This window comes from Lotus japonicus, chromosome 3 (assembly GCF_012489685.1).
Source record: "Lotus japonicus ecotype B-129 chromosome 3, LjGifu_v1.2".
Taxonomy (NCBI): Eukaryota; Viridiplantae; Streptophyta; class Magnoliopsida; order Fabales; family Fabaceae; genus Lotus; species Lotus japonicus.
Genome location: NC_080043.1, coordinates 72,197,816 through 72,269,162, shown reverse-complemented (window position 1 = coordinate 72,269,162; position 71,347 = coordinate 72,197,816). Strand labels below are relative to the sequence as shown.

The window sequence follows — 71,347 nt, the reverse complement described above, 5'->3', positions numbered from 1 at the left end:
AATATTACTAAGATAGGTGCAAAGCTCTTTCAACTATTATTTAATACAACTGCATTCACATATACTCCAACATAAGATCCATGCTAAGTTAGGATAATCACATGTCAGCTGGTCATGACGGGTGGAGGGATGAAAATCTCACACATTATTAAGTTAGAGATGGATCTCAATGAGCACTAGTGATTATACCCGTGCGATGCACGAAGTCTAAATCATTGATTTCGTTGAAAAAATTACGATTAATTTAATCCAACTATGGTTCCTTATTTTATTATTACTCGGATCACAACATACCACATATATTTATATTATTTATTTTTTAAATTTAAAATTTAAAATTAAAACCATGCTCCAACTAAAATTTATTTAATTAATATTTATAACAATATTATTTAAATTTAAATTTAATTATTATTTAATTCTTGATAAAGAGGTACGAAGGAGAAGCAAAACCAGATCTAGCTAGTCAAAACTGAGTACACGAACAGGAAATAAATTGCACGACTTAGTGCCTGTTTGGTTTTCAGTTGGGTGAATGTGAAAGTCCATTCACTCAACTCAACAAGTGCATTCTGTTGGCTGAATGTGCATTGGAAATCGTGATCTCGAATTTTAATACTTCAAACGGACTTCCTAACTGAAAACCAAACATACACTTAAGCATGGAACGCTTGAGTACACCACGGTCCCTTAATACGTAATTTTAATAGTGTTATCACTACTTGATTTTATACGATATATAGTTAAGACAGTATATATTTTATTACTGATGCGATAAACAAATATTTTATGTAGAAGGAATTAATTAGTTGGAACAACCAAGTTTTTTCAGCCAAGACCTTCATTATCTTCTTTTACAATATATAAAAAAGATAATAGTAGATATAAGGACTTAGTAAATAGCATGAAAAAAGAGAGCAGTTTTAATTTAAAGGATACGCTAAGAGATAATTCTCATACAATTTCATGACACTTGGGAACAACAAAACTTGAAAAATAACATGCTCTACACAAACTGGAAATAGAATTGAACGGCTTCAGCATGGAACACTTGAGCACACCCGGCTTTAGATATTTCGCAGCTACTTTTTCCCAACAATAAATAAGTTGTTAGTAAAGGTATGCATATGGCAACGACATTTTTAAGTTTTTGCCATAAAAAAATTAACCAACAACACTAATATTGTTGGGAAAAATGTACTTAAACCAACGATCTTAGTTGTCGCTAGGAAATAGCCTACTAAATACCAACAACATTTAAGGGTTGATGCAAAATGTATACACATATACCAACGACACGTCATATTGTTGGGAATGATATGATTATCTCAACGACTTCATTTGTTGTTGGGACAAATATATATGTTTTCCAACAATAATTGGTGTTGTTGCGAAAAGGTATACATACATGCCAAAGACTAAAATTATTGATGAAAATAGTAGATTTGGTTAGCATATATCCCAACAATGAATTTTTTTGTTGAGATAGACATATATGTTTAGCAACAACAATAGTAGTCGCTGCGAAAAGACACATTTATGTCAATAAAATAATTTACTTTAAAAGAGAAATATTATCTTTAATTTAAATATATTTTAACAATTACTATACTTTGTATCCTTAAAACAAAATTTTGTGTTTTCGTTTGTAGAATTGACCATGGCGGTGGAGGACAGCTTTGCCAACATGCACGACAAGGAATGAACGTCGGCAAAGAAACTGGAGCAGATGATGGAGGGAACGTTGGGGGACTTGAATGAACGTGCACAACAAGGAATCAAGGCCATGCACGAGCAGGAAGAAGAGAATGAGAGGTTGGAGGAGGAGCTGTCTGCCATGATTCGAGAGCTCGGAAGGGTGGAGCCGAAGCTTAGCCATAGACTGATAGAGGCTCTAGGGTCATTGGTGAAGGAAGTGAAGCGGTTGATGAAGGTGAAGGCAGACAATGAAGTTAGAATTGATAATCTGGATAAGGAAATTCATGTGTTGAGGCAGAGAATTCAGATGTGGGAGAAGAAGTATCTTGCTGATGGATGATATGGTCAGCTCTGAATTTTCATTCATGTCAATCAATGTTGGCATGACATAGTACTTGTTTAGTTATTAGTTGGTTTTTTATTATGAGGATCAAATTCAAAATATGGTGTGTTGGAATAATGCTGCCACTGGCTAATTGATTTTACTAGTTTTTCCAGTACTGATTATAATTAGTTGCTTTTGAGGTTTGGATTTAATAAATAGTTTTTGAAATTGAGATTCAAATGTTTGTGTTTTAAAACAAAAATTAATCTGTATTTCAAAGTTACGTTTAAACAATCTTGTATTTCAAAATTTAAGTTTACCACAAAAGTTAAATAGCTATTTTTTGAATCAATTAACTTTTATTTGTAGTAACAACTCTACGTTGGTTTAAAAAAAATAACAACTTCAATAATTATTTAACTAAGAAATATCTTATCATTATGTTTTTAACATCTTCTTTTCTGTTTCTTTTTAAAAAAAAACATATTGTTTTCACTAAAATTTGGGCGCTATTTTTTAAATATTTTCCAGCTTTCCTGAAATATTATCTCCATTCTCCACTAACACTAACCGTCTCCAACACTACCATAAAAATAGCAGACTCATTCATTCATGAAACTGCTTCTCTTCTGCTTCTTGAAATAGCACAAAGTAACCCACCTCTTTAGCAAACTGTTAAGATTTCAGAGCCACCGATGGAGGAACTACAAGAGCACCGTTGTCAAGTTTGGATTCACGTACACTTGCTAGTGCGAATGGCTTTCAAGAGCACAACAAACTGTAGTCATTTTCAAATTGTAAGGGAAGTTGAAGCAATTGACGGTAATTTTGGGGTGTCAACCTCTCAACCTTAATTTATGACTTGTTTTTTGTGATGTCTATGTGTGAATTTCACCTTATGCGCTTTTCACATTTATGGAATTTAAAAATACTTAGCTATATCAAATTAAAAGATTACTTGAAATCATATTTTAAAAAAATAAAGATAACAATCATGATTTTTTCGGTTAATAAATAACAAAATGATTAACAAATAGATTTGATTTCAAAATACAGTATATATGTGGGTTTCATAAGTCATGATGCAATGACTTAATATAGTAGGTGCATTACTTAAAGGCTCATTACCAGGCGTGCTCCATTGGCGCCTAGGCGCTAATTGGAGTTGAAGTTTCTGTTCCAGAATTTGGAATTGGCGCCTGGGCGTGCTCTAGGCGTCAATTACTTCCAGAAGCTATTGTTTTGTTGTTTTGAATTGGCGCTCAAGCGTGCTCTATTGGCGCCTGAGCGCCCAGACTCGTATTTTTTGCCTATAAATAAGGCTTTGGTCATTTTCTTTGCAACACTTAGTCATTTTACACATTTTGGATCAAGTTTAGAAGCTGAGGAGAACCTTGAGGCTTGTGAGAGGCTTGCACCTTGTTATTTTTCTCAGGTTCTTTACATTTCTTTATATGGATTCACTAGCCATGAGTGGCTAGTTTTCTTTTTTGCTTTGGGTTTAAGTGATTCCATGAAACTCTAGTTATTAATTCCTATCTCTATGCATGAGTTCTTGATTTTACCTTGTATTTCAATTCATTTTTGCATGATTAGCTTGAGTGCACGCTTGCTATATGATAGGCTATAATCATAACAAAAGTTTGTTATAGTTTAGGGACATGAATTGAAATAGATCCTTCTATGCTTGCTACTAGGAATAGAGGAATGGTTGAGTTTTGTTGGCCTGAATTTGTATGCTTTAAACCTCAAATGAATGATTAAGTACACAAGGAATTGGGCTTAACTTTTAGTTTAAGAGAATTGCTTATGTGAGGAATCAGTAAGTAAGTATATAGACTAAAGCAACAACTAATGAATCAAGGTTTCACATGCATAGGATAGGTAGACTTGAGTGGATTAGATGATCGATAACCCAAGGCATTTTCATCAATTGTTATTTTCAACATTTTCAATATTGCTCTTTTGCAAACCATTTGTCACCAACAACCAAAATCAATTTCAGAATTTTATTGCTTTCGAAACTTGCAAACTTTAGGCTTAAATCCACAATTCTCACTCACAATCCCTGTGGTTCGATATTTTAAAACCCGGAGGTATCTGTACACTTGCAGATTGACCAACACAAACAAATAATTATCCCTCTTATACAAATATTACATCCAATGCATATTTTGGAGCTTGGCAAAATCTTAATTCCCATGATGGATATGTCACAATATAAATAAATATCTGGAAATTTTGCACATATTAAACATAATGCTTACATCCATTAAAATCATTGAATACATGGAGCAATAGTTTCATGCCTATGGCACATGGAGTACACATCTTCCATGATGGAGAGAGCTTAGTAGACACTAATACATATATAACTTTTAGACACAACTGAGTAAACACAGCTCAGTTTTTAGGTAACATACATTACTGCATTTTTAACATAGTTCCTAGAGACCTTTCACCATCCTGGAGATCACTAACATAAGATGAACATAACAAACAAAGGGACAATGTGTTACATTGGCAAGAATGTGTCATCATTGTACCCATCAACTACATTATTCAATCCCCAACAAGTAGAGGCAAAGGTCCACCATGATTGACTACTCCTCTATTTTCACATACTTCATCTTAAGCCTCTTGGCAGGTTTGGGATAGGAAGCACCACCATCATGAGCTTCAACAAAGGATGGAGAAGCAAAACTCCCAACATGAGATATGTCCTCAAGTGACTGGGCCGCAACATCAATTTCAGATTTGTTTCCAGAGTAGCTGCCAAACATACCAGGAGATATATCGCTACTTTCTCCAGATTCCAAATCAGGGAACTTTGACACCTTAATTGCATGTGCATATAAATCGTAAAATGAATAAGTTAGACAACTTAATAAACCAAGCCAAACACAATTAATAATCTACAATCTCACCTCTTGGGGTGTGTTAACTTTATCAGCATCCTTGAATAAATCAATCACATGCTGATCACCACAGACTTTCTTAACCTTGAATGAATCATCATACTTAGCACCATGATCAGCTGACTTCTCAATTTTAAACAGGAACAGTCTCCCAATCATTGTCTTCATGAGATCAGGCAACTCAGATTAGGCTTGCCCTGAAATAAGTCAATAAAATTAGAAAATAACTCGAGCAATCAAATACTTGCGAAATCATAGAGAATACATACTTTGAACCAATGAGTAAATCCTTGCATGTTTTCATCAGAATATTCTGGCAGTCAGTGTCAAACATTACAAAATTTGCATCATCTTCTCCATCCGACACTTCGATCTTAACCCTAAAACTGATTAGAATGATGTGCATTAGTAAATAGTAAAATAGTCTCAACTTACTAATCACATGCCTACTAAAAAAATACCCAACTAACCGTGGAGTAACTTCAAGCACATTGGTATCACAGCCAGAGCAGTAGTAGGTGTCATCTTTAAGAGATACCGCGCGGTGGCAACGACATGCTGAATAACACAATTTCTTACCATCAACTAGTCCAACAATCTTTGCATCCACCACAAATACCCCAGCCTAATAATTGGAAAAAGGTGAGTTGGTTTTTGCCATAATAAAGTGCCTAAATTCAAGAGTACAGTAATGTGGTGTAGAATTAGGTGCCTACCTTGGTATATCTTAAGTTCAATTAGTTGTTTCTAATTTAAATTACATTTTCTGTGGATAGTTATTACAATACCAAGGATGTGCAAAAATAAATGAATGAATGTAACAACATCTCCTATTATTATATGATTTTCTTCATTTGTTCTTACCATGTGATACTATTAACAAATGTCAACTATGCTTTAATGTAACAAATTGGAAATCAGGGATGTATTGTCTAGACTTCTGTTGTTCTTATATGAGATTTTTTTTAAATTGGTCATGTTATAATGCAATGAAGAAATATACCTCAGCAGTTTCATGCATTTGTTGCACTTTTTCCTGGGAAACAATGTTAGAAATTCTTCTTCAGTTGTTAACACGCGCACATCATTTTCAATCTCACCAAGAGGAAGATCAGGATCAATCCCATGGAGAACAATGCTTATATGTGACAAACATATACACATAATACAATAATAAGTAATCAAATTCCACATTGAAAATAGAAATGTAAGGGGTTTGTGTGTATACCAACCTATTGCGAAATGCAACAACCTCTGGAATTTCAGGATTCCAAAGAATCCTAGTAGCATACATAACATTATGAACCACAACATTTCCTACCAAAAAAATATCAAATATTTCAATTGTTTTGGTGGTAATATTGTCACAATGCATAAATTATAAATATGATCATTAAAATTATCTTTAAAAGTCTTGAGATGGATATCCTTTCTTGTTTTCCCCTTTTATGTTTCCTGTACTGTTCTAGTTCTTATTTAATGTCCTCAAGTAGTATCTTATGTAATTAAATCTTGGGCTTTGTTCCCTATTGATATATATACATCCTCTTGGAATTAAATCTCCTAGAAGATGGCAAATTCATCTTCTGCTAAGATATATATATATATATATATATATATATATTTGGTTTTTCCAAAAAAAAAGTCTTGATCTTAGCAAACTGCAGAACAACCACAAACATAGCTTGTCCATCAGCTCAGACATAAGAGTAACAATGTCAACATAGCTTCCAAAAAAGTACACTATACACTTCCCCTAATTAAATCAAGACAGAAAAGTATTACAACATATTATGGATAAAAGATTGCTGAGGAAATAATTGATGCAAGAATGAATACACCATACCTGTCATCAATCAACTGGAGTTCAATCATCCTTGAAATATTTGCACATTTGGTGTCCTGTTTCTCACGGGACACTGCAGTCACCAAGCCTGTCACATATGTTTGCAATATGGTTCAGCAAGATCAGAAATCAGACCTAAAAAATAGGCAGCTAAAATTACTCAACCAATAAGGCAAAAATTATCAAATTACCCACCAATCAGATGTTCACACTCACCCATGGGGCACTATCTTTGTCCTGCTATTAAAAAGGATCTTGAATTCATGTTTGTTGTTCCTTGTTGTCTTGCATTTTGCTAAAAACAACCTGATGTCAAAGACGATGTTGGGACATCTGTCTTTGTGAAGGCTAGGACAATTGTCCTTGCTGGCGAGCTGTGTGGATCCCTTTGTTATCTGCTTAGAGGGTTTGTTTTGTTGTTACTTGAGAATCAAGTAACTGGCTGAAGGGAGTTATTTGCAGGGTGTGTATTATTGGAACAAATCATTGATTGAAGATATGTTTCTATGTTTTAATTGTTGATCACTCATATCATATCTTGGAAGATTCTGTACTGATATGATTTGGATGAGAGTTGTTCTTCAGCCCAAGAAACCCTAGTGCCGCCTCTGCTGAAGTATAAAAGGACAAAGAACGGAAGCTTGAAGGTACAGAGGAGAAACTGATTGAAGATCAAGTGTTTTGTAGTTGTAAGTTGTTCTTTGTACTTGTTAATTGTGAATGAGTCTTGCTCTCTGGTTCTATAAAGTAAGACTACATTCTGTGTTGTGTTTGAGTGTTCAAACAAACTTGTGATTTGCTATTACCATTCACTGTGGCAGTGAGTGAGAGAAAGTGAGAGGGGCTCTCATACTTAGGTTGTTATTCTAAGTAGAAGTTCACTGGGTAGATTAGGTTAAGAGCTATGAACTTGTTGTGTTCATGAGTGTATGTAATACCTAGATCTTGAGATAGTGAAATTCCTTTCTTTGGGCGTAAGCTAACCAGACGTAGGTGAAGGTTTAACCGAACTGGGTTACCAATTGCTGTGTCTTGTGTCTTTTACTTATTCTTATGTTTATTTGTTGCAAGTAATCGATTGTGCTAATCGGTCGTCCCAGCATCGTGCAGGACATCTGTTCTAGAGGACCCAGAATTTCAATTGGCATCAGAGCAGGCACCCCTGTTCTGTTTGGGTGAGCTCCAGGGAGATATTTTCTTGGTCTCATGGACAGCAAGGAGGGAGGATCGGTTAACAGGCCACCAATTCTGGATGGCACTAATTATGATTACTGGAAGGTTCGCATGACAGCTTTCCTTAAGTCTATTGACAATAAGACATGGAAGGCTGTGGTCAAAGGTTGGAAACATCCTGTCAAGGCTCAAGCTGAGGGAAGTACATCTACTCCTGAAGAAAAACCTGAGGATGAATGGACAAGGGCTGAAGAAGAAGCTTCTCTGGGAAACTCGAAGGCTATGAATGCAATCTTCAATGTTGTTGATAAGAACATGTTTAGATTGATTAATACTTGCACTGTGGCCAAGGATGCTTGGGAGATCTTGAAAACTGCTCATGAAGGCACAACCAGGGTGAGGATGTCTAGACTCCAGATGCTTACCACCAAGTTTGAAAACTTGGTAATGACAGAAGATGAGACTATATCTGATTATCACATGCGTGTGCGTGATTTGTCAAATGCTTCATTTGATCTTGGAGAACCTATGTCAGATGAAAAGCTTGTAAGGAAGATTCTAAGATCTGTAACCGACAAGTTTGCAATGAAGGTCACTGCTATTGAAGAAGCTCAAGACATCAGTAGTTTAAAAATGGATGAGCTGATTGGTTCTTTGCAAACTTATGAGTTGAAACTGGCTAAAAAACCTGAGAAGAAAACCAAAAGTATTGCATTTGTGTCTAATACTGGTGAAGGAGATGATGCTGACAGTGAAAGTGAAAACTTATCTGAAGCTCTAGCTCTTCTTGCAAGAAAGTTCAATAGAGCCCTGAGGAAGATTGATAGAAGAAATAAGCTGAATGTCCAGGACATTAAGTCAGACAATTTCAAATCCATCAATTTCCAGAAGAAGGCAAAAGAAGAAGATAAATCAGGCCAAAGCAAGGGTGTTCAGTGTCATGAATGTGAGGGTTATGGTCACATTAGATCTGAATGTGCAACTTACTTGAAGAGGCAGAAGAAAAGCATGGTTGTGACATGGTCAGATGAAGATACTGAAGATGAGGAAGAACTATCTGTGAACAGAGTCAATGCGTTTTCAGGAACTATTAATGACTCAGATTCTAGTGGTGATGAGATGACATATGAAGAGCTAAAAGAGACTTACAGGTTATTGCACATCAAATGGAAGGAAGCTTGCAAGTTGCTGAAGGAACAGGAAGGTGAAATGGTACAACTTAAAACTGAAAATGAAAGCCTGAGGGGAACAATTGACAAATTGCAGGATGATCTTGATGAATGGAACACAAAGCTGGAAGATGTTGAAAAGGCCAAACTTCTCCTAACCATTGCTGAGCTTCAAGAGAAAGTGACCACACTGACAGGCAAACTAGAAAATACTTACAAATCTGTGCGTATGCTGAACAGTGGATCCAACATGCTAGAAGAAATTCTGGAAGAAACTAGCAAACAAGGAAGAAGTGTGAAAGGTATTGGTTTCAGCTACAAGTCTGAAAAGAAGGGCAATCAGATTGGATCAAAGAAATTTGTAAGTGTTAAAGATAATACTGAGGTCTAGAATCCAACAAATGGTCAGTTGTCAAAACTATTGTCAGAACATGTGCCTCGACATGCAAATACTCAGAAGATCAGTAGTTCAACACCTTAGAGATGTCACTATTGTGGTAGGTTTGGTCATATCAAACCCTACTGTTTCAAGTTGTATGGATATTCCCAGATTCAAAAGGTGGTTGAAATTTCAAAAAGAAAACCTGTAAAGATGACATGGAAACCCAAAAGTGAAGTCTCTTGTCTCATAGCTCACACATCTCTGAGAGTTTCTTCAAGTGAAGACTGGTATTTTGATAGTGGTTGTTCAAGACATATGACAGGTAACAAGGAGTATCTGAGTGATCTCAAAGAATACTCTAGCAAGTATGTCACGTTTGGAGATGGAGCCAAAGGAAAAATCAGAGGTATAGGAAAGTTGGTGAATCATGGATCCCCAGATCTGTGCAATGTGCTACTGGTTAAGGGTTTAACTACAAACCTCATCAGTATAAGCCAACTATGTGATCAAGGGCTTGATGTATTGTTTAGCAAGGCAGATTGTATGGTTACTACACGTGATCATAAATTCATGATGAGAGGCATCAGATCTAAAGACAATTGTTACATGTGGATCTCACAGGAAAAAGCTCAGATGTCTAGGTGTTTGATGACAAAGTTGGATGAACTGAATCTATGACATCAACGACTGGGCCATATCAATCTCAAGAGCATGTAGAAAGTTATCTCTGGAGAAGCTGTTCGAGGACTACCAAAGTTAAGAGTAGATGAAGGTAGAATATGTGGTGAATGCAAGATTGGAAAGTTGACCAAAACATCTCATGCAAAGCTTCAGCATCCCACTACAACAAAAGTGCTTGAACTTCTTCACATGGACTTAATGGGGCCCATGCAGGTTGAAAGCTTGGGAGGTAAGAAATATGTCTATGTGTGTGTTGATGATTTTTCCAGGTACACTTGGATTGATTTCATGAGGGAGAAATCTGAAACCTTTGACATATTCAAGAAGTTATGTCTAAAGCTTCAAACTGAGAAAAACTTTGCCATAGTTAGAATCAGAAGTGACCATGGAAGAGAATTTGAGAATTCTAAATTCTCTGACTTTTGTGATTCAGAAGGTATAACTCATGAATTCTCAGCTCCAATCACTCCCCAGCAGAATGGTATTGTTGAGAGGAAAAATAGGACACTTCAGGAATCCACCAGGGTAATGTTGCATGCAAGGAAAATCTCCAACAAATTCTGGGCAGAAGCAATGAGTACTGCTTGCTACATTCATAATAGAGTAACCATTAGAGCTGGAACTACAGTCACTCTATATGAGATCTGGAAAGGAAGGAAGCCAACTGTGAAACATTTTCACATCTTTGGTAGCAAATGTTACATTCTGGCTGATCGTGAACAAAGAAGAAAGTTAGATCCTAAGAGTGATGAAGGAATTTTCATGGGGTATTCTACAAACAGCAAAGCATACAGAGTGTACAACACCAGAACAAAGGTCATGATGGAATCTGCGAATGTCTCTGTTGATGATCAACCAAGTGAAAGAGAGGAATCCAGTACAACAGAAGATGATGATAGTCCACATGTCCTAGCCGATGTTCCAACTATTGACCTCGACATTGAATCAGAGACTAGCTCCGATGAGCAAGAGGAAGAGATGACCACTACAAATAAAGCTCCTTCAATCAGAGTCCAAAAGAATCACCCCCAAGAAAATATTATTGGTGATCCCAAAGGAGGGGTTACTACCAGGGCTAAAAGCTATATTGCTCATGAATGTTTCATATCCAAGGTAGAACCCAAGAATGTCAAGGAAGCTCTGACATATGAGTACTGGATAAATGCAATGCAAGAAGAACTCGATCAGTTCAGAAGAAATGAAGTATGGGATCTCATTCCTAGACCTGAAGGAGTAAACATCATAGGTACTAAGTGGATCTTCAAGAACAAGTCAGATGAAAATGGTGTAGTGACTAGAAACAAAGCAAGACTTGTTGCTCAAGGATACACTCAGATAGAAGGGGTAGACTTTGAAGAAACTTTTGCACCAGTGGCTAGGTTGGAATCAATAAGGCTCTTACTGGGAGTAGCTTGCCTCTTGAAATTCAGATTGTTCCAGATGGATGTCAAAAGTGTTTTTCTAAATGGATATCTGAATGAGGAAGTATATGTTGAACAACCAAAGGGATTTACAGATCCACATCATCCTGATCATGTCTACAAACTCAAGAAGGCATTGTATGGACTAAAACAGGCTCCTAGAGCATGGTATGAAAGACTCACAGAGTTCTTGGTAAAGAATGGCTATTGCAAGGGAGGAATAGACAAGACACTATTCATGAAAAATGACAGAGGAAACCTCATGATAGCACAGATATATGTTGATGATATTGTTTTTGGGGGAATGTCGAACACGATGGTGGAACATTTTGTCCAACAAATAAAGTCAGAGTTTGAGATGAGTTTAGTGGGTGAGTTGAACTATTTTCTGGGACTTCAGATCAAACAAATGGAAGATTCAATGTTCATCTCTCAAAGTAAGTATGCCAGAGGCATTGTGAAAAAGTTTGGGCTTGAAAAATCTGGGCATAAAAGAACTCCTGCTGCTACTCATATCAAGTTGACAAAAGATGATCAGGGAGAGGATGTTGATCAAAGTTTGTATAGGAGCATGATTGGGAGTCTTTTGTATCTCACTGCTAGCAGACCAGACATTTCTTTTGCTGTAGGTGCTTGTGCAAGATACCAAGCTGCACCAAAGGCTAGTCATCTCTTACAAGTGAAAAGGATCATCAAGTACATAAATGGCACATGTGACTATGGCATTCTGTATACACACGATACCAGTCCTTCTCTAGTGGGTTATTGTGATGTAGATTGGGCAGGGAGTGCTGATGATAGGAAGAGTACATCTGGAGGGTGTTTCTTCTTAGGGAATAACTTGATCTCTTGGTTCAGCAAGAAGCAAAACTGTGTGTCTCTATCTACTGCTGAAGCTGAATATATTGCTGCCGGGAGTAGTTGTACTCAACTTATTTGGATGAAACAGATGCTGAAGGAGTATGAAGTCAAGCAGGATGTCATGACATTATATTGTGACAATTTAAGTGCCATCAACATTACCAAAAACCCCATTCAACATAGCAGAACCAAGCACATAGATATCAGACATCATTTCATCAGAGAATTGGTTGAGGATAAAATTGTCACATTGGAACATGTATCCACAAAGAAACAATTGGCAGACATTTTTATAAAGCCTTTAGATGCTGCTACATTTGTCAAATTGAGAGGAAATCTTGGGATTTGCCTCTTCGAAGGAGCATAGCAATTAAGGCCCCTTTTTGGTCTAACGGCTAGTTTTCTCGTAACTACCATTAACTGTCGTTATGACATCATCACCACGGTTGCTTCTCTTTCACTCAACTGCTATATAATCATCACCAACGGCCACATTCCAGTCTTACATCAAATTGAGATCTTTGCTCTAGTAACCTCTGTTTTTCTCTACTCAACATTCTTGTTCATTTTTCTAAATTTGTTCTTTTTACGCAATCACTGCATCATGTCTCAAGTCTCAGGCAAGAAAGAAACTGTGAAAGGCAAGATTGAGAAGACTTATGGAGGAGTCAAGGTAATGGGATTGAAAGCAAGTTCCTCCGCTCAATCCAAGAAGGTTGTTGGCACCAAGTCTCGTGCATCCATTGAGAAACATCTTGACACCACTGTCTCTGAGGATGTTTCAATTGAGGATTCTCCTGCGATTGGTGAGCCCGATGTCAAGACATCTGCCCTTCCATCAGATGACTCTCGCTCTGATGAATCTGCAAAGAAGATCTCTCCAGATGTTTCTTCATCCTCCAAAGACTCTGATTCCGAGAGTGAAGACACCAAGGAAGTCTCTTCAGAAGAGTCGACCAAAGCCCTTCCAACGGTTCTGGAGATTTCTGACGATGACGACTTAGATGAAGTTCCATTGGCAAGTGTGGCTGATAGATTGCTGAAAAGAAAAAGGGTTTCTGTTGAAGAAACCCCTTCTGTTCAAAAGAAGAAAGTCAAATCCACTCCTGTCTCTTACAAATCCAGACAAGTAGATGTGACAGTGAAAGGCAAGCAAAAGGCTGTGGAGTCTTCTGGCAAGAGAGTTAAGAAGACTACTGAGAAGAAGAAGAAAGTTTCCAGGGTGGACTTGGACTCTGATTCAGATGTCGAAGCCGATGTCCTGGACATCACGGCTTCTGGAAAGAAGAAATTCTCTGGTAAGCGTGTTCCTCAGGATGTTCCCTCTATTCCTCTTGATAATGTCTCCTTTCATGCTGTTGAGAATGCTCTCAAGTGGAAGTTTGTGTACCAGCGTCGAATTGCAAAAGAGAGGGAAATTGGTTCTTATGTTTTGGAATGCAAGGAGATTATTGCTCTTATCACACGGGCTGGTCTGAGAAAGACTGTTCTGGATATTGGTAAGTGTCATGAGAGACTCGTGAAGGAGTTTCTAGTTAATCTGTCTGATGATGTTGGTAATCCTGAAAGTCCTGAATTCAGGAAAGTTTTTGTGCGCGGAAAATGTGTGCATTTCTCCCCTGCTATAATCAATCAAGCGCTTGGAAGGAGTGTGGTTGAGTTTGTTGAAGAAGAGCTGTCTTTGGACAATGTTGCTGAGGAATTGACTGCAGGGAAGGTGAAGAAATGGCCTTCTAAGAAGTTACTGTCTCCTGGGTTTTTAAGTGTGAAGTATGCTATTCTCAACAGGATTGGAGTGGTAAATTGGATTCCCTCTAATCATACTTCTGGTGTCTCTGCTATGTTAACCAAACTCATTTACCGCATAGGGACTGAGATACATTTTGATTTTGGCTCTTTTGTGTTTACTCAAACCCTGAAGCATGCTGAGACTTGTGCAGTGAAGCTTCCTGTCTCTTTTCCTTCACTTCTGACTGCTATCATACTGAAACAACATCCTCATATTCTTGGTGTGAATGATGTGCCCTTTTCCAGGGGAAATCCTATTACCTTGGATCATCGCTTATTCTTGGAACCTCATGTCCTGGACATTGATCTGCCATCCAATAGGACATCTGTGCTTGTTTCTATGTCAGCTTCTGGCACAAAGAGTGTTCTTTCTGAATTGGAAGATATTTCTAAGGAGTTGCAAGAAACCATCAGGGCTGCTGCTGCAAGGAAGCTTAAGGTGGATGCGTTGATTCAAAGTCTCAAGGAGGAAGCTGGTCAAGAAGGTGAGTTTGCAGCTGCTGCTGAGAAGGAAGGATCTGCAGATAATGAAGAAGAGCACTCTTCTTCTTCTGATGTTTAGTACTTGTCCTAGTAGTTGTACTAGTTGACTCTTATTTGGCTGTGCTTTGATTCTTTCCATCTTTGCCAAATTTGTGCTAAAAAGGGGGAGTAGTGTTGTTGTTGTGTTAGTTGGTTTGGTATTATGGTTCTGTTCTGTAATATTCATGAAGACTTATTCAAGACCGGTTATGTACTAGTTCTTCAAGCTGTTTGTTCAAGTATTGGTTCTGTTCAAGTATTATTTGGTGTGTTAGGTTGTGTGTGTGCTGCTATGCATATGGTATTTATACTTCAAGCAGTCTACATGGATGCATCATTTGAGGGGGAGTTCCTCTATGGTTGGCTACAAAGATGCATTGATTTGAGGGGGAGTTTTTTTTTCCGCTGCTGACTCTTTTATTTACCCTCTCTGGTTATGAAGTTGTTTTTAGGCAAAATTTGACAAAGGGGGAAATTGTTGTTCCTTGTTGTCTTGCATTTTGCTAAAAACAACCTGATGTCAAAGACGATGTTGGGACATCTGTCTTTGTGAAGGATAGGACAATTGTCCTTGCTGGCGAGCTGTGTGGATCCCTTTGTTATCTGCTTATAGGGTTTGTTTTGTTGTTACTTGAGAATCAAGTAACTGGCTGAAGGGAGTTATTTGCAGGGTGTGTATTATTGGAACAAATCATTGATTGAAGATATGTTTCTATGTTTTAATTGTTGATCACTCATATCATATCTTGGAAGATTCTGTAATGATATGAGTTGGATGAGAGTTGTTCTTCAGCCCAAGAAACCCTAGTGCCGCCTCTGCTGAAGTATAAAAGGACAAAGAACGGAAGCTTGAAGGTACAGAGGAGAAACTGATTGAATATCAAGTGTTTTGTAGTTGTAAGTTGTTCTTTGTACTTGTTAATTGTGAATGAGTCTTGCTCTCTGGTTCTATAAAGTAAGACTACATTCTGTGTTGTGTTTGAGTGTTCAAACAAACTTGTGATTTGCTATTACCATTCACTGTGGCAGTGAGTGAGAGAAAGTGAGAAGGGCTCTCATACTTAGGTTGTTATTCTAAGTAGAAGTTCACTGGGTAGATTAGGTTAAGAGCTATGAACTTGTTGTGTTCATGAGTGTCTGTAATACCTAGATCTTGAGATAGTGAAATTCCTTTCTTTGGGCGTAAGCTAACCAGACGTAGGTGAAGGTTTCACCGAACTGGGTTACCAATTGTTGTGTCTTGTGTCTTTTACTTATTCTTATGTTTATTTGTTGCAAGTAATCGATTGTGCTAATCGGTCGTCCCAGCATCGTGCAGGACATCTGTTCTAGAGGACCCATAATTTCAATGTTGAGAGGCCTTGTAGACTCCACCATTAGGGACCACAAAGAAATAACTTATCTTATATATATTTCCTTCAACAACCTCACCAAAAAGCTTCCTTATGAGCGATTTTCTGATAGTTGCCTCAATTCTCTGGCCCTGCAAATTAAGAGCATTAATCTTTAGTTACCAATAGTTACAAAACATATGTCAAGGTTTCTCTGCCACCACATTCAATTGACATTATTATATACACCGTTATCTAATTGAAATTATATACACAAATTTCATTCATGTGTGAGGACTATAAAATAGATAACAATTCCAAAAAAAAAACTACTAAAATCACACTTAAGGACACTTAGGTGTAATCCTAGTTAGCTATAGATACTTCCATTTTTATTCAAAATAGGGTCATTCTTAAAATTCTAAGTCATATAATTAACCACAAATTACATGGTTAATATTATGAGAGTGTCATCCTAGTTAGCTACGGATTACACATGGGATTATACCATTCCACAAATGTAGGGATGAATTGATATCATAAAGGGAATTCAACTTATCACATATGTCAACTCAAGAATCTATTCATAATGTAACTCCCATACTACAACACAAATTTTGAATAACCTTATTTCTTTATCAGAGCATTCACATTTGGATAATTTTTATACACCTTTGACATAACTACATGTCATACAGAGTGAATAAGAAAAAGGGATTAGAACAAACCTCAGCATCAATTAGCACCAGCTGGACTGCAAAGGGCTTCTCTGGCTCAGCAATTGCGCACATCTCCCACATCCTAAGAACACGGATCCTAATCCTCCACGTGTCTCTTCCATGACAAAGACTAGCAACATAATTCAAACTTTCACCCAACGAAGCCACGACACCCAGACCTCAACAACAAATAAGTAATTCTAGAAGACTATCAGATGGAGTAGTCGATCTATTAAGCGTTGTCAATGGCGGATTACAGTTTGGGTTTTTATACCAGACATGATGTACAATTTAGAGAAAAATAGAATGAGATATATAGAGGGGCAATTGCGGTACAGGAGAAGATTGCACTTGTACTGCAAAATCTACAGGAGAAGATTGCCCGTACCTCTCTACTTGGCAGCCGTATCAGGTCTTTTAAGTTGGTTCCAGATAGTTCGAACCAACCCGACCCATGAACCGGTTCTGCTGAATCCTCTTCGATGAACAGTGGATAGAAAGTTCTTGGTTTAGTAGGTTTTAGATTTTATTCAAGGACCAATACCAATTCGTTATAGTTTAGGGACCAATAACATATTTAACCATTTCCTTAGTAAGATATTTATCCAATGGTGAAAATAACTAATAAGTTGCAATTTGTAGTCTATTAAACACGATTGTTTTGTGGTGATAATTGAGAACATAGATAAAAATACGGAAACTTAGAAGGACGAGATTTGTAATATTGTCATGTAGGATGCAGAGAATTAAAGATTCATGATATTTTCCACTAATGAAGCACTTTCATGAGGGGTGAACATGGGCCGGGTAAATCCAATGAACCCGCCCAACCCAATCCGATTCAATAGAAAAAATGCGGGTTGGATCGGGCAATCGGGTTAGTCGGATGGATTTTACTACAACCCAACCAAGTTCGGATCGGATTTCGGATTCAGTTCAAATCCATCCAACCCAACCCAGAATCCATACATATAATAATAATTTTTATAATTTTACTCATACTTAGAGTGCTAGTGTCGGAGTGATGGCTTTTTGAAACTTTGAGACTTAAGTATTTGTAGTTATTTGTCATATTTGAACTTAGAGTATTTGTTCGTAGTTATTTGTTACATGTTTATATATAGTTATTTGGCATGTTGAAGAAATTTAAGTTCTAAGTGTCATGGCATGCCATTTAGTGTTGTTTTTTCAGTTTTTTGATACTATTTATATTAGATTGTTTCATGTCATTTGGTAATGAAGTTTTATGTTTTCATGATATTTGGCTATATGTCATTTATGTGGTATTATTTATATAACTTTTTATGTCTTTTTCATGCTATTTAGTATTATAACATATTTATTATTTTTTATAACTTTTTCTGAATTTATAATAATTTTTGCAAGATTTTTTAATATTTCAGATATATTATTATTTTAATATAGTGATCCAATAAATCCATCCAACCCAATCCAAACTTCGTCGGGTTGGTTCGGATCGGGTCCGAAGAAGAAATTCGTGAAATCCAACCCAACCCAGACAATTTTAATCGGTTCGGATTTTATTTTGACCAAAATCCATCCAACCCAACCCATGTGCACCAGTTTCATCCTTAATAAAGAGTTGTTTTTCCCGTCCAATCTTGTATATCACTGACGACTTAGCATGTTGGTAATATAGCGATGGAATTGGCCTTTGGTAAATTACAGATGTCTTTTAGCCTTTGGTAACGATAATAGTTTATGAGGAACCCAGTACCTACAACTTTTTAGCCCTCGATTTTCCATCAGTAAAACTATTTTACCGACAGTTTTTATGAATAATTAGCACTTTCTTATAGTGTACATATGACACTCTTTTTATATCTTTCCATTTTTCTTCTACATTTTTATTCCAAACAACCTACATAATCATCTCACTCGTGAGTATCTCCCATTTTCCCCGAAATTTCTTTCAAAGGCTTACTTTCTTTCACACAATTTCCGCACTTATCACTATCTTTGTTTTCCTTTTACTATCTTTTCTTTCACTTTCTTTCCTGGTATTTTTCTTCCCCAACCAAACATAAAAAAAAAGTCACTGTCAAAAAGAAAAGAAAAAGAGTAAAATACACTTACCTCCCTCAAGGTTTGCTAGAAAAACACTCCACCCCATTCTTATTCAAAATATACACTCCACCCCACTCATTTTATCATGTTAACTCCATCTAAAAGATGCTAACGGAATATTCCATTCAAATCAAAATTATTTAATGTAAACTTATTTTTCCATTTCTTTTTTTTTTCTGGTTATTTTTTATTTTATTTTTTTCAAAAAAAAAACCTCACTTTCAAATAAAAATCGTTTAACGTCAGTTCAATTTAAAAAAAAAACGTTAGTTTCAACAAAAAAGAATATAACATCACAATTACTAGTAAGACCATCTACAATGGTGTTGAAGTTGGTATGTTTAATGTTGAATTGTGTGTGCAATGGTGTTTATTGTAAGTGTTGAAAGTTGAATTATGGAGAGAGATGATGAAAATGTTAAACGGAGTTGAAACCTGCACCCGGTGCCACGTGGCACGCCCTCGTTGGGCCGCAATAGGCGCGTAGCAGACACGCGCAGACAGGACGCGTGAAGGCGTCAGAGGAGAGAGAGAAATGTGCAGGTTTGATTGGAACGCGACACGTGGCCATAGCTGATTGGTCCGACGGATTTCGTTTTTTTTTTCTAATCTTTCCAACTCAATTATTTCACTCAAAAAATATTTTAAAAAATATAATTTTTTTACCAAAATTCATAATTTTTTTTTATCTATAAATAGAGATTTGGTTCGTTTGATTTGGACACAGAAAAAAAATGAAGTTTTCCACCATCTTATTATCTTTCCACAAGTTTTTAAGTTTAAAAAATAAAATAAATTGTTGTCTATATTTTTTAAAAAAAATATTAAATTGTTAAGTGTTTTAATTTAATTTAATTTATTTAAGTAAATAAATTATTGTTTAATTTAATTTAAATCGAAAATTTTAATTTTATGTAATCATAAAAAGAAAAATATAAAATTAAATGAAAATATGAAATAAAAAAGTGGTGGGGTAGGATGTTGAATGAAAAACCATTGGAGTGGGTAAAAGTTGAATGAAGTGTTGAATTGGAGAAGAAGGTAACGTGGAGTGTTGGGAAGAGAAAAAGTGGAGTGTTGATGGTGTTGAATGTTGAAACCATTGTAGATGGTCTAATACCCAGTTTATAAAGGATTTTTATAAATAGTGAATTATATAAAAATATTTCGAAATTAATTTCATACTAATTAAAATTTCACCAAATAAATACTAATTAAATTTCTTTTTCCTAGATTTATAAGAAAATGTTGCTTATGAATTCATTGAGTAATGTATGGATATTATTTAATAAAATTCTCTTATCATATATCAATAACATCCCGCATTTTCAATTACTAAAAGTAATATATACTTTAACATTTAACATGTTATAACCAACGCGATCATATTATCCAAATTAATTAATTAATTAAAATAATAATATAACTTTATATTCTTTTATGGAGTGGAAGTTTAACGTACTTTTACCATAAGTTTTAATTTAAAACTATTTCATACATATTTATTCTTGAATTATTTTATAAAATGGTTACTTTATATACCAGCTCCAACAGTATGTAAGCATTGAGAATATTTGTTTAGTCAAATATTAGAAAGTGACGTTTTTTTCTGGAAAAAAAAATAACCAGAAAAAAAAGGAAAAATAAGTTTACATTAAATAATTTTGATTTGAATGAAATATTCCGTTAGCATCTTTTTGAATGAGGTTAACTTGATAAAATAAGTGGGGTGGAGTGTATATTTTGAATAAGAATGGGGTGGAGTGTTTTTCTAGCAAACTTTGAGGGGATAAGTGTATTTTACTCAAAGAAAAATGATGAAAAAAAGTGAGCTGGCACTACTTGCATGCATGCCTAAAACAGTACCACTAAATAACAAAAGCATGTTTTGGTGCGCACGACGGGGAAGTTTCCGCGAAATTTCTTGGCTTCGTTTCCAACACTCAGCCTCAGCCAGTCTTCTCGAAGTCAATTTTCTAATCTTTAATTTGAAGAAACACAACAACAATCCCTTTCTCTTTTCGATCTTCTTCTTTTTCCACAGCAATAAATTGATGCTTTGATATCCCTACGGCGATCCAAATCTCTCGTTCACATTGTAAACTGCGCGCTCATGCACAATCGTACTCATTCTTTCTCTCACGGTATTCACTATTTATATATGCTTCTCTTAAATTACTTCTGTTTTCCATCGCACAGTAGTTGTTATCACTCATGTCGTTGTTCATCAAACTCTTAGCCGCATCAACCCACTAAGCCTTTTTGTTCTGTACTTAAATTCAACAAGTAATTTTGGTATTTGAAACTTGCTTCAACAAAACGCTAGATTAGAATCTTCCACTTAGCAAGATGAAAGGAGTGGTGGGTAGTAACCTGGAATGACATTTAGATTTCCAAATCATATACTACCATATATATATGTGATTACTTTTGTTATTGGCTATTATATATGAGAACTTAACTTCATGTGGTATTCAAGTTGGGTTTGTGGATTTTGTGATGGTTTTTATAATGGTTTGTTAACCCGTATTATCATCAGATGAAAAGACCCATATATATATATATATATATATTCTCACATTATATGTTTATTATGGTTACCCCATTAAGATAACAAGCACAATTACATATAAGGAATGAGAATGATAATCTTACTTACTCTCACCTACTAATGTAATCTGTTTTTTTTTTTGACCAAGCAAAATTTTATTAAAGAAAAAAGACTGAAGTCTTAATACAGAATACAAGGCAATTATACTAACAATGCCCACAAATCAAACTCTTTAGTGCAATCTTGCTTTGCTAAGGCATCTTCAAAGTGATTTGCCTCTCTATAAATATGTCATATACCCCAAAGGCAATTAACCTCCTTACCAAGAAAAACAATATGATCCAAAATATTACTTAATTTCCTCTTTGTTCAAGGATTGATTCTCTTAGTGGAAATTACACCTTCATTTGGGATATCAAGTGTGAGTGAGAAGTCCCACAATATTTGATGAAAAAGAAAGTGTTGAATAGTTTATTAGTTAGAGGCTCATATCTAATGCTTTCATTAAAGTGTATTTGTGAGTTGAGTTTTGGAAGTAATGAAGGGAAATGGGGGGCTAATTATGAGAAACCTTCCTCTTATTTGAAAGTCTATGAGGTAAGGGTTTGGAGAATTTTTGAAAACTCTTTGGATTGATGTAGATCTTCCAAACAAAGGGAAGACTTCCCCTCTCTTCCCTTCCCCTCAAAGTCTTCCCCTTCTCTTCCTGAAAAGCTCACAAACACACCCTTAAGGTTTTAGGTAAAAGATATGGTGTCAAAGTGACTTGCATGTGTTGTTTGCTCCTAGTCCAATGTGGAAATCTCCGGAGTTATATAGGGTGTGTTTGTGAATTGAGTATCGAATGAGAGAGAGAGTGAGAGACTTATGAGAAGCCCTTTCTTTGTTTGAGAGATTTTAAAAAGGGGGAGAGGGAAGAGTTCGGAGAATTTTTGAAAAACCCCCAAGACCTCTTTAGTTGTTTTGTGGAGTTCTCAAATTAGGGGTTTAGAGGAATTTGAAACTTGCAAACAAATGAATGACTTATTCCCTTCCCCCTCACTTTCTCTCCCATTCCCCTCAAATTGTTCCCCTTCTCTTTCTAAAAACTCACAAACACATGCACCCTTAATATCAAGTTCCAACTTAAAAAGTGACCGGTGTATTTGTGAGTTGAGTTTTGGAGGTGAGAGAAGACATAAGAGAAAATTATGAAAGGTCCTCTCCTTGTTTAAGAGATTTTAAGAAGGGAGGAAGGGATTGAGGGATTTCCCTCCAAAACAATCTTTTAGCATTTCGTTGGCCAACAATATTTTTAACAATTCTTACAACTTGTACCAGAATTTGGTTTAATTTCATCCACATTCACATCATTCCAATGCGCAAAAAGCCAATTGAACTATGAGTATGAGGTTGATTGGGTTAATGTGCTTTCAATTTGTGGAGAATGTGTATACAAGCTACCTAATCAATTTATTCGTCACTGCCTAACTTTGCCTTCTAATTCACTACCTAACATTACCTTAAAGTTAATGCTTGGTGAGCTGCAACTCAATCTTAAGTCCTCTTCCCTCGGACTTCAATGCACATTATAAGAAGCATGCTGAGATTTGTGAAAACTATTGCTGTTGGTGTACAGTATAATATATCATGAAATTGAAATCTCACTCAGCTTCAATTCTATATATGTGACGCGCTTCTTCTGATGGCTTAGCAGGACATTCCAATTTTTGGTTTAGCTGGTTGAGAGAAGTTAGACACATGGTTGGGGTACCTACATGTCCCGTTCTTAGTGTACACAATTGTGTACTAGCTAGATTGTCTTCATCTGCAGGAACCATGATGGAATCACGCAGATTACACTAAAAGGTGCACATTTATCACATGGTGTTTTAAATCATAGATTCATTCACACTCATCTTTATTTTTTTATCTCATTTTCACTCATGTTTTCTTTCTATTTATCTCTTCTTTCACTCTTATTTCTTCATTTCTTTATGAGCGGGAGGTGGTAGAGGTGTCAACACAAACTTCTATTTTTTTTGTTTTGAAATTATCAAGTGTCAACACAAACTTATCCTTTAAATCAGCCAAGATTGGTGTTAAGAATATATATGACTTTTTTAATAAATTAAGAGTCATTTTTAGAAAAAAAAACTAAATACTAACATCAAGTCATTTTCACGATATTATATTTTAATTTAATATGTCAGAGGGAAGATTAAGAGAAGATAAAAAAAATTTAAAACATAATCTTATCAAGAATTTAAACTAGCTATTTTTTTTGGTTACATTAAACTAGCTATTTTAACTGTATTTTTTTTTTTTGGTTACAAGCTATTTTAACTGTATAAATACATTTTAAAAAAATATCGTATAAAATTAAATACATAAAAATAAAAGGATTGCGGATTTCTTAAAATTAAATACACTGATAACTGATGGTGTAAATATTTTATTCATATATTAAATTATATTTCCCTATCTTACATTTTCGATAACTTTATTGTAATTTAATTACATTGCAATAAAATCATAAAATTTAAGATAATAATTTGTGTCTCTCGAAAAGTTTGTCATATAATTATCTAAATTTATAAAATACATATTTTCTCTCTTACATGTGCATCATGAAAATCTAACTGATTGATTAATCCACTGTAAAACTCAAAAAATCAGTTAGATAAGAAAAATTCTATAACAAAATTAACTGAAATTGAAAACGAAAGAACGAGGAGGCAACTTACACGTTATACCGCGTGTCACGGACTGTGGTCCACTAATAACAGCTAACGGAAAGCAACGACACTTCAGCATCACCACACAATAGCACGGGGCGCACAACGCACGATATCGATATCACTCTTTTTCTTACATTTTTTAAATTAATTAATTATTGATTATTTTATTATATTTTGAACGAAAACAGTGGGCCCCTCCTCCGCTTACGGAGGCATTGGCATTTCTTCTGATTTGTTTTTGTGCTTGCGCCTGTGCCTGGCATCTCCCTGTGTGTGTGGCACTGGCCTGGCCATTCACATTTTGCGTGCGTTTCCCTCGCAGCGTGACACATTTCAATTGCCGCAACAACAACCACAATGGCTTCTCCTCCGCCTTCCGCCTCCGATTCCAACGGCCACTTCGCCGTCAACATCCCTCGGCACCACCCTGACCACACCGACGACGACGCTCCTCACCGCCAAGATGACGACGACGAACTCATCGATCCAGATGATCCTTTTGATATCACTCAAACCAAGAATGCATCGCACGACACGCTCAGGCGTTGGAGAGTAATCATTCTATTCTCTTCTCTTCTCTTCAATCAATGTGCTTATCGCGTTTTCTTGATCTTTAACCGCATTAATTGTTCATAAATTGATCTGCATTTTCTTTCTCTCTAAGTATGCATGTTTATGTGGTTGTTCGGAATGTAGAGAGAGATGCATTGTTTGGTGCAATGACTGATTTGTTGCGATTCATCAGAATCTTGCTATTGCAATGCATGTTTTGTTTAATGCTCAAAATTAGGTAAAGGAAAAAGAAAATGAATAAGTTAGGTTACATGCAAGACTTGACAGATTTAGAATTGGCTATGATTTCAATTTTGATGATGAATGAATGCTGAAATGGAAAGGATGAAAATTATGAGATGCGTTTATGGTGTGTTAGTTTCTATGTTTGTTCAAAACTGTTACTAATTCAGGCATTGCTTTAGCTAATTGCATTTCTGGTTCTTGAGACTAAATTAATACTCTAATGTAGTAGAGTGCGTCAGGGAGATTTCACCAATGTAGCCAGTTTTAGCGTCAAGATTAATGCTAATCAGTAGTGTTGTTAATTGCGGATCGCGGACTATAGTGGTAAGCAAAAAATCTGCTATTTCCAGCCTCTTAAAGCGGAAAATAGCGGAAAAAGCGGCGTAGCGGTAACCCAAAAAAGCGCTATGCTATAGCGCCGCTATAACCGCTATTTGACAACACTCACAGTCATAAAAGTATTAGTTAGGAAATAAAATCTAGAGGCTAGAGAGTTGTTTTTATTATTCAGATGTATGACATTGACATTTCATATTATAAATGCATGTAATATTTTATATCACAATAAACACTTGCGCAATCTTGATTCTTTAATTAGTGCCTTTAGGAAACTTGTTGTCAGGATCCTTATTTTAATCACTGGATTGTGTGTTTTAATAGTTCAATTTTGGCAAGGAACATTAGTGTAGTAGTCTTCTTTTGCAAGGCATCTAAACTGAAGTTTTACTCTTGCACAGCAAGCAGCGCTCGTGCTCAATGCGTCCAGGCGTTTTAGATATACTCTGGACTTGAAGAAGGAAGAGGAGAAAGAGCAAAAGAAAAGCTTGATTAGAGCCCATGCACAAGTCATAAGAGTAATGTTTCAGAATGGCAAACATGTTCCATGATTAACTGTTTCTATACATCTTCTACTTTTCTAATCAAAGATTAATTATTTTATCAGGCTGCACTGCTTTTCAGATTGGCTGGTGAACGGGAGCTAGGTATACTTCTTGTCTTATAATTATTCTTCTCTCATTTTAATGATTCTGGTGACTGTCATCTTTGCTTACCAAGAACTTCGTAAAATAATAATTTTATGAAACATTAACCTTCCACCACTGTAAAACATTAACAAATCTAGCATTTGTGCAATGGATGAGAGGTTAACAGAATGATCCAGAGAGGTCAACTAATTGGCATAAAATTTAAATAAACAAACACAGTACGGCTTGATGCTTTTTGTTTATATTTAAGGTTTCCCACATGAAGTAAATAATTAATATCCTTAGGTGAAGATATTTTATTAATACTATAGAACTTTTTACTTCAGATAAGAAAATCAAATAATTAATAATTTTTGTTTATATTTAAGGTTTCCCACTGTTAATAAGGTTAAGAAAATAATTAAATTATCTGATTTTCTTATCTGAAGTAAAAAGTTCTATAGTATTTAATATCCTTAGGTGGATATGCAATTTAGAAATATGGATAGGTGAAAGTCAAACACCCTTGTAGAGTCATAGTAAATTATAATGTGAATTGCATGTTAGTTCGTAGTCCTTTTTGACATTCATTACATATAAATCAATCTGTATTCTGTAGCAGGAGTCTTGGTTGTAGATTTCAATTGATTCATCTGTTTTTGGCATGTACAAACTTAGTTTCTTTGTTTACTGAAAGAACACTAAACTCCATGTGGTTAAAGGTCATGCATTTGTATTGTTATCAGCATTTTGTGTTACTTATCACAGTATTTTGGTTTATACATTGAATCATCCAGTGATAAGCACAGCAGCGACACCTGCAACGCCAGTTGGTGACTATACAGTTGGATTAGAACAGCTTGCTTCAATGTCTAAGGATCAAAATGTTGCTGCTTTACAACAATATGGAGGGGCAAGTCTACAACATATTTTTTGGCTGCTTGCACATATTGAAATGATATGTTTTGCTAATATGATCTATGTGATATCCTTTTCAGATTAAAGGCTTATCAAATTTACTAAAATCAAATCCAGATAAAGGTATTAGTGGAGATGATGGTGATCTATTGAAAAGGAAAAATGCATTTGGAACTAATACATATCCTCGGAAGAAAGGGAGAAGTTTCTGGGTATATTCTCAATGATTTTATAGTTGTAGTTTTTTTCCATCACAATTGATAATTAATTGTGGTACTGGCAGTAATTCTCTGTGATCATTTTGCAGAGGTTTTTATGGGAGGCTTGGCAAGACTTGACTCTCATAATATTGATTATAGCAGCTGCAGTGTCATTGGCACTTGGAATAAAAACAGAGGTGTGATGAACATTCATATTTACTAATCGTCATTTTAGTAAATTGTACTCTGGTAATGGATCCCTGGTTTTGTGGAAGGATATGAAGTTTGATTAGGTTCTGGTTCTATGCTTCACGCTTATGATTTGTTAGGTTTTTTCCCTTCTTGATAGGTAATATTAATATATCAAAGAAAATTTTAAGATAAAATTTGACCTGGAGTTATTAGGTTTGAACAATTTCTTTTGTACGGGTAATTACAAAGTTTCGAGAACAGGAAGATATAATTCTTAAGAAATTGATGTTTATATATGTGAATTACGAATGACTTGTATAATGCATTAAGAATTCACTATACTGTTTCTTCACAATCCATTATTGTCGGGTGTCCTGTAAAAGATGGAGGTGTAAAGTTATCCAACCAATAGTAATAGTAATGGTAAAAATGTGATGTTTCTAAAAATAAAAGAATATGAAATGTAATGCTAGTTTGTTCAATAATGTTCTTGAAACTATGTTTCAGCCTTCAGTAACACTGCCAGTTTGCATGGGATACGTGATTAAAAATTGAATTCATCACATTCCATTTACATGTGATATTCATTCTATGATTCCTTTGAACTTTTGGCAGTACCTAATTTTGCTTGGTTCTGAATCTTCTGATTATTCTTGTCATTTGTACGAATAATGGAATACATGTTTCTCTCACTTGTAATTGATAGGGTTTGGAAGAAGGATGGTATGATGGAGGAAGCATTGCTTTTGCAGTTTTGCTTGTCATTGTAGTTACAGGTGTTGTATATAAGCTATTTTTCCTTTTTTTTATTTATAATAAACAGTGGGTACAATCCTGTCAAAATATTTACACGTGTTTATAGATAGACCATATCGATATTTGGACAAACTCTTGTTTTGCCTTGAACTATTTATGTACTTTTTTTGGAATTTTGTTTATTAGTGACACTACTACAAGCCGTATCCATTTATTTCTAGGACTGACTTTATGCGGTTACTGTTTTTGGTCTGCCAGCTGTCAGTGATTATCGGCAATCTCTGCAGTTTCAGAATTTGAATGCAGAGAAACAGAATATACAATTGGAGGTGTGTATCATATATTATCCGAGCATAACTTATCATTGTGCCTAAATAACATAACTTATCATTTGGTACCTAAACCTTGACCATATACTATCGAACACGTTACAGGTCATTAGAGGTGGGAGAACAATTAAAATTTCGATATTTGAGATTGTTGTGGGTGATGTTATCCCCCTCAAAATAGGAGATCAGGTGAGTTTGCATGATATCTTGGGCTTGTTTAGAAATTGAGTTTTTTTTTTCCCCACTGATTACTCTATGGGTATACTACTCAGGTTCCTGCTGATGGAGTACTAATAACCAGCCATTCACTAGCAATTGATGAATCCAGTATGACTGGTGAAAGCAAGATTGTATGTTTTTTCATACTTCCTGTTACCAACTTATTGGTTTTTTATTCTTATGACTTTTAAGCATATAGTATTCTGCAGGTTCATAAGGATCACAAAACACCCTTTTTGATGTCTGGTTGCAAAGTAGCAGATGGAGTTGGTGTTATGCTGGTATAATACAATACTATATCCTCTTAGACTACTATGTCTTCCTTTTCCTTTTTTCTGTTTTCTTAGTTATGTTTATTTGTTGATATAGAAAATGAAAAATGCTGAATGATATGAATGTATTTCGGAAAACTACCATCTGTGAAAGCAGTCAGTTCTATTTTCTCCCACTTGCCAATTATTTTTCAGTCTTTATGTTTCTCTTTCTAACCATGAGTGGGTATTAGGCACTGTTATCTGTTTCCATCTAAAGCGTTTTCCACCCTCTAAACAAATAGAACTACTGATAAGTTGAATTGATTTAGGGTTATGAAATTATTTAGTGGAAAATGTTTGGCTTATGGAGATTGAATTGCATCTGTGTGCTTCCTGTGTGCATGCTAATACCTTTTCCTCGTTACCTTTTACTCAAATCAGTTAAAATAATTTGAATTGAGCAACCTAAATTTTTATTTTTCTGGGTAAAAATGTAAACTAATTTTTCATTTGTTTTTATTGTCTCATGGAAATTTATGAATTTTAATAACTATTTGTGCGAATAATTTGCTTGTGTTTTTGTAATGCAATGATGTGATTCTTTCAATAATTATTTTTATTAAAATTTTATCATTGTGTAGTTCTTGGTCATTAATCGGTGTGCTACTCAATGCAAGTGTAGGATATTCCTATTTTGGTTATGATTCTAGTGGTGTTGAAGCACTTGAAACAAATTTATAAAAGAATAATTCTAAAGCCTCTTACTTGTTTCTCATAATAATCCTCCTAATTACTAAACTACTAAATGGAGAAAGTACCTAATGCCTTTTATGTTTTTGAGATGTAAACTGCATTTATTTTTCATTTGATGTTTTCTTTAAAAAGTAATAGGAAGATTTTTAGAAGGAGCATTTGTCTTTACAAAATGCCCCCACCATGAGTCATATTTTATACTGCCATGTGTAGGTAACCGGTGTTGGTATAAACACTGAGTGGGGATTGTTGATGGCAAGTATCTCAGAGGATACTGGAGAAGAGACTCCATTACAGGTAATCCCGGTTCCATCCGAAATAAAACCATAAGGTTTGCTAGCAAGACACTTCTAACACGATAATTTTAACATACTTTCTATTATTGGGTGAAGTTAATGTGGATCCTACTGAATCATCTGGGCTCCACTTCCTATGATTTGAGTGTTGGGTTCATGAATTTCGTCCAATAATGTAGATTGTAGAGTGCTGGAAAGAGTGTGTTAGGGAATGTATTATTAGCATTTCTCAATAAAGAAAGGCTGTTGCTTTAGCAGTACCTCAAGGAAAACCACGTGTTAGAACTGAGCTTATTATTTTGTGACATGAAATAGGTACGTTTGAATGGAGTGGCGACTTTTATTGGTATAGTTGGGCTTTCTGTAGCAGTTTTAGTGCTTGCAGTCCTCCTGGGCAGGTATTCTCAAATTGTTCTTTTCTCTACGTTATAACTCATTGAACAGGTTCTGTGCCATCTTTGACACACTATACTTTGAAATTGTAGATACTTTTCCGGCCATACAAAAGATTTAGATGAAAAACCTCAATTTGTAGCTGGAAAGACTAGTATTAGCGATGCAGTAGATGGGGTCATCAAAATTTTTACCATTGCAGTAAGTGCGAGTTTTGAACTGCTCTACACATTCATTTCTCTTATTCTACGCTTGATAGTTTTTACTAAATATAGAGCCATGCAGGTCACAATTGTGGTTGTTGCAGTGCCTGAAGGTCTTCCTTTGGCTGTTACCTTAACGTAAGCTCAATTGGCTAGGTTAATTCATTGTCCACAATTTGGCCCCTGATATTGTTTTCTTCTAATCTGTGTAATTTTCTTGGTTTCACAATAGCCTGGCATATTCAATGCGGAAAATGATGGCAGACAAAGCCTTGGTAAGTGTCAATTAATTCTCCAACAATCAACTCTATATCTTAGTTTTGCAAACCATTTGTTATTTTTTGCTCAAAAAATATCTTTCCTAACAAACGAAGTTGTGCAGGTACGAAGGCTGTCAGCCTGCGAAACTATGGGCTCTGCTACAACAATTTGCAGTGATAAGACTGGAACATTGACCTTAAATCAGGTGAGTTTCATAGTCCAAGGCTTAGATAGTCTAAAAGGATTTATGGCTTTAACTCATTTATGCAAAATTGCAAATGAATAAAGGCTTCAAAAGGTTGGGCTATAATTTTATAGGTGGTTTTGGCTTCATAACAAATCGGTCATTGCCACTTTCCTAAATTTTCCGACTTTCAAACAGTATAACTTCATGGAGATCTGTATCCCTATTTTTCGGTTGATGAAACAAACTAGATAAGCAGTTTAATTTCTACTTCCCGTAAAAAAATGCTAGGCAGCTGTATAAATGGGAGAAGGATACATTATTTGGTCAGGCTAATACAGAGAAATAGAGAGAAGGGAACACTAGAGCAGATCAGTTATTTGATGAATGACTTCAGTTGTTTAATAGACTCATTGTGTATGTTACTGTATTTTTGAAATAGGCATAGTTTATCTGGTAGGTTATGCAATTTTTGTGAAAAAGTGATGAGTTCATTCTTCTGAACTTGCCAGTATCTGTATTTTCTTCATTTAAAATATTTGAATTACGAAGATGTGATATTAATTTATATTTTGAATTAATAGATGACTGTCGTTGAGGCATATGTTGGGAGGAAGAAACTAGATCCAGCGGATGACTCATCAAAGTTGGATCGAGAAGTATTATCTCTGATAAATGAGGGCATTGCACAGAATACAACTGGAAATATTTTTGTGCCCAAGGTTTGCCTTTATATGAAATTTTAACAACTGTATCTCTAGGATTACCTTTTTTCGTTTTGATGTGCTAAATTAACTCAAGGATTTCTTCATGGTCTTGATTGAAGTTTTTGAGGGGAACTCTATCTTGTGATTCTTTAAATAGAAAACTGCATACATCACTGACACTCAAAATTGGTCAAAGGTCATATATGTGTTGAGAGTTGAGACTACTTCAATGGCATATGTATGTTCTAGAGATATGAAACCATTGATGAGCCAACTAAGTTCTTACGAAAGGTAGTCCATGATATTGTACTGTGGTTTTGAAGTCTTTGTGGCTAATCGGTTGGGATTCGGACCCTTGGTGCTCCATGCTTCAAGATTAGTTGAATTTCAATACAAAGTGAAATAGTCATGCACACTGTCTATACTTCAAGTCTAAAGGGCTTTTTGTGGGACAGTGATTGTTAGATATAAGACTAATTTTAAGCCTTCACCTAACAATTAAACTTTCAGGTGAGTTGGTGCTCCAATATGGTGCCTGCACGTGGCAAAGTAGACTTGCACATTGTTCACATTTTAAGCTCAAAGGCTCTTGCGTTATAGGACTTGTTTGAGATATAAAACCATCCATCACACCTAACTCCTTAAGTTTTTAGGATAGTTGGTCCTGAACAGTATGCATTCAGAATAACTACGAGATTTTTGTTGGGGTGCTTTGGCAATCTGCATTTAGTTTACTAGTGTAATGTTTGTTGATACTGAAGTCGTATATATTTCTCTAGTTGCTGTAGTAGCATGTCTTTGTGCATTTGGCGTATTGCCTGATGCTGATAAAGCTGGTACTAAGTTACTGTTACTTACAAATATAGAAGTTTGTTCAGTGAAATCTTGTGCATTTCTCTTGAAATAAGTTATTTAAGAATGGGAACTATGAATATGATTATTGATGGTGTTTGTAGGCTTTTATTCCTATATTTGGTATATGTGAAGATCCCCTAGTGCGCATGTGGCTAGTTTCTTTCATATGGGCTCATACGGACCAATTTAATATCAGGATATAAGCTACAGATAGCAAACAACAATCTCAAGTTGTTTTCATTTACTGATATGAGATTGAGTATAATACCAGATATAGGCTAGATAGTCAACGACCAACTGAGTTTATTGATTTTTCATTTACGGATGAGATTGCACTGGTCTTGTTGTGAATGTTAGTAACATAAAAGCTGACAGAATTTTCTTTACTAACCTGCTCTTGTCCTCTTTAATTGTCTCGAATGTGATTTTAGCTGTATGAATGTTTTGAATTAGAATTTTGATACCTATTAAGCATCAAACATGTGACTGTATTTGGTTTGATAGGATGGTGGAGAGACAGAGGTGTCAGGATCTCCTACAGAGAAGGCCATTCTGTCATGGGCGGTCAAGGTACCCTGCTGATTTTTTTCCTGTACTGTTTCTTTTTTCTATTTGTCTCCCCTCTCTTTTTAATAAGTTGATTTTGAAACTGTACTCGTTTACATATGGCAGTTGGGTATGAATTTTGATCTTGTCAGATCTAATTCAACTGTTCTTCATGTCTTCCCTTTCAATTCTGAGAAAAAGCGAGGTGGTGTTGCTTTGAAGCTGGTAATCATTTTATTAAGATATTTACTGATTCAATATTCATCCCTTTATTTGCTGTACTTTATAAACTAGTATTATGCACGGATATTAATACCTCATATTTTCAATTACACTGACTGTGTAAACAAGTTTTACATAGACATTCAATTATGTTTCATCATCGTGTCTCATCACAATTAAAATAAAGACAAAATTAAACCAAAAATGCTAGATGGAAATATGTGATTGGACATATCTGTAAAACTGTTTATACTGATAGAGTATGGTAATTAAATTCCTCAATTATTAACTTTCTTTTGTGAACTGAATTACTTAATAATTGTAAATTTTTCTATTATGGAATCATATCATGTGCATAGATTACATATGCTTTTTATTTTATTTTTTGCCATCTTTGCTATTCTAATCATATATACCAACTGCAATATTCGTGTCAGGGGGACTCTGGAGTACATATACACTGGAAAGGAGCTGCAGAGATAGTTCTTGGAACATGTACCCAATATCTTGATTCAAATGGTGACTTGCAATCCATTGAACAAGAGAAGGTTAGGAACAGCAGTTTCAAGTCTTAGAAAGTTTGCTGATGGAATGAAATTCATTAAATTGAACATTGGAGATGAAATTTTATTTATCTTTTGATTGATAACCATATTAAGAAAATCACATAGGATAAGGTTATCACCAAATCACTTTATTCCTTTTTATGAGGTTACTCAGATGCAATTATATTTAGGGTAATACAGCAATTGATCATTCTTCTTAAAATATAGCAACTGTGAGAATTCTTTGGCAATTTCGTAACTAAGTGGATAATCTTTATTTAAAACTCTTTCACAGGCATTTTTCAAGGAGGCTATTGATGACATGGCTGCTCGCAGCTTACGTTGTGTTGCCATTGCATACAGATCATATGAGTTAGATGAAGTTCCATCTAACGAGGAGGACTTAGACCAATGGACCTTGCCAGAGCATGAGCTTGTTTTGCTTGCTATTGTTGGAATAAAGGTAAAATGCAATAGATTTTCCTGTTATATTGTGTTAAATTTGTTGAGGGCAAGCCTCGGTGCAACGGTAAGGTTACCCATGTGACTTTGCGGTCACAGGTTCGAGCTGTGGAATCAGCCTCTTGCAAAAATGCAAGGTGAGGCTGCCTACATCAGATCCACAAAGTGGGTCCGGTCCCTCGCTGGACCTCGCGCATAGTAGGAGCTTTATAGCACTAGGTTTGCCATTTTTATTGTGTTAAACTTGTTGATTTGTGTTACATTTCTGACTGCCATTTTATGTACAAATAAGTCTTGCTTTCTGGTTACTGTGATATGTATCATATGAAACTTACAAGTTATGAGCTTCAGAATATTTTTTTTCTGAATATATAAGGAATCAGATTACTCTGGACCTTTCGTGGTCTTTATACTTTCAAGTTAACCCTTGAATCTTTCATCTGAGTTACAACTAATCTGTATCTTCAGGATCCTTGTCGCCCTGGCGTCAAAGATGCTGTAAAATTATGCACTGATGCTGGTGTTAAGGTAATATACGAGTTTTATGTTTGATGAGTTTAGTTTTTAACTCTTTATTGATTGATCAACTAGATTTCTTCATATTAGATCATAGTTTCACAGGAAACCAGTTAACAACAGTGGAACATGGTTTCTGACTATATAATAGCATTAGTGCTACCCTAATATACAATCAAGGGAACCCAACACATTATTCATTTATCAATTCACAGGTACGCATGGTTACTGGTGACAACCTTCAAACAGCAAAGGCAATAGCTTTGGAGTGTGGGATACTGGCTTCAATTGAAGATGCTGTTGAGCCAAATATAATTGAAGGAAAGACATTCCGTGAGTTATCTGAAAAAGAAAGGGAACAAATTGTTAAGAAAATAACGGTATGCTTGATTTCATCCGTTGTAATTTCTTTTGTTATATGCTTTAGATGCAAGTAATCGATGAAGGGATTTTATCCACTTATTAAATGGTCTTATATAAAGGAATGCTGTCCATACTAGTAACTCGAACCATATTACACATTTACACCTGAGTTGGAACATAATTTTCTAATAGTGATTTGCGTAATATATCTAGGTGATGGGGAGGTCTTCTCCTAATGATAAGCTTTTGCTTGTGCAAGCACTACGTAAAGGAGGTGAAGTTGTTGCTGTAACTGGAGATGGCACCAATGATGCTCCTGCACTTCATGAGGTCTGTCATATTCCTTGGATGCAATCTTTACTCTTGAAGACTAAATTTAAGTTTGGGATTTTTTTCTTGAAATCTTTCTTAAGAATGAACTTGCAAGGTAAGCATAATATATATTTTGCTGAACCACTGACACACTCAGCAAATATTTGATCAGTATACTAAGGAGTAAGGACATTCCATAATTGATTGACATGACTTTACCATAAATATTTCTCACTTCAATTGTATGTGCAATAACAGACATGTCGTTTTGTGCAATTTCTCCTTTAACTTTTCAGCAGTTGCTCCTATGCATTCGTGTAGTTTAGATGATTCTAGTTGCATATGCTAATGGTGAGTGCAAGAAGCCTGCATATATGGATGTCAAGTTTACTGTTATTAGTGTTGACAAACATTCTGGATGCAACAATTAATAGTTATAGGCTTATAGCCAATAATTAACTTTGGGAATTCAGCCGTAAGTTGGGAATTGAGATATTCTTTCTTTAACCAACACTATTTTTCTTCTTTACTCATTACCGTGCCTTTGTCTTTAGTAGTGCCTCATTCTAGAGTTATTCATCTTAATGTGTTTGATTTGATCTACCAATTGAAAAGACGGAGGAAAAAGAGAATGGAAATACGTCAGTCTCATTATGTGTTTTTTTCTTCTTAGGACATTATTTCGCAGCATTGTCCTTTTCTTCCTTAAAACAGATAGTAGTATATCCAATGCATCTTTTCTTTTCTTTTCTTTTTTCTTTTCTTTTTTATGGCATATCTAGCATCCAAATTCTTGCAATTTACAAACAGTTCTCCTTGGTTGTTGGTGGTCTCAAAATTCTCTTCTGGCCTCTTGCGCTTTCATTTTCCACTATTTAAATAATTTCTGTAATAAATTCTTAAAATTGATCTCGTCCTTTGCTATTTTCATTTTAGGCAGATATTGGTCTTTCTATGGGCATCCAAGGAACTGAAGTTGCAAAAGAAAGCTCAGATATCATAATCCTGGATGATAATTTTGCTTCAGTGGTAAAGGTAAACATTTTATACATTGTCATCCTTTTACGGTGTCTTTGCCTAGTAAATGATATCAATAAAGTAAGAAGTCATTAATTTTTGCTTGCCATTGTTTTATTTTCTTAAAAGTTTTTTATTTTAAGTAAAATTTACTTTCTTTTGGCCCTTCTGGCTTAAAAAGTGGCTATGAACTAACTATCACCGAGACAGATTCCAATTTGCCACCTGTACCATGGTAGTAAGTACAATTAGCTTCTAGCTTCGTTTTGGCTCAAGGAGAGATTAATTTCACTGAGAAACAAGTGTCCACGATTTGGTCAATTTGATCAATCTGTTGTTTTTCTAAGATGCCTGCTTCATTCTTTTTGTAGGTTGTCCGCTGGGGCCGCTCTGTATATGCAAATATTCAGAAATTTATCCAGTTCCAGCTTACTGTTAATGTTGCTGCTCTTGTAATTAATGTTGTGGCATCAATAACTTCTGGTGATGTTCCCTTAAATGCAGTACAGGTACTCCTCTTTCTTTCTTCTCTCATGTTATTATCTTTGAGTGACACCTACGTTTACACTCTAAAACCAAACAGAAGGTGAAAATTAGACAATCAGAAATTCAGAATTGGTCAGTTACCATAATTTTTAGTCCCCTAGATTACAATATTGGTCAGAACAGGAAAAATGTACCAATATCAATTGCTAACCCCGAAATGGCATTGGCTTGATTATGAGACAACATACTTGATTCTTTGCTTTTATGTATGTAAAAGGTAACACATGTACTAAGTTGTATTACTTGAGCGGGTTGAGTTTGCTTCAAGGGTATCATTGTAGATAGTTGCTACAATGTGTAGAAGTAGCTCTCAATTCTTTATGGTTTAGGTCAAAACCCACCACCCGAAAGGGGAACTCTTCTTCGTTTGGATTATAGACCTGATTGTTCTTTGTTTATTTTTCTCATGGAGTTCTACTGAAAAGTTATTGAATAACTGTATCCGTTAATATATTTCTGGCTTAGAATTTCATAATGTAATGCATGTTATTAAGAATTACGACTGATAAATTACGTAGGGAAGAGAAGAGATGACTGAAATCAACAATAAAAACACGTATATATTTGTTATTGATGTACGTGCTCTTTGGTGCAGCTTTTGTGGGTCAACCTTATCATGGACACACTTGGGGCCCTTGCATTGGCTACTGAACCACCAACAGACAATCTAATGAACAGATCACCAGTTGGCCGAAGGTTTGAATTGATTGGCTTTCTCGCTTAACAGATTAATATTTCTAGTAATCTTAAAGATATACTGAACTGGCACATAAACGCACATGGACTTGCACGTGACTTATACAGTTATACTTGATTTTAGTTACATGACCAGATATGGCTTTTACTTACTTTAGGTAGCTTCCAAAAGCAACTGAATTTTAAATGGTCACATTTAGCTCTAACTTTTGAGGCACTTGCGTGCCTTAGATGGCTGATTTGGGTTTTGAAATTACAATACATGTTTTACTGTGATCTTATGTTTGGCCTTCAGGGAACCTCTTATTACGAATGTCATGTGGAGAAACTTGCTCGTTCAGGTAAATTAGTCTAGTCTATGGAGTGACTTATTAAGATAATCATGTAATTAGGAATATGATGTTTTTTGGCTCTATTGTCTAATAGCATTATCATCACAGGCTATCTATCAAATCACTGTTCTTCTCGTTCTTAACTTCCGCGGTGAAAGTATTCTACCAAAGCAAGATACTAGAGCTCACGCTTTTCAAGTGAAGAATACTTTAATATTCAACGCATTTGTCATGTGCCAAGTAAGTGGATCTTTAAAAGTATAAATACGAAATATTTTCTGGTCCTTATGCTAGAAGAACCTATTTTTTCTTTTGTTTCCTTTTTATGTTCTTATTTTTCTTTGGTTGGGATATTTTTTATGAACCCCTCGTTATTTTCATCAGTTACTAGGAGGGCCACTTATATGATAAGGCTCGGAATTATAGAATATAGTTCTCCCTCAAACTATATTTTCATGAATAAGCATGCCTGAAATGATCATGCAAAGATAATGCAGGGTTTCATTACTTTTGGTGGCTATGGTTTTAGAAAAATATGTATAACTTTCAGTTAGTTTGCATGAACTGAATGCCAATTAATATGGTAAAGTTTATTGCTGTTTTTCAACCTTCCTTCCTTGCATTTGAGAGAGACGAAGGAAAGCAACCCTTGGGTGCAATTATACGAATACTATTGCAAGAATTTCTTTACTTTGTAGATTTGTAGTCTATCAAAGTTCTTATGAATTTTTTTTTCATCATACAGATATTCAACGAGTTCAATGCTCGGAAACCTGAGGAAATGAATGTCTTCCGAGGAGTGACCAAGAACCGTCTCTTCATGGGAATTGTTGTAATGACCTTTATACTACAGGTGAATAGACAACCCCTTTTGTTATTGTACTCTTATCCTTAATTATTATCATTTGCATGCTTTTCTCACTCCACTCCAAATTGTTAGATAATCATCATTGAGTTCCTTGGAAAGTTCACCGATACAGTGAGGCTTAATTGGACGCTGTGGCTTGCTTCTCTCCTTATTGGCCTTATCAGGTTAGTTCGCTCAACTGCATTAGCATTTGATTATTACAATTCTGGAAGTATCAATGAATTATGCGTTCATGCTCTTGGTATAATCCAGAGTTGAACAAGCTAAAAATTTCCGTAAAATGCTCTAAAATCTTCATAAATATAACCATTGCTTTTGCCATCTGACAGCTGGCCTCTTGCTATAGCTGGAAAATTCATTCCAGTTCCTAAAACACCATTGTCCCGTTACATCTTGAGGCCACTTAGGAGATTGAGGAGGTCTCGTGCTGCACAACAATAGGCATTGGTTCCTGAAATGGATCGTCTGCAGTTTATACTAAGCTAACGCCTGACAAGTAACAATACATATTACTAGTCCATATTGCTGATAAGCTTTACTTCTAGAGTTTGAATATAATGTATATTCAATATATTATCCCAAAGGGAATTTAAGCATAAAGCAATCGTTATGTGGTGCCTAAACCTATGCCTCTTAATTGTTTAACAATTTTTGGGTCAAGTGTACATTGTAACATTTCTAGAAATTGTTAGAATTGCTAGAGTATAAATAGTTTCAAACTGACTTTCTAGCACTGGCAAGGTTCGATTACTTGAGAGCTGAAGTAGAGAAACAAAATTCATTATAGCAAGAAATGAAAACTCTCGCAGTACAATTACTGAATTAGTATGATCTGTCATTGTTTTTCTTTTTCATTTGTTCATCCACAAATGGATCCTTAACACGTAATCTCACTTCAAAATAATTCAAAACCTGAAGCCTGAGCTCGTAAACTTCATAATTAAACTCTGTTACTAAACCTATTCCGTTTTTATAGACAACGGTGTTCCTTACCAGCAGCATGTGAACACAAGAAAACCTCTCAGGATTGGTTGAGGAAAAATATATTCCAAAAACAGTCTGGTGCACGTTGGTCTCAAAAAAACGCCGTCTGTGGGAATCGAACCCACGACCACGTGGTTAAAAGCCACGCGCTCTACCAGCTGAGCTAAGACGGCTGTTAATAGTTTCTTGAGTAATCGATTTAATATCCCTACGGTAATCTCTACCCTTCAAAGTTAACCATCATAAATTTCACCTTTTTTCCTTTGGTATCAACTCATTTATCTAATCAAGAAAAATAAGAAGATATGCTGTAATCCTCCAAAGAAAAAGTACCATGACTTTTTTTCTCAAAAATCATTGTTATTTTTTACTTCGAAATAATGTTGAAACTCTAACGGATTGTATGTCTATATCAATACTCAATAGTAAACGTTCTTTACTCAAAGATCTTAAAAATTGGATAGAGTTGGATTCTAAGACAACAATATAAATATAATAATGATATTTAAAATTTGACTCAAACAAAACAATATTACTGTCCAAGGTCTTCCAATAATGAAATTTGCATAATTTGATTACTGTCAAAAAATAATGAAATTTGCATGATCGAATATGATTTAATTTGAATTTGGAGAATAGAACATAATTATAAAAATATTTTAATTTGAAATGATTTGCAAAATTTAGAAAGCCACATGGATTAGGAGCTCATTTTATTTTTCAAAAGTTAGGAGCTCATTGATCCCACGTTCAAATGTCATGACTCATTAATAGATAAGAGTATGTGATAGTTCAAGTGGTAAGAGCGGATAAACATGAATGGGGAGGGGGAGGTCCAACAATCAACCATGAATGAGATTATAGTTTATCTTTCCGATGTACCAAAAAAAATAAAAAATAGTTGATACTTGATACATTAACATAAAGAAAACAATGAGGTAAATAACAAAGCCAAGTGTGGTAAGAGATATGAGACATATGGGTTGGGAGGGAAAAGTTCAGGGATCGATCCCTAATAGTGTAATTTATATTTTCGATGTAAAAAAAAAAAAAAAAAAACAAAGCCACGTTATTTGTGTTTACACAGTACAGACATAGGTTGTGTTTACATAATCATGCGTGTTTTGTGTTTGGTTGGATGACTTAGATCAACGTGTCTTGTTTGTTGGTTAAGAGATATGACAAATAGGGCCGGGTAAGAGGGTCAGAGAACAATAAATAGGATGAGCACATAACCTCTTATCATATCTATGCACACTAGTGACTGACAAGGATTGAATGTGATATAAGTAAGCTTCTATCATATGGTGTTGGAGATAGAGAGTGACAAATGACAGATTGACATGGTAGAGGGTGCCGAAAAGTGGTGGTGGCGGCGGAGGGTGATAGGCAGCAGGGCGCAGGCAAAGAGTATCAGAGTGAGTTGCTATTAAGACCTCCTGGAATTTAATTTCTGGTAACTACTTATTATTACATAAATCTTAATAAAAAGTAGGTTGTGGATTATAGGACAATTTGAAGGCAACAATGCTACAGATATGCTATAAAAAGTTAAATACCCAATGAATGCAGCATCAAATATGTGAAGAGAAAGCCTTGTAGACATGTTAAATGACAGTAAACATCTCACTCTTCATTTTTCCTTGAACGTTCATACTATAAATTTAAAAACACAAAGCCTTAGGCCCTTAACACTGAGACTCCCAAATGGGTGCTTCATAAGCAACAAGACCTTGGCCACACAACATTTGCTACAGGATCTAGATGCTTTGTATTGTCTTCACTGAGAACTAGCAAAAACAAGAATAGGCAAAATGGTTCTTTTTGGAGATATAGGAGGACAAGAAACTGGAGGCAGAAGCAGATGAATCTGGAATATCAGCCGGAACCAATATCTGGGTCTTACCAGAACCAATTCTCTTACCCGCTACATTTGCATACAGCAGACCTGAAATTGCTGGCACGAAAACATCGCTCTCAGAACTAATGTAAAAGTCAATCACTTTCTCCAACTCAGAATCTTGAGAATCTAGGAACTTGCTCTTCTTATCCGCAGGCACAATGGCTTCCTGCAACATTGATCAGAGGAAATGAGAGATTTTATACTTCGAGGATTAAAAAAAGTGAAAGAAGGTTGTATTTATGAAAAAGAGAGTAAGAGAGGGGTGATAAATAAGAACAAAAATCTGACCTTTGTGTATGTTTTAGGGAACAAATCCTTAAGAGAGTCGAGGCGGCTATCCCATCTTGATTGTGTCACATAAACTGTAGTGTCCTTTTCAAACCCAACTTTCCTCAAAAACATTGCAACCTCTTGGGCATTGAAGCAGCTCTTCTCTCCGCTGTCTTGGCAACCCTTCTTATCCAACATCTCAACTCTCAAATCCACGGCTATAAATTGGCCTTCTGACTTGCGGCTTAAAGTTCTAAGCCTTTCAACCATGGAGTCAACAAGGTCGCGCATGTCTGGCTGCAACTCTAAACTTCCATACATTGCTAAGCATGCTATTGAATCAGTGTCACCTTTCTTCTCTGCCTTTCTCATGTTTATTGAAGGGAAGTAAGTGGCAAGCCTTATATTTCCCTTTGATCTATAAATTGGTTCAACATGTTTAGCAATGTAGTCTTCAGAAACCCGACTAGGGACCTTCACAGCCGCAATTTTCTGTGACGACACATGAGCAGGAAGTTCCTTTGCCACTCTGACCACTCCGTCCATGCTTTTCATGAACACGTCAACATCATAAATGTCTTCAAAGTTCCTGAGACATAAATTATCTTAGGCACACGCAAGTGTGTATGTAGAAAAGTAAATTACACTGGTTTCAAATTGAATTCAACTGTGAACTGTAAATTGTAATCAGAACAAAGCATTTTCAAACTGTGCTACTTCCAAAACAAGCTTGCAATATGAATAATGGGACCTCAAATAACAAATCAACAGAGGTCATAACATGAGAAGCTATTAACATCAATGGTATGGCTACTTCTTTGAAAACAGAGAAGCGACATTTCTCCTTCACATCCCACAAAATTTTCTTCTGCTACAACAGAGGTTATAACAGGAGAAGATATTAACATCAACATTATCCGTTTTTATACACATCTTATACCCTGAATCTTTTATGGTCAGCACTAACCTCTTTTCACCAGGTTGACTTCCCCTGATATCAGGGATAACAAGTGTTGCCCCAAGACTTCTAGCAACAATCACCGCATCTGCTATCTGGAGAAGAAGTACATTGGTGATGAAAGAAGATTTAGACAGAGAAAAACAGAACAGGAGGACATGAAACCCTCCAAAGCAAATAGAAACAGAAAGGAAAGTAAACTAAATACAGAATGCAAATACGAAATAACTTCAAATTTCACAACAACACACTCGCTAAAGGAGCACATAAATATAGTAAAAGAGTAGAAAAAACTATAAATCTTATCATAAGTATAATCAGTATCATATGGTGATTAATGACAAAAAATCTTTCTCCATTTCTTGCTGAAAAAATACACAATAATGGTACTGTTTCGTTTTGGAGGGGGAGGAGAGGAAATAATTGAAGGGAAAATATTGGTATGTTTGAGATACAGCTGCAAGTATTGATGCATAGCTGATATATAAGCAACTTCTCAATATGTCAAGCCAAATTGTTGATTCATTTACCTGAGATATATGATACTCTGGGCCATTGGTTAATGAAAATATAACAAACCCCTCAGTCCGCTCCACGTCATCTGTCAGCCATTACCAAAACATGAATTAATAAATACAAAAAGATTGAGTGCGTGCAAATATGTTTAGTACATGACAAAGTATCCTTGGCAGTTTAGTCTTTAGAAATCAAATTTTACCTCCAACTGGCTTAGCCCAACATGGTTTTAATTCGTCTGCATCTCCCTTCCAAAGCCCTATATTCTTTCTCTCATGAGTAGTATCAAGCTTTACATTTTCATAGATGACTTCCTCTGTTGTTCCTTGAAGTTTATCCTTGTAAAGAAAGAAAATTGAAACAAATAAGTCATAAATCACACCTATATTGAAAAATTACAAGAGTAATGGTCAAAATAAATCTGCATTGAAAAAGCACTAGGAAATGCACTGAAATGAGCCCCCCTCCCCCCCCCCCCCTATTTTTATCATTAAAAATAACTCAGGGGAAGTAGGCCTGGCCATGAAGATATAGAAATGGATTTTGAGGTAGTGCCTAATCAACTAGCCTGGAAGGACATCCTAGTGCAGAAATTGAAGATTCAATTTGCTTAATTCATGTCTTCCCACAAACCAATCAATGATTTCACAACAATTGTTGAGCATAAAGTTACCAAAATCCAAAAGGGGGCTTTCTGATCACTATTTCATTGAAAAACCATCTCCTTGTATTTGAACAACGGATCTATCATCTCTGCAAGCATTACAACCATATCTACAAAAATGGGCTTAGTTTAATCCTTGAAATTTATTTAATTTCTACACCAATTCAGATCCCCAGTTAAATTTCACAGTAAATTGATATTGCTACCTCTGCAATACAACCTCCTAATCAATTCAACAAAACAAGCACAAAGAGATAAAAATTGAGACTTTCAGAAATTCAGAGAGTGAAAAATGAAAACTTCAAATTAAAAACAGTGAAAGATTGCATCTTTTGATGGGAGATAGACTTACTTCAACTGCATCAAAATTGTCCCTTTTGATCATATGGATAAGCATTACGAACATAGTGATAGTGAGAATACCGGCCACAATTTGCCTCAAATCCACACCCATCTCTGGTTTTGGCAAAGATTTCACTCACTCACTCAGTCACCAATGTTGTTTGTTGATGGAGCTGAGAAGAAGTAGAGATTAGAAGCAAAATGAAAATGGGGTATTGAATCAAGCATAAAAATGGAATCTTTTAAGAGCACATGGAGGTGGGGAACACAGTACAGTATTATAGTATAGCAAAACCCAAGTTGGTGTTGTGAGAGACAAACAGGAACAGGGTTTTATTTCAACAGTTTACTACCGACACTTCTGATGACAACGATGTGCTTCCTATAATACTATAAACCTGGATTTAGACTTTAACTTTGCATTCATCATTCTTTTTATGAATTACTACTATTTTACTTGTGGACTTAGACTTCAATGGAGTAATGCTAAAAAATATTAACTGGTGTCTTCATATGATATTGCTAATTAATAAGAGTTTTAAATGCTCATTAAGAGATTTGAAAAAAGAAGCCTACTTTAACCCCAGAGATTCGGCAGCAAAAGAATGGTGATAAGGGGGGGATTTGAAGGAAATAAATGTGGGCATTAACTATTAAGTGAGGAGCATCTCAAAAAGAAAAACTAGGTAGGAGAGGGTTACTACTTTTTGTTTTATTGAGAAAAATGTATTTATCGTCGACAACAGTGACTAATTAGGTTAGGTAGCTCCTAGGGGCCTATGGCTTGACCTACATCAAAATTAGGTTAGGCCACACCAAAATTTTCTCTCTATTTTAAAGTATATGTTGTTTAACGTTAAACACACGATTTACACGTTCATTAATTAATATATAGTTAGACTGAAATAAGCTTTATTTAAAGTTGATTTGTATTAAAGAGAGAATGATAGTTATTGAAGTAAGTGGTGAAAAATTGTGATATGTGAAAATATGAGGTGATTTGTGAGATATATAATATTTAGGGTTAATCGTCTACTTGTTCCCTGTCTTTGTCTCGCCGTCTGAAATTAGTCCCTCCCCAGAAAATTTGCAAATCTAGGTCCTCTCGTTTGCAATCAGTCCGGAGCAGGTCCTCGCCGAAGCCCGGAGCTTCGGCGAGTGATGAATAGGCATGCTGACTTGGATTAAAATGCTGATGTGGATTTTAAAAATAAATAAAAAATAAATTACACATAAAAAATTTAAATTAAATAAATAAAATAAAATCAATTAACAAATCTAAACCTAATTTAATTAACAAAAACAAATTAACCTCAATTCCCCCAAATTTCCAATCAAATTAGAGTTCTTCTTCTTCTCCTCATCTTCTGATTTCATTCCCCTGGCTTCTGATTTTGGTTTTGCTTCCTTTGCTCTCTCCACCCAATCAAACCACCCATAGCCATGGCCACACTCATCTCCATTCTCTCTCTCTCACTCACACTCACACACACACCATGAATTCCACCACCACTGTCTTCTTCAACCATTCTTGCATCTTCTTACTATGTCTGTTGTCAACGATTTTCATGGTGGAGTTTCAGGGGAAATCAACGATTTTCGTTGTTCTTTCGTGGCCGCTGTTTGGCCCTTCTTGTTCTTCCCCTTTTTTTTCTTTTTCGTTTCTGAAATCTGAAACCCATTTTAGATTTCAGAAAAAGAACACATCTTTGGGGGGTAGTAGTGGCATAGAACTAGAAGTACCTTTCATTGTGAACAACGAGGTTGAGGAGAGCGAGGAGAGAGGATTCACGGGCATCAAGGTTGGAAGAAGAGAGCATGAAGACGAGGGGTTGAATGACACCAGCGGCAGTGAGCTTGAAGCGGGTCTTGGGAGATGAAGATTTGCGAATGAGTCTTCTGATTTCTCTTGCAGCTTCAATCTTTGTGTTAAGTTCCCCATTGATGAGGTTCTCCGACAAGTTCAGTATCTAGGTATGTTGTCCAAGGTTCCATGTTGTTGTTGATGATGATGTTGTCGTTGATGTTGATGTTGTTGTTGATGTCTCAGTTGCTTCTGGTTCTGGTTCCACTGTGCTCTCTCCCTCTCCCATCTCTCTCTCTTTTTCGTTTCTGCTATAGCGTGGGATGTCTTCCCCACTATCCTATTGGGGTCAAGGTTCATGTGATTTAATGCTGGTGTGGTGGGTGGGTTGTTGAACTTGGGGTCGAGGGAAGAAAATGGTTGCTGGATTGTTGAACTTGCTGGAGGTGGGGGTGGGTTTCTGGGTGGTGGTTGCTCGGTGGCTGAGTTTGGGTCGTGGTGGCTTGGTGGCTGGGTATGGGTGGGGTTGCTAGGTTGTTGAGCTTTCTGGAGGTGGGGTTGGGTTTCTGGTTGGTGGTGGCTTGGCTGGGTTTGTGAAGATGAAAGGTTGATTAAGGGGATGAAGATGAAAGATGAAGGATTGATTAATTTGGTTTCTGAGTTTTAATTGGAGTATAAACATGAGTATTTTAATTAAGTTTTCATTAATTAAACATTTTTTTGTTAATTTTAATTGGAAGAAAATAAAAAACCCAAATCAGCTTGATTAATTAATTTATTTTGCTGATGTGTAAATTTGTTATTTTCCATGTAAGCAAATTTAATCCGGTCAGCGTTCCAAGTCATCACTCGCCGGAGCTCCAGGCTCCGGCGAGGACCTGCTCCACACAAATTGCAAACGAGAGGACCTAGATTTATAAATTTTCTGGGGAGGGACTAATTTCAGACGGCGAGACAAAGACAGAGACCTATTAGATGATTAACCCTAATATTAAATTAGGGTATAGATAAAACAAAACGAGATAAATGTTTTTAATTTGTAAGACAACATATATTTTGAAAAATAAAGCAAAAGCTAAAACAATATATAATTTTAAATGGAGGAAATAATAAATAGGTAAAGTCAATGTTTTTAAAAGGTTATTTAGTTAAAACGGCACAGACAATTCAAAAAGTCTTTCAAACATCTAACAAATTAGTCTATTTAAATAAATACAATTTTTTATTACTAAATTAAATTTTTATTATAATTTCTTGAAATTATATACTCATTGATTTATTTATAAATTTAAAGATGTTGACTTATATAATGATTTAAACATATAAACTTACTTAAAGTGAACTATAACCTATTCCTCACTACGAGGTATAAATTTTAATACGTTTTCAGGTCTTAAAAAGTTCGATACAACCCTGTATTTTTCCATGCTATCTATTAACGTATATATAATCATGCTAGCTTTATTCACAAATAATTTTGTTTTAATGTATTTTAGTTCATTAGTTTATAAGCTTGTAGGCATATTTACTCATAGATTTGTTGGTCTACTTAAGGCTTGTTTGGTGGACATTATCAAACACATGATAGGATAATATAATCATATCCTCTTGCAATTTGTTTGCGTGAGTGGGATAAGATAAGACAATCGTGTCTCTTATCCCATCATATTCATCATGTGTAAAACTTATCATAAAGGAAACATTAGAATTCATCCTGACATAATGGAATGACTAATTTTTATTGCGTTTTCACTTTTATTCTAAATTAAATTATTTCAATACTTATAATTTATAAAAATTATAATATATTAATTAATAAATTTAAAAATATAAATAATAATATATTAATTCTATCACTATCAATTGATAATTAATATTTTTAATTTATTATTTATCACTTGATACTATCAAGTCAACATCAATTAGTGATCTACATAACTTTAATTGAAATAGACTAATTAATCAAGTTTAATTTAATTTTCTTTAATTTTGAAAACATAAAATCATATATAAACATGAAAAAATGAATTGAAGAGACTAATTAATTTTTTAAATTTACATAATTTAAATTTAAATTTATTCCATTAAAATTTTCATTAATTTCTCATTATTTATAATACATCCTGTCATTATCAAGTTCACCTCAACACACAACATAAGATAAGAGTCTATCATATTCTTATATTATTCTGCTCTTATCCATCTCTTTATCCTATCATGCTTTTGTCAAATCCTAACCACCAAACGTGTCCTTAATTTTTTAATTATGGAACATGCATTTAAATAACCTAACAAGTCAAATAGGATTTCAAGAATACTCTACGAGCCTGGAAAAACTTCTATGATAAGTAAAGCAACTATATGACTTATTTATGGAGAACAGAGTCCAACTCAACCTATTTCTACCCTACCTAGGGGTGGATTCACGGTAAGAGTTATGGGGGCAATTGCTTGCTTGCACAAGATTTTTATTTTTATTTTAAGTAGTGTATTGAGTAAAATACATTCACACTCTTCAAGGTTTGTCGAATAACACTCATCTTCATTTTTATCTAAAATATATGTTTCATCCCACCATTTCTAACAAGTCATTATCAACCAAAAGATGTCAACAAAATTTTCTCCTTAACTCAAATTTAATTTAATTAAATATTAAAATATAAATAAAATTACAAAAAATATTATTTTTATTTATATAAGTTTTTTTTACAAGAGGAAAAAGAAAGAAAAATATAAAACAAAACAAAAAATACCCGAGGCAACTACGCTCTGGGAAAATCATTCCCTAAAGGGACTAGATCAGTTGGAGGATCCTGAATAAGAACAAAGTCATTGTCTTGAAAGTCTGTAGACGGATTCCTATTGATCCCTCAACGAATTAACAACTTGGCCTCCCAATGTCGAGCCAACAAATATCTAATGTTAGCAATAAGGACTCCATGCACATGGAAATCAGAAAGGAGTGACCAGTCAACATCACTATAAGTCGACCCTCAATTTTAAAATAATAAAAAATGTTTTTCTCACAAATTTTAAATTTTGGACCACGATCAGTAATTTTCTCATATTCTTCATATGAGATGGCACTTTGCAGAATAGTTCTTGATCTGTGATGATCTCTGAACTCCTTCTTTTGATCTTTACTCATCTTCTCCCTTGGGATCTTTACACCATGTTCATCAACAGGAGGGGTGTAGCCATTAACAACAAAATCCCAGAGATCAGGATCAAAGCCAAGAAAGAAGCTTTCGATTATGTCTTTCCAGTAACCAAATCTCTGACCATCAAAGATAGGTGGTCTTGCACTGTATTGATATTTGCTTGTAGTAGTGGTGGAATCCATGAGTTTTTCACACTGGTCTGGATATACTGAACACTGTTAGGTGTGGTAATCAGAACTTGCGCTCTGATACCAATTGAAGGATCACGCGCTTACCACTACGCCAAAATCAATTGGTGTTAGTGAGGGCGCAACGTATTTCCTTTTAGCGTAGCAGACAGCGCACCGTTTCGAACGCTACCTAGCAGGCAGGATGCTGGCCCACCTGGACCCAACACTCTCACCCGAAATTTCACTATCATTTCTAATGTTCTCTCATTCTTTGACTCTCATTATGCTTCTTCTCTCTCTAATTTCATTCGATCTTTCTCCCTGCGCGTATCTTAGATTTCTAGGGTTATGAGTTTTTTCTAAAATTGGGATTTCATTCGCACGCACATATGCTCAGATTAAACCTCCTGCGATAGATTCATAACACCATTTTTTATTAAAGAAAATTAGCACCACTTGCACATTTTCTACAAAAGTTATAATTAATAAAAAATAATAATCAAGCGTACAATACTTTATACTAGAAATTATACCCGTGCGTTGCACGGGTTTATTTATAATTTTTAAAAAATTATATATGATTATTATAGTTTTAATAAATATATAAATATTCAAATATGTGTAATCATAAAATTAATAAATTAAATAATAATGGAGATAAGAGATTTCATTGAATAGAATTCGAGTTTACTCAAATTTAATAATTGATATGTTTTTAAAAAGAAAACTGTATTGAAACACAATAAAAATGAGAACAACCTTCTCATTTAGATAATTGCATTTGATCACAACATACCCATATCTGTTCTTCCCTACCACACCCTTGATTTGCCAAAAAGTTTGTCAACGTGACGCAATACATGCACCACACCAACACACTGAATTATAGACATCTAATGATCCATATGATTAAATACATGTTCCAATTTCCTTGACCTCCTATCTCCCCTAGACACTCATCCAACCCTAAGGAGGAATCACTCTCAACCACCACATTTGAAAATTTAAATTGCTGGAAAAATAACAAAGCATGTAACACTACTTGAACCTTCGTCAAAAGCCCACAACATTTTAGTTCCTTTTGCAAAGTAACCTGAAACCTCCCCTTCTTGATTCCTCAAAACAATGCCAATACCACTCACCACTGGGTTACCTTTAGACGCCCCATCCACATTAACCTTCAAAACAGTGGCTGACGGTGACTCCCAATACATTGTTCGTGGCATCTTTTGTTTTCATGGCCATTCAATACGCTCAAAGCCTCTAGCAAACTGTTCCAAATCATATCGACAATCATTCCACTTCACCTTGACCCACCAAAACACACAAACCAAGCAATAGTCTCATATATGTTCAAGAGAAATAACTTTGTTATTAAACACGCGTGCATTTCTCTCTAGACTCTAGTAATTGATATTAAATAATTAGTATTGAAGTAGTCTTAATATTTTATTCATTTAAAAATATAGAAATTCATTATGTGAATTTGAAATATATTCAAGTAATAAGTTTTTAATATCATAAATAAGTTATAATGACATTTTTTTACACTTTATAGCCACAATAAAGTAATTTTAACTTTTTATAATAAGAAATGATTTTTTAGTGTAAAGAATTATTTATTAGACTTATATTTATTCAACTTTGGTCATAGTTATTTCACTATGTTATTCTTTCTCAAGAAATCAAAAATTATATTTTAAGATTTTTTTCAACGAATACACACACATTATAGTTAATGGTAAATACTGATAGAGTGCCACTTTTTATTTAAAGACTACTTTTTCTTAATTATTTTTAATAAATATTATTTTATTATAATTAATTTTAACTCTCAATATTTTTGTATATCAAAATATTACTTAGTTTTATATTAATTTTCTCTCCTTCAATTTATGATTGATAATTAATATTCTAAATTTTTTTAATTAATATTGGATAAACTATTTTCTTATAAGTACCTGAAATTTATAATTAATCGATAATACAATTAACACAAACGTGAGTTTTTATTATTTTCTATTTTTACTATTTAATATATAGTATTGTCGTATGATTTAATGTATTTTTTTTATACTTGATGATTTTTTTCCTGAAATAAAGAAATATTTGTATTATTTAGTATATGTAGCTAAATACTCTTTAGTTAATTTCTTTCGGTTTTCAATCTTTATATTTAATGTATTTAATAAAAAAATTATAATTTAATTCAAAGGTTACATCATATTGGCATGTGTAAAGTCAAAAAACAAAAAGATTGAGATGTTTCAAAAGTTACATTATATTGAAAGTTAAATAGAAATTTAATTTTTTTAACTTAATTGTTTAATGCATTTAATACTTATAGCTCAAGTGAGCTTTACATATATATATATATATATTGATATTCAAACGATATCTTTTAACCGCCGCAAATATTTTTGAGATTAAAGACCACCATTAACATGTATATCGATTGAATGTCTATAAAAAATTGTGTGCAAATGGATGAGTTTTAAATTATAAAATGAAACCCAACCAGCATTTTATTAGTTTAGGGTCGTAAGGGTATTAAACTTTTGGTAAACACAATCCATTGGAAAAAGAAAAATAAAGGGTAAAATATCATGATAGCTGATCACCTTTTCTGGAACTAGGGGAAGCCTCGGTTAAGTCCCTTGCTGCCACCTCTAGAAAACAATATTAGTCCTATCTACTATTGGTAGTTGGGAAAGTAGCATGTATTTTCAGTCAATCTTATCTAGACGTTATTCTTTGAACAACAAAAATTTTAGTTAAACATTCTTTTCAAAACACTTACATTTTATATGATTGATTTATATATTCTTAAAAAACCTTACACATTTGTCTCACTTCTTGAACAATAATATGTTGAGCAGTGTTTTGAAAAGAGCGTGTTATTAGTAGTCTAAGGAAATTACTTGTGTGTTTTTTTTATAAATAATAAAAAATATATATATATATATTAAAATAAAATACAAGTGGTACTTCAACTCGGCCAATACAAAGAAAAGAAGAACAAGTAGTAAGAGAAGCAGCAAGTATGAATGCAGCAAGTAATAACTCTTGATAATTAGCATGCACCACGCTGAATTTTCATCTTGATAATGATAAATGTCCATGCATAGTGTTAATTATGAATGCAGCAAGTAATAACTCTTGTCTCTGCTTATATCAACTTGCAAGTCCGTGCTTATATCAACTTGCCATGTATGAGCAGGATTCCGTACTTCCGTTCAGTACCCCAGGCCGTTAAATTGAGTTGATTAGAAGAAAGTGAAGTACATGACAAGAAAATATTGACCATTTCACTCAAGGCAAGAGTTGAAATTTGTGATGGCTCACAAAGAGAAGACTCTTAAGATGAGCTGATGATGAGAATTTACATTAATTACTTTACTTGTACAGAAGTTTGAAAAGTTATCAAGGATGAACAATTCAAAGAAATTAACTCACTCAATTTAACTCTTGAAATAATTTCACTTGTTTCGAATGTGACAAGTCATACCATATAAAAGTTAATTGTCTTTCTCTAAAAAAATGATTTGAGGGGTAAGAAAGAAAATGAGGCAAATGATGCTAAGAGAGTAAGAGAATTTACAATATTTTTATAAGGCAAAATGTATTTTACTTACATCACGTCACTTTGAATCACACTTCTCAGTAAATCAGTTATTATTTTACTTTGAGGATAATAAATTATGATATATTATTTGATAACTTTTTAAATATGATTTGTACCTTACTTAGAGCAAGGGAGTTGTTAGTATATCATAGTTGTTAATTTTTCAACGGTCAGAATTAGGTACATGTCCACGTCTAACAAGTCATCACAACTTTTCTCATGGAATTAAAAAATGACCATCTTTATAAAAGTATACCCATTTATACATTCATATGATCAAATTGAAAAAGAGGATTTGGACATCGGACTAATCCGCCTCAATCTCAAACCTACCCGCTAAATTATCGGCTAATTGTATCATTGATACATGCTTATTGTTTCAAAAGTCCGATTCATATAGAGTTTTTTTTTTTAAAATAGGCTTAATAACATTTTGGTCCCTCACTTATCAACATTTGGCAGTTCTGGTTCCTCATGAAATTCATTAGCCTACAACGTTCATCACGTTTACTAATCGTTGCGGTTTTGGTTTTTCAACAACTTCCACTCAATATTTAACGACTTTTGATTAAAAAATCAATTAAAAATAAATCAAAAACCATAAAATTGTTAATCAGAAAACACAAAACTATTCTTCAAGCCTTATTTTTAATTGATTCTTTAATTAAAAACTATTTAATATTGAATGAAAGTTGACGAAAAACTAAAACTACAACAGATAGTAGACATGGGGACGTTGTAAGCTAATAAATACCTTGAGGGACCAGAACTGTAAATCGTGATAAGCGAAGGACAAAAATGTTATTAAACCTTTAAAATATATAGAGGATAAGAGTAAAGTTTTCTTCGCACACCATATAAAGTGTAAATAGAATGGAAATAAGAGAGGGATATCTAAGAAGGGAAAAAAAAGGAGAAAATATAAAATGTGATCAATAATATAATTGAAAAATAAGAAATAAATAGTAAAGTGAAAATCAAATGAAAATGAGAGAATAATAGATTCTAAATACGATTCACCAACACTCATACGGTCATACCTCATCCATCAGCTGGACCCTCTCAATTAAAAAAAACACATGACATGTCATTTCAGCTAGCTTAAAACTTATTTGACTAATTTAAAAGTTTTTTAAAAGTGTTTGATAAAAGAGCTTATTTCAATAGCTTAAAGTTTTATGCTATAAGCTATCCGAGGTAGCTTATAGCTTAAAGCTTATTAAATTTATTCTTAATTTTATCTTATTATTTTAATAAAATTATATCATTACCTTTTCTATATTATAAATACAATAAACTCTAATTATTTTTATTGTTACATAATTACTACTCAATTGTTAATATAAAATTAAAAAAATATTTTGTTAATTTTGGAGAAATATAAACTTACTTTATTAATTAAAATATAAAAAAGAAAATAAATTAAAAATTAATTATATTTCTGAGATGATAAATATTTTAAACTAAATTTAAATATTTAAAGTGGTAATTATTTTAATATCATATATGGATTGATGTGTAAATAAAGTAATGTTGAATGCAAAGAAGATTTATACAATTATGCATTCTTATGTCATTTTACAGTTTCAGCTAGTTTTATCAAACATTTTTTTACAATCAAGTAGCTTTTCAACTTTCAGCTAACTTATAAGTTTTCAGCTTTCACCTAGCTTATCAGTTAGAAATGTCAAACATAGTCATAGTAATATTCCGATTTCTAACTATGAAAAACTTTGAAAAAAATGAAATCCCACATATACCACAAAAAATATATTTTATTATCTTTCGATCAATGAATCATTTTGTAGTAAGAAATAATTATTAAAAGACATTTCGTGAGAATTATAAGTTAGAACCACACACCAGTTCAAAAATCTTAGGCTTAAGGTAATGGATGCGTTCTTTATTATATACTCCCTCCGTTTCTTTTTAAGTGTCATTTTAGAAGAATTTTTTTATTCCTATTTAGCTGTCATTTGATGTTTTAAGGTTACAATTTGTCAATTATACCCTTACTTTTTCAATAACTCAACTTCACATTTTCGCGTTTGGGAAAACAACTTATTTAAGCGCTTACGGTCATAAGCGATTATGACATAAGCGCTTATTCATAAGCTATTTTAAATTTTATATTGAAATAAATTGAAAATAAACTATATATAAGCATAAGCTCTTTTTTCATAAGTTATCCTGAATAGCTTATGAAAATAAGTTCAAAACAGCTTATGGTCAACCATAAGCTGTTTGCATAAGCTCTTAAACACTAACATAAGCGCTTATGCTATTAGATAAGCTTAAAGAAGCTCTTCCAAACGGGACTAAAATTCTCCTTTCTCAATAACTATGAAGAGCTTTTTAACTTTATGATGGGGAGAGAGTGGTAAATGGTTTAATGATATGAGAGGTGGAAAAAAACGAACAGTCCACTATCTTGGTTGGAGAGTTTTATGGCTTTATGACAGAGATGTGAGAGGGTAGAATGGGAAAAAACTCTAACAATCCACTATCTTGGTTGGATAGCTTTATGCTAAAACGAAATTTAGAAAGAAATTAAACGAATGGAGTATACATTTGTATACTAGCTAATCTAGCTAATGTGAGACTTCTTTGACTCTCCACTTGATATTCTCTAATACCCCCTTCAAGTGAGACTTCATTTTTCTTCTTGTCTAGGCTTGTACTTGTTCGTTCGAGTTTTAGAGGCCTTATGACTTACTTTGTTTAGGCTTGTACTCCATCGGGAAGTAACGCGCGTCATTAGGTGTTACAGTACTTCTGTTCTTGAGCCTCATAGACCTTATACTGTATATGCATCTTTTATAAATTCCAGCTCATGATACCACGTTTAAATTATAATTAAGTTACAACCGCACACCACCCCAAAACCTTAGGTTTAAGACAATTAGTATGTGTGTTCTTGATTATATATACACTTGTACACTAACTAGTCCAGCCAATGTAAGACTTCTTTGAGTCTCCACTTGATATTCTCTAATATATCAAAATAATATCAAATTAATCCTAAATAAAAAAAACCATTTATAATAACGTACGAAACTTAATTATATTTTGAGCTTGAAAGATAAGTAACGAAGTTCGTGTTGAATAACCCTACTATTAAGTGGTATACCATGCAACGCTTTTTCAGGTGTTGCAGCCTACATATTAGACTTTGCCATATAAAATATTTAAGCTTGTACATGGGAGTTTCTTATTAGAGTGAGTGCAACATGAAATACCTTCCATTCTAATGCACAGCAAGAGCTATGCTAATTTTTCTATCCTAAGCGTGTGTGCTTAGATCTGTTAATTTTTTTGCCGATATCCAAACATAAAACATAAGATATGTTCTCATTTTTAAGTGGGTGAGCAATTGGCACGATATGTTTGGCCATTTTCATGGAAGATCATATTCAGCAATCTAACGGGTGGAGATGTGGCTAAGCTTTCTAGATGGAGCAGGTTGATATTGCTTTTCGATCGTGAGTCATTTTAATAAAAAAAATATTAGAGAAAACATTAGAATTATGCTAATTTTTCTATCATTCTACGTTCAAAAAAAAAAAACTATCATTCTATGGTGAGTGACCGTACGCCCATTTAGATGTGGATTATTAAATTTATTTACTAAGAAAACATTAGAGAATTTTGTTCAGCTATGCCCGAGCTTTAATTTTTAGTATATTGAAAAGATAAATTGCACTTTTCAGGAATTGATCCTTAGACCTTTCTACCAAACTCATATGTCACATAATTCTTACTACTTAAGCTATTATTTGAAGACAATTTTTTATATGCATTGATTAAACGGATTCAAAGAGTAAATTGGAAGCTATACAGATTTAACTTAGTCAGCTATGACAAAACTTTAATTTTGTTCCCTGGTATCTCCTATTCATCTGTTATTTTTTCAAAAACAAAAAGAATAAAATTGTTGCTGTGACTACAAAGATATAAGGTCTCTTTTTAAAACATAATTTTGAATCAAATCACATCTTATATGCAATCATGGCTTTTGAAACTTTAGTGTGATAGATCCGAGGAGGGATTATAATAATGCAGATCATAACAAATGGAGTAACATGTGCAGCTACCGTTGTTGAAAAAAAAATTAAATAATAATAATGGTTTTTTTTCCAAAGATTATAATAATAATGGTTAAATACTTAAATATAATTTTCGTCTTCAACTAAAACCATATTTTGATTTTCATCCTTCAACTAAAATTTTGTGAGTCTTCATCCTTTAACTTGTAAAACTTATTGATTTTCGCCCCTTTACCGAGTGAGTAGCTAAGTTGGCCAGCCAACAAGTAGGTCACATGCTAACATGTATGTATTTTTCCACGTGTTTATTTTTTTCAAAAAAATTGATTAATTATTGGAATGGGCAGAACCCAACCCATTAAAATTTTAGATTTCCTCCAAAATGGGGTTGGTTTCCCCAAATCCATGAACTAGTGAAATTGAAGGCAATAGAGACGAAAGGCGAAGCAAGAGGAGGAGACAACACATAAGAGGTAAGGCAAAGCCGAGCAAGCATAGTAGAGGAACAATGAAGCACCTATCGTTTTCCAAATGCCCATTTTCTTCAATTAGAGGCCAGGTTAGGCTCAGGTGCAAATGCGGCATGATAGTTGTGTTGTATACCTCACACGCAGATCTTAACCCAAGGTGAAAATTCTAGAGGTGCCCATATTGGGATGTGAGCTCGTGTTGTGTTGTCCTATTCTCCTTTCCCTTTTCTTTTGAAGCCACGATCTCTTTCTAGTTATATATGTTGTGGTTTCATTTCTATTTCTTTTTCCTAGCCAGAACAGTTACAAGAGTTCCTCACCCAAGATCAAACACGTTTAAATAAGGCCTCGCTTGATAAAACCATTTCAAAATTCAATTTAAATAACTTAGCATATGCAATATATATATATATATATAGATAGCGTAATATTCAAAAATTCAAAATAAAATAATTCGAAGCAATTATGTGCCCGTAAAAAACGTGATAAACAAACTCAAGAGTCAAGCCAACGAACTACAGTCAACCAAGTAAAGAATCGTTCACAATTCCGATTATCTCGTCTCGAACTACATCGATCTTTGCCTCCAACTGTTGCATGATGAAAGATTTTTTTACCACTCTACGTTTGAATCTCTCAAGACTCAATTGTAGTATAGTAAAGGGTTTTGTCGTATCCACAGGGAGGTGTAATACTTATGCCGTTCAATAGCTAACAAACTCAAATAATGGTTTACAAAGAGATTGATTGTTTGTTTAAGAACATAAAAACATAAATCAAGAAGATAAAAAGAGTTGGATTCACCAAGGTAGATATTTTTGCTGGGATTAGAGTTTCGTTGTTTGACCTCTATGTATTCTATTGATTCACATACAAATATCGTTCTATGCAATTGATTCCTCCCACCATTTCTTATCTTACTACCCAGTCCCCCGGCGTAGAAGATTATCAACTCAACTATATTAACCTTCAATCCCTTGATCGATTAACAATAGTGAGTAGCATTAAGCATGGATGTTTGAATAGACAATCCAAAACAAGCATGAAACACAAGGTAAAAATCATTGAATCATGGAAAAGAAACATATGATTAACTCTAGTTCAGACTCAAGATCATGTGAGTTCCCTACACAAGTTTGAATCAATCAAAATACCCAAGGGGATCAACCTAAGATATAACATGAAGTAAAAGAGAAAACCATTAATTTTTTAGCATAGAAACATGAAATTTGCATGAAAGGAAATCAAATAGATTACATGAGCATCAAAGCAACTAGTTCTAATCCCAACAAATGAGAAATTAGCTATCCATTTCCATGGATAGTTTTACAATCATAAAAGAGAATAAGAACGATGAAAAACCGAATACGTGACGGTTCCCCGGCGATGAAATCGGCTCCAAAGCCTTCTCTCTAGTCTCCTATATTTCCCTTGATGCTCTCCTTCGAGTTCTATCTTTCCCTAAGTGATGGGTTTCAGTTTTGGTCCAAAATCCCTCCCTAGATTTCTAAAGAGGGGGCTTTAAATAGGAAATTCGTCAGACAGAGTGCCCGGCGACCTCTGAGGAGCGCCCAGCACTCTGCTTTCTTCAAAGTCAGGTTTCCTTGACCGCCAGGAGCGCCCGGCACTCTCTGAGGAGTGCCCGGCACACAGGAACTTCAAATTTGCATTTCCTACTCAAAGCTTTGCATTTTCTTCCATCTTCAATCCTACAACACTTTTTTAGATTAGAATCAATGCTTGTGCATATTCTAACTAAATTTCACATATTAAGAAGTTCTAATCAAAAGAGGGTGAAGTTGTCAAATTTAACTCATTAATCACAAAGATAAGTGTCTAAATTGCACATCAAAACTAGGTAAATATGACACTTATCATTGCACCATTGCCTTTATCTCTACTTCCATAGGTACAAATTCCTTAGGATCTTCTTCCTCAACTTCTTCTCCCAAAGACGAACGCACCATGTCCACAGTGTCAACGTCCAACCCTTCATCACGAACTATGCTTGGTGTTGGGAGATTAAAACCAACTTCACTTACGTGGAAGTCATGAAAAATTTGTCCTTCGGATCTCATAGTCACAATCTCAAAGAGCCCATTGTAAACATCTATACGTGAGACCACGTCGAATGTTCACGCATCGGGGTTATCATCCTCAAAGAAATCAATTGATACTAGATGGAAATTGAGAGTTTCACTATTTGTGGTAGTTACAGTTAAATTGGTCGGTGCGTCACTTTCATTGTTTAAAATGCGTTACAATCTCACTTACAAAGTGCGAACCTAACGCACTCTGACAGTGCAAGTAAAAAATTATTTAAAAATCTTTTTGAATTTTACATTTTTAAAGGTGAAGTGAATAGATACAGGAGTAGTAACAATAACAATTCCCTTAATATTATTTAGAGATTAAAAAAAACTCTCAACAGGGTAGAATGTTTACAAAAAATAGGGATAGAAGGAGTAGCAATTTTTTTTTTGGTCAAAGGTTCAAATTTCATTCAACATTGATTGCCTAACGACGCTTACAACAGATCATTCATCAAATGAGGAAATTTAGGTCATAGCCCAAAGATAACTTACAAGATAGTTAAAATTCAATTGAGCTTGCGACTCCTTAATACACCTAACCAGAGTTAGACTAAGGGAGATTAAACATAAACTACTTGCAAAAGGCCCAAGAGGATTTAGGCCCATGACACTAAGCCCATGAGAAAATGGGTCAGCCAAACCCTAGCCAACCACATGGAAGAAGCGGCAGAACGGTGGTGGAGGGGGAACGACGGCGGCTCAAAAACCTCTCCAACCCGTGATCTGCTGCAAATAACAAAAGCGAAAACATGATCTTTGAAAATTTAAGCGTCGCTTCTTTTGAAGCTTGACGACTCTGCTGTCTGCAGAGAAACATCTCTGCAACAAGGTTGTCTTCAACAAAGGTGCCCAACACCACTAAAACAGAGGACCAGTAAAGACCAGGTGAGAGGAGCTGAGCTCTTGGAGGAACGCCACAGTTGAAGGCTGGAGGATGCTGGTGTAAGTCGTAGAGGCGACGCTGTGGAAACCAGATCTGCAATCACAAACATTGGACCAAAGGATCCAACCCCAATAACACCCCAAACCAGAGCCAAACAAAGGTTACCCCCTCCAACCATGAACACCGACAGAAAGAAGCGCATAAGTGGTTGGTCTCGGCTTGGGAAGCAGAGAAACGACTGGATCATGCTTCTGGAACCTGGATCGTGCTTCTAGAGTGTGGAAACTTCACCTGGAGACTTGGCTTCCTTTAGATTTACCGATTCAAGGTCGGATCAGAAGATGAACTTCCAGTGGAAGGTGGAGGCGGTGTGAATGGCCAAGATGGAGACAAGGGTGGCGGTGGAGGCCAAGAAAAGGGGGAACCTAGACTAAGAAAACAAGAAAAAAAAAATCCACTTATTTGGGTATAAATCCACCTAATGTGGAAGGAATCCACCTAATGTGGAAGGAACCCACCTAATGTGGGAGAACATCTTCTACCAAGCAGAAAAAGGGCCTCGCTAGAGGAGGAGGAGCCCCCCAAAGGGGGGTGGCGGCGCTGCTCAAGGATGGTGTGCCCTAGCAGAGAAGGAAGCTCGAAAGTGCGACGAAATAATCAATTTATATAAGCAATTCAATTCAATTCTCTCTTCTTTTTTTTGGTCGAAGGTTCAAATTCATTCAATACCCAAAGGTAGCCCAACGACACTTACAACTGATCATAATACGCCATACATATTGAATGAAGAGAATTGGGTCATAAGCCCAAAAACTTACAACAGTTCATTAACACTTAAGCATTTGACTACTTAGAAACATCTAAACTGAGTTAGAACTAAGTGAGATTTAAGGGAACTCTTGCAAGTACAAGCCCAAAGATCAGGCCCATAGTACTCAACCCAAGAAAACTGGGCCAAACAAACCCTAGCTTCAGGGACTCCAAACCCTAGCCAACAGAGGTGGCAGAACAGTGACGGAGGGGAACAACTAAGGCTCCAAAGCTCAAACCAAAGAAGATCTGCTGCAAACGGAAGTGAAGAATTGATATTGAAAAACTTTAGAGGTCACTTCTTCTACATTGCCGGCTCTGCCGTCAGCAATTTTGCTACAAGGCCATCCTCAACATAGGTGCTCAACACCTCTTTTAGAGGGAAAACAAACCGCAACAGACCAGATCTGGAAGAACAATAAATGAGGCTAAGAGGTACCGTCTTGAACAATGGAAGCCATAGTTGAAGGATGGGGTAGAAGTCATGGTCGTGGCACCGGAGGGAGCAGCGAAGAAGCCTTTGAAGAGACAGAGGTGGCTGCTATAGGTCTTCAGAGCAGAACCAGCAACTGAGCACGTATATGGCAGAGGCGGAGGAAGCGGGCGAGGCGTATGCCGTGGTGGAGGCGCGGGTGAGACGGTGGAGGCACAACCTGCAGCACGGTGACGACGGCGGCGGCTGGTGGGAGGAGGTGGGCGGAGGGGACAAGAGGTAGCAACAAAACAGGGGAAACTAAAGGAAAAAGGAAAAACCCACTTATTGGGTAGCATATCCACCTACTGTGGAAGAGAACCCACCTATTGTGGGAGAAAACTACCTACCTAGAGCATGAGAGACCTCCATAGAGGAGGAGAAACCCCCAAAGGGGGTGGCCGCTGGTTGTGTTTGTTCAAATCCTAGCAGACAACTTTTTCTTCAGTAGCCAGTCAATAGTTTATAAACCCTGACAATTCTCTCTTCTATGTTCAATTCAATTCTGAACATAGAAGGTAGCCCATATTATTTTTTTCAAGTCTTTGCATAGTGCATACATACATAGGCCCAATAAACCAAGAACATCTTAAATGCTGCAATAAATATTGGGCCGGCCATATCACAGAATCCAAATAGTAAACGACGCAAGGCCCAAAAACAAAAAAAAGAAGAAATTGATGAAGAAAATGCGACACAAATGGTGATGTTAATCGTTTCTTTCTTCATTTCAATCTCTCAACTCAGTTTCTCACATCACTCACAACACTCTTTCGAGAGAGAGAGAGCGAGATCTCACAGATCCAGATCTGCATTCTGCTTCACCCTCTTCTCCTCTTTAGTTCTCCCTGGTTCTTCATCTCCAATCCCTAATTCTACAATCTCCACACCCTCTCTCCCCCAATTGCTCATCAGATCTGAAACAAATGGAGAAATCGTGCAGTTTGGTGGTGCACTTCGACAAGGGAACGCCGGCACTAGCCAACGAGATCAAGGAATCTCTCGAAGGAAACGACGTCGGAGCCAAGATCGACGCGCTCAAGAAAGCGATCATGCTCCTCCTCAACGGCGAAACCATCCCTCAGCTCTTCATCACCATAATCCGCTACGTTCTCCCCTCCGAGGACCACACCGTGCAGAAGCTCCTCCTTCTCTACCTCGAGATCATTGACAAAACCGATTCCCGCGGCAAGGTTCTCCCGGAGATGATCCTCATCTGCCAGAATCTCCGCAACAACCTCCAGCACCCTAACGAGTACATCCGCGGTGTCACCCTCCGCTTCCTCTGCCGTCTCAACGAATCCGAGATCATCGAGCCTCTCATCCCTTCGATTCTCTCCAATCTCGAGCACCGCCACCCCTTCGTCCGCCGCAACGCCGTCCTCGCTATCATGTCTGTGTACAAGCTCCCCCAGGGCGAGCAGCTTCTCGATTCCGCGCCGGAGATCGTTGAGAAGTTTCTCTCCACCGAGCAGGACCCTTCCAGCAAGCGCAACGCGTTTCTCATGCTGTTTTCATGCGCGCAGGATCGCGCTATCAATTACCTTCTCAGCAACATTGAGAGGATCACTGATTGGGGTGAGCAGCTTCAGATGGTGGTGCTGGAGCTGATTCGGAAGGTTTGCAGGAACAATAAGGGTGAGAAAGGGAAGTATATTAAGATTATTATATCATTGTTGAATGCACCTTCTGCTGCTGTTATTTATGAATGTGCTAGTACTCTTGTGTCGCTTTCTTCGGCTCCGACCGCGATTAAAGCGGCGGCGAGCACTTACTGCCAGCTTTTGCTTTCTCAGAGCGATAACAATGTGAAGCTTATTGTGCTTGATCGCCTGAATGAGCTTAAGAGCTCTAACAGGGAGATCATGGTTGAGATGGTGATGGATGTCCTCAGGGCACTGTCCACCCCAAACCCTGATATTAGGAGGAAGACTATTGATATTGCCCTCGAGCTCATTACTCCTAGGAACATTGATGAGGTTGTTATGATGCTTAAGAAGGAGGTTGTGAAGACTCAGAGTGGGGAGCATGAGAAGAATGGGGAGTATAGGCAGATGCTGGTGCAAGCTATTCATACTTGTGCTATTAAGTTTCCTGAGGTGGCGAGTACTGTTGTTCATCTCTTGATGGACTTCTTGGGGGATTCCAATGTTGCTTCTGCCATGGATGTGGTTGTGTTTGTGCGTGAGATCATTGAGACTAACCCGAAGCTGCGTGTTTCTATAATCACCAGGCTCTTGGATACTTTCTACCAAATCCGGGCTGCGAGGGTTTGTTCATGTGCTCTGTGGATAATTGGTGAGTATTGCTTGTCACTTTCAGAGGTTGAGAGCGGAATTGCCACTATTAAGCAATGTCTTGGTGACCTCCCATTTTATACTCTCACCGAAGATGGAGAAGGTCAGGACACATCAAAAGCCACACAGCAGGTTAACTCAGGCACTGTGTCCTCTAGGAGGCCTGCAATTCTAGCAGATGGGACCTATGCTACCCAAAGTGCTGCTCTTGAAACTGCCATGTCACCACCTACCCTCGTACAGGGTTCGCTGTCTTCTATTGGGAACTTGAGATCACTGATTCTTTCAGGTGATTTTTTTCTCGGGGCAGTAATTGCGTGCACGCTGACAAAACTTGTTCTGAGGTTGGAAGAGGTTCAGACTTCAAAAGTTGAAGTTAACAAAGCAACTTCACAGGCCTTATTGATCATGGTTTCAATGCTGCAGCTGGGCCAGTCTTCAGTTCTTCCTCATCCAATTGATAGTGATTCTCATGACAGGATTGTCCTTTGCATTAGATTGCTGTGCAACACGGGTGATGAGATAAGGAAGATATGGCTGCAATCTTGCAGGGAGAGCTTTGTGAAAATGCTTGCTGATAAGCAGCGCCGTGAGACGGAGGAAATTAAAGCAAAGGCTCAAATATCCAATGCACAGCCTGATGATCTTATTGATTTCTACCATTTGAAGAGCAGAAAGGTATGACTGTGATGGCTATATTTATTTAAGAAGGATATAACTGAATTATTGTTTTATATTCCTTGAAATTGTTCACCTTGCATGCTTCCATCATTGTTAATGATTGAACTTTTTTGCATTTATTTATAGCAATATCTAGTTGTGATATATTATGCATTGCTTGAAACCATGTTGTTAAACTGGCTGTTGTTTCACCTGGGTATAATTCCTGTTAATTTGTAGGAGCATTTGTTTTGTGTTCAGTTAATATGCTTGCTCATCTGGTAATTTTTTCATATGTTCAATCTGTGCATGCTTATAAAGTTATAATTCTTCAGGGCATGAGCCAACTTGAGCTTGAAGATGAGGTTCAGGATGATCTGAAACGTGCTACTGGAGAGTTTACAAAGGATTCAGATGATGCAAATAAGCTCAATCGCATACTTCAGCTCACTGGATTCAGTGATCCTGTTTATGCCGAAGCATATGTAACAGTGCATCATTATGACATTGTCCTCGAAGTTACGGTCATCAACCGAACTAAGGAGACCCTCCAGAATTTGTGTTTGGAGTTAGCAACCATGGGGGACCTCAAACTTGTTGAGCGCCCACAAAACTATACTCTAGCTCCAGAATCAAGCAAACAGATTAAGGCCAACATCAAGGTTTCTTCAACTGAAACAGGAGTTATATTCGGTAACATAGTTTATGAGACATCTTCTAATGTTCTTGAGAGAACAGTTATTGTTCTAAATGATATACATATTGATATCATGGATTACATCTCTCCTGCATCTTGTGCTGATGTGGCCTTCAGAACTATGTGGGCTGAGTTTGAGTGGGAAAACAAGGTATACCTCTGTTTTTATTTTCTCAATTGCCATTTTTTAAACCAAAGGTTAAAAAATTATGGTGCTTCCTTTTATTGCTCTTAGGAATCATCTTTCATTGAAATTTTTTGGGAAAAAACTTTCTGGTACGTTAGAGTCATGGTGAGCTTTTTAAATGAGCACTTAATATTTCTAAGTTTATTCTCTTGAAGTTATCATATTTTTTTACATCATTCTGTCTACAATATTTGCATTGATTATGCTATCTTGAAGGTTGAGATAATGGCATTTTATAATTGACGTTGATTTATTCATTTTAATACTTTTCCATGGTTATTGTTAATGTTGTTGAAGGTATGTTTGTTTACACTGGTGTTTTATCTTGGTAATAATGTGTACCTGATAGGGTAACATGGCTATTGATCAAGCCTCCCTAGGAATAGGCTAGTGGTGATGGATTTAGGTAGTTTGTTAGAATTTCTAGTCTTGATCCTCCATCTAGTCATTGTTCAAAAATCAACATGTTGAGTAGTTATATTATAGTCTATGGCATGCTGCTGGTCTTTCTGTCGTGATTCTGATAACTATGTGTTAGCCTGTGATGGGTTAAGGACTACTGTCTGTTGCTCCTGTATCTCTTTTTGGGTTCAAATGGGTAAGGTAGATCTTGGTGGGTTTGATTTCATTTAAAGCTAGGTATCATGCTCTAAATTTTCTAGTAGTTTCCTAGTTTATATAGCAGCCATAACGTTATTAACCTATGTTGTCTTCTCTCTGGCTTATGGCCATTGTTGAGTGACTACAGCTACAAGTATAATATCCCAGAGTGTGATATGCTGATATGGAAAAATTTTAAAACTTAGGAATTTGGATACACATAGATTTAGCAAGGCATGTTCAAATATCAAAGAACCTCTCTGATCTATTTTATACATGAAAAAAATACTAGGAATTGAGAAGCATTCCCAACGTCACAAAGAATGAAATACAATATTTTTTCAAGCCATACTGAAGCATATTGAACCCTTAAATATCTGGTATCTACAAGAACACCACAAAATATTTTCTTAAAAACTAACTTGCTGAAATGTAGTTTTACTTATATGCTATAAGTTAAATTTAGAATAGGATAAAATATTATCTTTGAAAGAAATAAACAAAATTATGATACTTATCTGCTAAGCAAAGTAAGTTAACAAACCACTGAGTTGCTAACTAGTAACTAAGCCTGCTAAACAAAGTTAACAAACCACTGAGTTGCTAACTAGTAACTATGCCTGCTAAACAAGGTTAACAAACCAGAGTTGCTAACTAGTAACTATGCTTAACATCAAACAATAGGAATGGGTAATAAAATGAAGGAAAATCACTTTTAGGCTTCTATAATGGTTTGATTTGAAGCTTCAGAAGCTGCTCAGGAAAATTAGCTAGGAAGCTAAAAATAAGTATCCAAGTTGGATATGCCGACAAAGAAATGATTGAATCATTACAGATTTGAGCTATACTCACTGTAATTTTGGAGTTTTCTGCATCGGCTAGTATCAGCTTTCTGTTGATACAGGATGGTTCTTTATTGTCTCAAGTCAAGCCAAATCCTTCTTCTATGCACCCATATCAACATGTCAATCTTTTAGATGTACTTAGTACTTAGTAATACAAGTATGATACCAAAATCGACACAACATCGGAAGTTATAACTTATAACATAAGCATGAATGTGTACTTGGGCAAGAAACACAACAACTTGATGATGTGTCTGATTCTTTTATTAACATTACTATGTTTTAGGTTGCTGTAAATACAGTATTGCAAGATGAGAGGGATTTTCTGAGCCACATCATCAAGTCAACTAATATGAAATGCCTGACCCCACCGTAAGTTCTCCAACTCTGCCTGGTTCTAATTTCACTCATGAAAGGTTATCTGTATCACTTTTGAACACAACACTTTCTGGTAATTATTGTGTCTGTATGCGCTCCGCCATGTTTTCCTGAGCATCTACTTCCTGGATTTTATTTTTCTGTGCTTTTTGAAGTTAAATGTTTTAAATTGAGTTTGAAAAATAACTCTTAAAAAGTTTATATCTTCTTGAATCTTCATCAGTGGCATTTACTCATGAATAGTCAATGTCGACTAGATAAGCTTTCCAATGCTGATGTTTTCTGCATCTTTGCCACTTATTTGCCAATCTATATCTTTAATGAACCCAAATTTTAACATTGCTTATTCAAATTGGTAAAACATTCTAATTTGTCTTTGTCAGGGACATGAGATTTATTTTTGACAAATACTTCCCTTACAACATCATTGTAACAAATTGTAAACTAATCGTGGATTCATTAATATTTTAACATTTCATGTAATTGATATGTCGTGCTTTGTTACATTTTGATTTGATGTTATATCTTGATTTGACCAAGACCAAGGCGTGTGATTAATTTGGTTTTCATTTCTCTTTTCAGATCTGCATTGGAAGGGGATTGTGGTTTCCTAGCTGCAAACCTTTATGCTAAGAGTGTCTTTGGGGAAGATGCTTTAGTGAATGTGAGCATTGAAAAGCAAGCAGATGGTAAGTTGAGTGGATACATCAGGATAAGAAGTAAAACCCAGGGAATCGCCCTCAGTCTTGGGGATAAGATAACTTTGAAACAGAAAGGAGCCGCTTGATAGGAGCAAATGCCCCATTTTCTCTTATGCTTCCTTGCTTGTATGTCTTCTTATCAACTCTGTGCAGCTTCTGGTGGCAGCTAACTTCAAGCTTGATTATTGCTTCAGATTCTTGTGGCTTTGGTAGCAGCCAACTCGTTAGTATTAATTTTCTCTTTTGAGGTTCCATTTTTGTCTGTATTCTTTCCTTGGATGTTACTTAAGAAAAATCCTTATTACCCATCTTTTATTTTTCTATACATGAATTTGGGACACCGTATATTGATATGAGAATCAATCATTGACTATTTGTTCTGGCAGCCCGTAATGATAACGGTAGTTTTTATGTGAATTATTAGTTCCATAGCAGTCATGAATAAATTGTAATTTTGATTTGCCTTTTCCCGCGTTCTTTTTTTGTGTTTCTCCTTAATTAGTACCTTCAAATATCACTAGTTGTTAGTATTCTGGCATTCTGCATAATTAGGGTTTTAAGGTTATCATCCTTCATCACTTTGGGAACTTAAGACATACGATTCTCAAATTTCTAGTTCTTGTCTCCCATCATATAGGTTAGGGGTTTGTTCCTTGACAATAGATATGGAACATATTTTGTGACAAGTTGTCTATTGCTTAGTGTGAGCACTTGTGACATTCACTGTTATCGATGGTAGCTAGTCTTCGTATTTTGAAGCATAAAGGTTATTACCTCCTTGAGTATGTTCACCCAAGCATGAATTGAGGTATAGATTAAGCTTCAACGGATATCTATAAGGTAGCAGCAAGAGGCTTTGATACCAAATGATATGAATTGGAGCTCCATTCCCCATGGTTTTTTAAACATTTTGGTACCTCCTTAAAGTAGTCACCAATGAACAAAATGAAAGTGAATAGGAATGGAGGTGCCACTATCTTCACGATCTAAAAAAAAATGTAGATGAATGATAACTCAAGGTAGATGAGATTATGAGAAGGTACAAGGGCTTTTACATCTTTGATTTTTAAAAGAAAGAGGTCTCACAAGAGATTTACTGTTGAAAACTTGAAGAATTTCCTCTAAACTCACGTAATTCAACTATGAATTATCATCAAAGTTGTGGAAATATACAAAGCATCATCCCATATACAGGGATGTGGCGCCTAAGCAGCTCAATTGAACTAGGCTCAGCCTGGCCCAAAATGACACGTCATGAAAACTACTATACCAATTAAACCAAGACATCGAGTCCAATTTTCATATCCTATGTGGGTCATAATACAAGCCCAAAACAACACCTAAGGTAAAAAAGCCCAAACTTAAGAACCCTAAGGCCCATATAGAATTCCAAAATAAAATACAAAAATAATTTGAGAATATGAAATATACTAATACTGACACTAAGTATTATATTGGAATTCATGTTTAGAACAATAATCCAATAAATGTTACTCCCCCGTTACTTTTTAAGTGTTGTTTTAGCATAAAGTTCTCCAATTAAGATAGTGGATTGTTAGAATTGTTTTTCCCATTCTACCCTCTCACATCTCAATCATAAAGTCATAAAGCTCTCCAACCAAGATAGTGAATTGTTAGTTTTTTTTCCACTCTCATATCATTAAACCATTTATCACTCACACTCAATCATAAAGTCATAAAGTTTCTCATAGTTATTGAGAAAGTAGTATTTTATGGAAAATGTGAAGTTGAGTTATTGAAAAAGTAAGTGTATAATTGACAAAATGGAACCTAAAACATCAAAACGACAGTTAAATATGAAAAAAAATTCTTCTAAAATGACACTTAAAAATGAACGGAGCGAGTATGTCTTATTCCACTCCTATTCATGCATGTGTCAGAATGGAAATATGAAACTAAAATAAACCATTGTTTTTGTTTTATAAGTAAGAGGGTTGAAACCCAAAATATACTGAATTATAACAATCACTGGAAAGAAACTCTCACACTATCCCGAACTAAAAACTCCCTAGTCCCTACACCTAATATGAGAATAAACAAAAAACATGCAATGCCAAAAAACATCATTCGATAAATTTGCTAAACAATTTGCCACTTGGTTAGATTCTATGAAAATGTGCAAACAATGACTCTTTGGTCCGTCCCAACCCTGGTTCTAATATCCAAAACACTGGAAACATGTGGATGACTACAACCTTGAGTTATAAGTTTCACTACCGCTTGAGAATCACTCCCAATAATAATGTTTAACCTTTCTCCCACAACATAAACATTGTCATAGAGCACCACTGTTATTTAAGTAAAAAAAAAGATAGAGACAAATTTGGAATGCAACAAATTAATTGCATATATATGTCTGGGTGTTGAATCTATGTTCTAGATTTCTAGGAATTAGATATATAGAGAAGATGGAGAGGAAAAATAGAACTGAACGTGAAGAAGCAACAAATTAGTTGTGATTTTGGAATGCCTTCTCATGGGTTTTCTTTGGGGTGGCTTTTGGGTCAAAACGCAACAAAGGATTTGGGAGTGATGATGAGATTTTGCAGAGTGGGGTTTGTAGAGTATGTGATGAGATTTGGGTGTGAGCATATTATTGTTTTTATGTTGCAGGTGTGGAAGCGCAGGATGGAGTTTATTAAAGGGTTGGAGGCGGAGGTGGTTGTTGGAGGTGGGAGTTTGCGGGCTAAGAGTAGAGCTGTCTATATGGGTTCCAACCCGGGGGCAGCTCGACGGGTTGGCTAAATGAGTTGGGTTGGGTTGGTTAAGTTCCAGCTCGAAAAGAACTTGGGTTAGTGCAACCCGACTCGTTTAACCCGCCGGTCAAGCAAGCCAACCGGCGGGTTAGAGTTATTTTTTATTAAAAAAATTATTATTTTTTGTCTTTAA

The 71,347-nt window shown here is 35.4% G+C and overlaps 5 protein-coding genes and 1 non-coding gene across 7 annotated transcripts; 3 read left to right on the top strand and 3 right to left on the bottom strand.

Annotated features, from left to right (window-relative positions):
- Positions 1-4,324: 4,324 nt before the first annotated feature.
- LOC130742518 (uncharacterized) lies at positions 4,325-5,546 on the bottom strand. Its single transcript, XM_057594615.1, has 4 exons — positions 5,412-5,546; positions 5,211-5,327; positions 4,951-5,138; positions 4,325-4,860 (listed from the first exon to the last, which is right to left on the bottom strand). Exons 3-4 carry the CDS (start codon positions 5,107-5,109, stop codon positions 4,627-4,629), a joined length of 393 nt encoding a protein of 130 aa, XP_057450598.1. The 5' UTR covers positions 5,110-5,138; positions 5,211-5,327; positions 5,412-5,546; the 3' UTR covers positions 4,325-4,626.
- Positions 5,547-13,078: 7,532 nt separating this feature from the next.
- LOC130744668 (uncharacterized) lies at positions 13,079-14,824 on the top strand. Its single transcript, XM_057596833.1, has one exon. It carries the CDS (start codon positions 13,079-13,081, stop codon positions 14,822-14,824), a length of 1,746 nt encoding a protein of 581 aa, XP_057452816.1.
- A 6,073-nt stretch (positions 14,825-20,897) lies between these two features.
- LOC130745686 (calcium-transporting ATPase 9, plasma membrane-type-like) lies at positions 20,898-39,620 on the top strand. Of its 2 annotated transcripts, none has more exons than XM_057598049.1 (35): positions 20,898-21,066; positions 23,170-23,321; positions 24,516-24,745; positions 25,729-25,845; positions 25,935-25,974; positions 26,754-26,869; positions 26,955-27,086; positions 27,182-27,271; positions 27,973-28,042; positions 28,281-28,351; positions 28,457-28,540; positions 28,624-28,701; positions 28,780-28,851; positions 29,791-29,874; positions 30,189-30,271; positions 30,359-30,467; positions 30,552-30,607; positions 30,702-30,744; positions 30,852-30,935; positions 31,499-31,636; positions 32,981-33,046; positions 33,149-33,247; positions 33,682-33,792; positions 34,085-34,252; positions 34,720-34,779; positions 34,983-35,147; positions 35,344-35,460; positions 36,379-36,477; positions 36,831-36,968; positions 37,601-37,701; positions 37,997-38,042; positions 38,142-38,273; positions 38,779-38,886; positions 38,974-39,065; positions 39,231-39,620. In XM_057598049.1, exons 3-35 carry the CDS (start codon positions 24,551-24,553, stop codon positions 39,340-39,342), a joined length of 3,276 nt encoding a protein of 1,091 aa, XP_057454032.1. In that variant the 5' UTR covers positions 20,898-21,066; positions 23,170-23,321; positions 24,516-24,550; the 3' UTR covers positions 39,343-39,620. The 2 variants fall into 2 exon arrangements, with proteins under 2 accessions (XP_057454032.1, XP_057454033.1); XM_057598050.1 differs by having other exon boundaries at positions 23,167-23,321.
- Positions 39,621-39,985: 365 nt separating this feature from the next.
- Positions 39,986-40,058, bottom strand: TRNAK-UUU (transfer RNA lysine (anticodon UUU)). The gene has a single exon. It is a non-coding gene; the product is annotated as a tRNA-Lys (tRNA).
- Positions 40,059-41,497: 1,439 nt separating this feature from the next.
- On the bottom strand, positions 41,498-44,896 carry LOC130745685 (protein MANNAN SYNTHESIS-RELATED 1-like). Its single transcript, XM_057598048.1, has 6 exons — positions 44,549-44,896; positions 43,735-43,870; positions 43,547-43,617; positions 43,026-43,111; positions 42,077-42,647; positions 41,498-41,954 (listed from the first exon to the last, which is right to left on the bottom strand). The coding sequence occupies exons 1-6, from the start codon at positions 44,648-44,650 to the stop codon at positions 41,676-41,678; spliced, it is 1,245 nt and encodes a 414-aa protein (XP_057454031.1). The 5' UTR covers positions 44,651-44,896; the 3' UTR covers positions 41,498-41,675.
- A 17,890-nt stretch (positions 44,897-62,786) lies between these two features.
- Positions 62,787-68,854, top strand: LOC130745684 (coatomer subunit beta-1-like). Its single transcript, XM_057598047.1, has 4 exons — positions 62,787-65,047; positions 65,365-65,877; positions 67,645-67,730; positions 68,319-68,854. The coding sequence occupies exons 1-4, from the start codon at positions 62,999-63,001 to the stop codon at positions 68,521-68,523; spliced, it is 2,853 nt and encodes a 950-aa protein (XP_057454030.1). The 5' UTR covers positions 62,787-62,998; the 3' UTR covers positions 68,524-68,854.
- The last annotated feature ends 2,493 nt before the right edge of the window (positions 68,855-71,347 follow it).

What these genes read in the sequence shown, in the direction of transcription:
- LOC130742518 (XM_057594615.1), bottom strand. Translation starts at nt 5,109, where the DNA reads ATGAAGACAATGATTGGGAGACTGTTCCTGTTTAAAATTGAGAAGTCA. An exon ending in AAGTTAACACACCCCAAGAG is followed by an intron (nt 4,861 to 4,950) that starts GTGAGATTGTAG and finishes CATGCAATTAAG; the next exon opens with GTGTCAAAGTTCCCTGATTT.
- LOC130744668 (XM_057596833.1), top strand. Translation starts at nt 13,079, where the DNA reads ATGTCTCAAGTCTCAGGCAAGAAAGAAACTGTGAAAGGCAAGATTGAG.
- LOC130745686 (XM_057598049.1), top strand. Translation starts at nt 24,551, where the DNA reads ATGGCTTCTCCTCCGCCTTCCGCCTCCGATTCCAACGGCCACTTCGCC. An exon ending in TCAAAATTTTTACCATTGCA is followed by an intron (nt 30,468 to 30,551) that starts GTAAGTGCGAGT and finishes AGAGCCATGCAG; the next exon opens with GTCACAATTGTGGTTGTTGC. An exon ending in ACGCATTTGTCATGTGCCAA is followed by an intron (nt 38,274 to 38,778) that starts GTAAGTGGATCT and finishes TTCATCATACAG; the next exon opens with ATATTCAACGAGTTCAATGC.
- LOC130745685 (XM_057598048.1), bottom strand. Translation starts at nt 44,650, where the DNA reads ATGGGTGTGGATTTGAGGCAAATTGTGGCCGGTATTCTCACTATCACT. An exon ending in ACAATTTTGATGCAGTTGAA is followed by an intron (nt 43,871 to 44,548) that starts GTAAGTCTATCT and finishes TTTCTTTACAAG; the next exon opens with GATAAACTTCAAGGAACAAC. An exon ending in CAGAGTATCATATATCTCAG is followed by an intron (nt 43,112 to 43,546) that starts GTAAATGAATCA and finishes CTTCTTCTCCAG; the next exon opens with ATAGCAGATGCGGTGATTGT.
- LOC130745684 (XM_057598047.1), top strand. Translation starts at nt 62,999, where the DNA reads ATGGAGAAATCGTGCAGTTTGGTGGTGCACTTCGACAAGGGAACGCCG. An exon ending in AGTTTGAGTGGGAAAACAAG is followed by an intron (nt 65,878 to 67,644) that starts GTATACCTCTGT and finishes ACTATGTTTTAG; the next exon opens with GTTGCTGTAAATACAGTATT. An exon ending in ATGAAATGCCTGACCCCACC is followed by an intron (nt 67,731 to 68,318) that starts GTAAGTTCTCCA and finishes TTCTCTTTTCAG; the next exon opens with ATCTGCATTGGAAGGGGATT.